The sequence below is a fragment of the Tenrec ecaudatus genome, chromosome 3 (assembly GCF_050624435.1).
Source record: "Tenrec ecaudatus isolate mTenEca1 chromosome 3, mTenEca1.hap1, whole genome shotgun sequence".
In the NCBI taxonomy this organism is placed as follows: Eukaryota; Metazoa; Chordata; class Mammalia; order Afrosoricida; family Tenrecidae; genus Tenrec; species Tenrec ecaudatus.
Window position 1 is genome coordinate 50,599,576 of NC_134532.1, and position 72,089 is coordinate 50,671,664.

The window sequence follows — 72,089 nt, forward strand, 5'->3', positions numbered from 1 at the left end:
ACTGCCAGGCTTGAGGGTAGCAAATGAAGCCAGGATTCTCCCCCACCCCTAGAAATTAACCCAGCCAAACAGATGCCATCAAACCCACACCAACTCCTGCAGACTCCATGTGTGTCAGAGCACAGGGATTTCAGTGACTGGTTTCTCAAGTGCATCACCCAGGCTTTCTTCCCTGGAGACTCTGAGTAGACACACACTTTGAATCTCTCCATGAACACCTATCCATGGTAACCATTATCATGCTCAGGGACATCAAAAACTAAGCCAGGCACACATGCGTGGATATGCACACATGCCAGAACTTATGTAACCTGGCATTCTATCCAAGAAGGAAAACTCAAAACTATACAATGAAGTAGAATTTTTAACTATAACATGAGAAACCACCCTTTTGAATATGCAAAATTTGCAGGACTAAGAAAAATTAAGCTATTCTGTTAATTTTCAGCTCTCACAATTCTCTATGTGAATTGTACAGATATACTGTAACCTAACTGGTCTCTTTACCATAGCTAGAGAATAAAATTAATATAAATTTTTATAGGTCTTCAAGAGAGACACTCTATGTAAATTTCTTAATATTCTTTCTGAGTTTTCATGGAAGATGAACAGGTTTATTAAAGACTTTTAAGATGTATAATTGAGGAATTATAAAATATTTATTACATTATTCTGTTTAACATGATAATACTACAGTCTTTCACATTTTCTATTAGGAACAGATATGCAGAGGCTTTAAAAGGATCATGTATAAATTCCATTATCTTTATTCCATTTTTCCATGATCTTTTTGAAACCCACTTGTGCATTCATGGCATGAAAGACTGACTACCAATGAGCTCCTTATATTTAAATTAGATAATAATTTGATAAATAGCCATCATTTGGCCCACCATTTGATTCTGTATGGTGACCATATGTGGTTTCAGAGTAAATCTATACTCAGTAAGATTTTTAATGGATAACTTCTGAAGGTATTTTCTCCTGGAACAAATTCTTTTGTTCTGTCTCTTAGTTAATTCCATCACATCCTTCAAATCACAGTTTTCAATGAATTCAATTAATTAGACTATTAAGGGCATAGGGTGAAAACCACCACTAAACAGAATGACCCCATAGGCAGGAACATAGAATGATTTCACAGTAGAAATCAACTGAGAGCATACTTACCTATGTGTACCTACCCCCTGTTTTGAGGACAGATGTTTGCTCTGGTCCTAACTAAATTAATTAGAGACATTGAAAACAATACCTTTCATATTGTTAGCTGCCATCTAGTTTTCTCCAGTTTATAAGAACACGATGCACCCATGGGGATGTAGTGGGTTATGTGTTGGATTGCTAACCACACGATCAGCAATTCAAAACCATTAACTGGTTGCAGTTTCAGAAACACACAGGGCGTTTTGTACTCTGCCCTGTAGAGACTTTATATGTCAGAATTGACTCAATGACAGCTCATTGTTTTTTAATGGGCAACAGAACAAAACCATGCCGTGACCTCAGTATTCTGAGCTCAATCTGGTTACTTTTTTTCTTGAGGATTGGAATGGTGACTTTGGGCTCTTCACATATTGGTCATAAACCTGAGAGTCCTCTTTTGCATTTCTTCTAACTATTGCCTCTTTTGTTTTACTTTTTTGCTAGTGTTTCTTCATGATCCATTTATTTTTCCAGTGTGGGAATTTCCATGTATACTTATTGTTAATGAGCTTTTCATTTCATATATAAAATATTCATATATAATCATGTATAAACCACTTTATTTTGCCACCTTCCATAAATCAGATGCAAATGCCTTAAAAGTTTATTGAAAATGTGCTTGTGATTCCTGGTTTTGCCTGGCTACCTACCTTAGTTCCGTACATTTAGGTAAAGTCTGAAAGAGCAGACAGTTCCACATACATAATTAGCCATGTGAATTCCTTGATGGCTTAGATTTGGGTTCAATTTAGGGTTATAGAGTGCTAGTGTCAGAGGCTGTGTGAGATTGGAATCTAGGTCCTGGGATTAATGTTCCTGGTTCAAGAACATGAGTCAATGGATAGCAACAGAACAAAAGTGTCATGAGTTAAGAGTCAGATGTTAGTGAACAGATTAAAGGGCTTTGTGTTTAGAATGTGTCATGCCTACCAGCTTATGTTTGGCGTTGCTTAGGGACTTATGTGTTATGGTATAAAGATATCGAGTTAGGGTTTCAACAGTATAGTTTTGGAAGGTGGTTTCTGATATTGAGACATTGTGTCATAAAGTTAGGATTAAGGTTGTAGAATACATTCAAAGTTGTTTTCCTGATTCAAACAATTGGGATAATTGAATTAGGTTAGTTTGAGAGTGTATGGCAGGGGTCTTCAAACTTTTTATGCAAGGAGCCAATTCACTGTCCCTCAGGCTGTTGGAGGGCCAAACAATAGTTTTTTTTTAGAAAAACTGAACAAATTCATATGCACACTGGACAGGTCTGCTGCTAAGCAGGACAGGCAGAGGCGGCAAAAACAACTGGTGAACCTGATAAATATCCTCAGCAGGCCGAATGTGGTCTGAGGGCTGCGGTCTGAGGACCACTGGTGTATGGTGTTGGGATTTCTTAAGGAAATCCTAGTTTTTTTCCCAATTGGCTGTGGGTAGCAGGGAATCATTAGGGTGTTAATAGACAATGTGGGTGTAAAGAGCTTTTCAGGTGGTTAGGGGTCCAGTGTTTTAGGATATTATCAGTGTGCTGTAAGGATGCTTACTGTGTGAAGGTGTAAGGGTTAATGGTTTGGGAGTTGTTGATTAGCAATTAATAGTGAGTTAAGTTTCAAGTTATTTTTGCGTGTTGAAATGTAGCCTACGTTTTTATATTTATTACCTATTTATGGCATATTTTGAATATTTTATGGATATGAATATTAATTTTTGATTAGAGGAAATTTTATTTCCTCTTGGAAGCCTTTTTTCCTCCTTAAAAATCTTATTTTGATTGCTCTAGTTAGAACACACAATTTTTAATATCAGTAGTGAAAGTGAACATTGATGTTTGTCCTTTTTCTGAGGTGGGGTGATGTTTTTCTCTTTCCTCTAAGTCTGCCATTTTGACTTTTTAAAAATAGGAATGTATATTAGCATATTCACATATTGAACTATATTGTTTCATGTTACATTTGTAGAAGTGGTTTTTTTAATGAAAATCCTTTGACTTTGTTTAGTATGTTTCATGTGTCTATTTAGTTAATCCTTTTTTGCATTAATTACTATATTACAGAGCTTATTTTCTTATGTTAAATCAACTCTGTGGAAGATTCCAATTAATCATAGTATATAATTATTTCAGTGTGTTGTCTGACTCAGTTCCCAATATTTCCGAGCACTTTTTCATGTAGATCCATTATAAATATTGGTCTACAGTTTTATTGAAGTATCATTATCTGACCTTGTTAACAGTTTATTACTGGTCTCATAGAAAATGTTAGTAAGTGTACTCTCACAACTATTGTTTGTTTTCACCCAATAACTTTTGAACTTAAGGAAAAAAAGTGTTTATGCATACTGTGTGAATCCTCTGGTCTTTAAAATATTTCAGAGTTTGCCTTGAGGTTCTCATGGAATTTAATTGTGATTCAGTTAATTCTGGACCCTCTGAGCATCTTGAAACCCACTCAACTCATAGATCACTTGTTCTGGATGGATCCTCTGGTCTGGCAGCTGACCCCTCAGTGTAGAGCAGTGTTTCTCAAAATTCCTAATGCTGTGACCTTTTAATACAGTTCCTCATGTTGTGATGACCCCCCCCCCCCAACCATAACTTTTTGTTGCTACTTCATAACAGTAGTTTTGCTACTGTTATGAATCCTAGTGTATATATCTCATATGCAGAATGTATTTCTATTGTTACAAATTGAACATAATTAAAGCATAGTGATCAATCACAAAAACAATTAGAAATATTTCTTTCTAATTATACATAAACGAAAATTGGTATAGCCTGGTATAGCCTGGGTAACAGTCTGGTGTAGCATGGTATAACATGCTTGAAGCCTGTTGTAGCATTAGTAAGTCTTGAAGACTGGTGTAGCATGGTGTAACATGGTGAAGCATGGGTTCACGTTGAAACCTGGTGTAGCATGCGTAACAGTCTTCAAGTCAGGGACTGATATGTGGGTGTATCTGTGTTTTCTGATGGTCTTAGGCGTCCCTTGTGAAAGGGTCATTCGACCCCCAAAGGGGATGTGACCAACAGGTTGAGAGCCACTTGCGTAGAGGGATAAATTATTTACAGTAATCTTGATGGAAAAATAGTCACTCACATCTGAGTGACTGTGTGCTTCCCTCACACTTGGGCCCACGATGGGAAATACTCTGCCATAAGACATGCTGGGTGGATCATAGAGAATTTCCTTCAGTCTCCCTCCAGGAGAATGGTGTAAATCATTGAAGGCAGGAACGAATTCCTCAGTGATTTCATCATCACTTTGTTCTTTCTTTCTTTTTCTTTTTCTTTTTAGCAAAGGAAACCCACTCCTTCTTTTTAATAAGAGAATTTATGTTCCGGCAAAGTTCACATGAAAGGTTTGATATCTGTTACCATGGAAATAACTTTTGTAAATATAACTATCACATTATTATTTTGTGGCTGTCTTGTGTATTGATTAGTGGTTTATGAGGTTGTCTATTTTAGGTGTCATTGAGTTGATTCCTGTGTTGGACAGGGTTCTCTAGAGAGACAAGACCAGATTGCTAGTAATTATATATAAATATATTTATAAAGCTAGATATATAATACAATAAATGAACCATTAAATTATATACAGATAGATAATACAAGAAATTAACAGTTAAATTATAAAGCAGTGAGACACTAGGCTTGAGAGCTGCCAGTTGCCAGTCCCTTTCTGTAGAGAGAGATGGGCTATATATACCCAGGCAGCAAACAGCAAGGCAGGTCACCAACTGTCATCAACTGTTGGTCCCCAGTTCCAGAGACCAACATTCCAATCGTGTGGGCTTAAAGGGACCTCAATTTACAGCGACACAGTCCACAGGCTAGGCATCCCACAAATAGTGTACCCTTTTAAATTTAGGCACAGGACAAGCAAGGCGAGGCTCACCAAGCCATTTATCCCTCTGCCCTTCAGTTAATCCTACTTGTGTTTATTGGCCAGGCTGGCACAATAAACTATCGCAATTCCACATTCTAGGGACCCAGTACACAACAGAAGGAAACACTGCATTCTCCTTTAACAGACTCGCAATTTAGGATGAACCCATTGGTACCGTCACTGTGTCAATCCATTTAGTTGAGGGATTCCTATTTTTCACTGCCCCTCTACTTTACCGGACATACTGTCCTTCTCCAGGGACTGCTCCCTTCTGACAACATTGTCCAAAGTATGTAATATGGGCTCTCACTCTCTTTACCTCTAACTAGCATTCTGAGCCCACTTCTTCAAAGACAGACTTGTTTGTGCTTTTGGAGACCAATGTTATTTCAGTATTCTTGGCCATCGCTACAATTCAGTCAAACCCATTCTTCTTCAGTCTTCCTTATTCAGTGATCAGCTTCCACATATGAGGCCATTGACAATACGGGGTTTGGGTGAGTTGAACCTACTCCTCAAAGTAAGATCCCTGCTCTCCAACACTCACAACAAGCCTAATAAGATTTATTTATCTAATACAACGTATCTATTGATCTTTTGACTGGTGATAGAATTACTCTCACCATTCTGTTGTTTTGTATTTTTTTGCATGAACTAACAGTTTTCTGGAAGGAGTTGGAATTTATTCAAGCTTAGATTAAGAATATTGCTCATGGAGGGGCCTGGAAGGCAACCTTTCTCTGCAACCGACCAAAATAAGACCCCTGAGTTGAAGCCTGTTCTTTAGACTTGGTGGTATGGTGAGCCTTATATTTAAGGAGGTATGCTTGATGACTGGGCAGTACACAAATTGTGATGTTCTCTAGTTGTCTGACTTGCTGATTAGTTTTAGGGGAGCACTAGTCTACACACCTTATCCTATAACTGCAACCTCACACATCCCTGCCTTCAGAGACACCCTGGGGGTTGCAGAAGGGAAGTGACAATTCTATCCACGTAGCCACTCAGGCTAATGCCACCCTACTTTATCACAGCATTGCCTCTTCCCACCACATTCATATTGTTTTCCTGCCAAAATAGGTTCCTGGTGGAGCGTGTTTCACAAGCTCAAGCCTAGGCACTAGCTTTCCCCCTTCTCGCTAGCAGACCAAGACTATGGTACGCTGAAGTCTTTCACAAAGGCTTTAAAATTGGACAACCATAAACTCAAGAGCTTAAGAGAGTAGCAAATAAGGATTCCCCTGGCTTGTTTTCTTGTTTAGGAGATCTCTGTCTTGGCCAAGGTACATCTTGGATGTCCTATTGGTGTCCCTCTGTCTCACTGTCCACCTCTACAGCAAGTTTCTCTAGTTACCACATTCTACCCAACCATAGGCATTTCTTCACATACATTATATATTCTAAAGAGTACCCATGAGGCAAGGGGTTTGAAGCAGGTTAAACTTGATGAAAAGCTCAGTATTGTTGGAATGGCATTTATGAGCATTATTCAACTTGATCACATTAGCCAAATAAGTCAAGGGCTATGGTCTTAGGTGCAGTGCAGGCTGATAAAGAACATTCTTCATAAAATAAACCTTTCTGTTCCAGTTAGATTTCTGGTGAAAAGATGTTTACCTTCCATAGAGTTTGAGGGTTTTGAGGCCTATAAAACTTCCACTTTATACTGACAATAAATATTGAATATATAGATGTGGATCTAAAGTTAATGATATTTGATAAATTGGTAAAATTGCTCTGTAAATGTAGAGTGGACTCTGTTTTTAATCCAGACTCCCTCAATTTAGAACATAATTTTGATCCTAGGAGTTGGGTGTGGTCACTATTTAGCACAAGAAGTACAGGCCAAGAACCTGCCATTTCTTTCTCAACATTGTCTGCTTGTCAACAAAGATTTGCCACAGAGAAATACAGTCCAGTCTAGAGAACTAGAAATCTGTTACTATTGTCTTGACATTGAAGCATCACAAGAAAGGATTTCAGCTTCCAACTGGGTTGTGAACCAAATCCATTCACCTGGCTCCCAACAGGGTTAGCATCCCTGGGGCTATGTGGGGTGGGGTAGAGGTGGACTAGAGGAGCTAGAGGGGAAGCAGGAGGGATCCATGACCCCAGGAGAGTGCCAGTGTACAGGGGCCCAGGCTGTCCTGCCCATCAGGGAACATTGCAAGCCCTCTAATTACAAGTGAGGACCCACATCACAGGAAGGGGCTGTGCTATTGGGAATATAGTAATGGGAGGGGGTGTTCTAGGGGTATCCACGCAATGCAAGAGGAGGGACTGGGGGTACACATGTGACAAGATGGGCGGACCCTAGATTTAGGTTGGCAACTTAATTTTGGATGTCACAGAGCCGGTTTGACTTGTTCCCTGGCTCAACTAATAGAGAGCATTATTGGTAGGGTGTGAACACTTGGTCACAAGCCTCAGGTTCATTGTTCCCAGGAGCAGGGAAGGGGTGGGGGGTGCTACCCTGTAGTCTGGTGACTATCTGCCCTCAGGGAGGATGTCTGTAAGCATCTGACCTCCCCACACAGCCTGGAGAAAGGCTGATACAGGTCACAGCAGTGCTAATAAAACTGAATCCAGAGATGGCACAAAAGAATCTCAAAGACATCTTATGGTCCCTCAACTATCCTTCAGACCCGACCAGTTGCACATTAGTGTTTACACTTGCAAACACAGTATAGGCTTGTCATGAAAACCATCACCCATTTCAAGTCTCCTACTCATACCCACTCAGACACACTATCCCTCGATAAAGTGACTTGTTAAATAAAGTACCTGGGTGAGATGACACGGTGTTCATACAAACTACTGAATGGGGTTACCTGGGGTTTATGGTACTGAGGATCTTCTCCCAGAACTGAGTGTTTTGGATATTAGAAATGGGGGAGGGGGCTTTATTTGCGTATCTTCCTATTTTACGGTGGCAATTACACCTGGATACTTTCAGAATACTCAATGTCCTACCATACACATAAATGAATAACCCAAAAGGATTTGATGTATACCACAATTTATTTCTTTTTAGACATTTAGGTTGTTTCTTGTTTCTGGTTTTATAATGAAAGTTACTATTTGGGTTAAAATTAAAAAGAGAGCATTCACATTCTTATTACCAGAAAAAAAAGCATTCACATTCTTATTATCAGAAATCACAGCAACAAACATGGCCATACTGTAAAATTTTCTTCATCACAATTATAATATTAAAAACAACAATAAAACATATTGTATTTTTAGTGAGAGTGTTCCCATTAGGACAGAAAAACACCAAAGTCTTAACTTTGCTAGAGTAGATGTCTTGGATGGCATTTAAAATGCATAAAGGTTTTTCTAAAATATTTAATAAAGCTTCTTGTGTTAAAGTGAATAGGATGTCCCAGAAGCACAGACTTATGACAACACTTGTTTTATTGCAGAGCATTCCATAAGATGTAGATAATAAAATTCGATTTCCTTCTAATCCTTTGATGGTGGCTAGGGTAGCAACCAAACTTACCTCTCCTGACCCTCAGCAGAATAAAATCACTGAAAGGCTAGGTATACATTCATAAAAATCTCTATCTAACTGGCACAACCAGAACAAATCTGAAATTATGTCCAGAAGCAACACTCCTTAGTTTGTTTATGTATGAAGTCTTCAATCTGAAGAGGAAAAACATAAAAAATTGTAGCTGAAAATCTTTTTCAGCAAGGGAAAAAGGAAAGGGCAGGTATAGCTTGTCGACCAGTAGAACCTTTGCAGGAGGAAAGAAACAAATGAGAAAGCCGTATCTCAGATTTAGGTTCTAAAAGGAAAGAAATGGGCTCTCTTGAGACAATGATAGTCACCTGGGCTCGAGATGGATGATCTTCAATGGGGCCTCACACCTTGGGTGCCATTAATCCTCCAAGGCCAAGCCAAGTAGTTCTAACATTGAGGCAACTTGAGCAGGTTGCTCCGGAGGTCTAGTGGGATAAACTATCCCACCTACTTTCTGTCGAGTTGGGCAGTCATTTCCCCAGTGACCTTTCTGTTCGTAGTATGGACATGGCCTTCTTGGAGGTCACAGATTAGGGCATACATTTGCTCAATGCCCTAATTGGGAGCATCTGAAGCAGGGTCCTCGTGGCACAGTCATGTGCTGCCCAATAACTAGTTTAGACACACCCACTCTCCCCTGGAGGACACTTGCTAACATTTGACATTTAACCTTATCTCTTTGTAGCTTATATAACGTTTCCTGATCCTCTCTACTGTTGAAAACTTTGAATGCTGCACAGAGAAGATCTTGCTGTGAAGTCTGAGGTCCACATTGTAACCTTTAATGTTTCTTTTAGTGCCTGGAGCTGATGGTGAGATGAAATTTGAGTGAAGTACAATGACCCCTTCTGGTGTAGTAGGGTCTACACTTTGGTATACTTAAACCTTCTGAACATTGTGACAGACATTTGACAGAATTTTCATTTGATTCCTGAATGATTTCCCTAATTTTGTCATAACTGACTGCCTTGGTTGAGACTTTTGGTAAGCCCTCAAGGAGATACAAATCATATCATTTTGAAGAATTGGGTGCTCAGGACCATCTTGTAATTCCAATTAGGGTTGTGCTGGGGAAATACCTTGAAGTCCATGGACTTATCCCAGTTCTGGGCATGCACTTTATCACCTCTCTTGGTCAGCTATGCACTCTCCCTATCTTCAGGGGTCAAGGTCATTGTTAAAATCATATGGACGTCATGCCAGGTAAGATCATATGACTGAGATATTTATTTTTATTGTTTACCTTTTATTTCATAATCATAAACTTAACTCTGCTTTCCAGCTGGACTCAGGGGGAATAAGGAAAGTAGGAAACCTGAAAAACTGGAGTGAGAGCACAAGATTAAATGATACTGCAAGCACATTTGGAACAGAAGGGTGGTTTCTCAAGCTACACAGGAATGGTCTGGTGCTTAAGAGAAAACATGAAAATCCAGATCAAATTTAATTATAGAGTTGTCCACAGTCAGCAATGGCGATCTTCTTGCTGCTCTTGCCATTCCTGGAACCAAAACACTCATGGCTTCCAAAATGTTCATGTCTTCTTTCACAGACCGAAGACCACGTGCTTGCCATCCAACCATTCAGTCCTAGTGGTGCTGATCAAAAACTAGGAACTGTTCGTATTGGGCCCAGCATTTGCATAGACAGGATGCCAGGACCTGTGTGCTTCAGGATGAAGTTCTCATCTTCAAATTTCTCTCCATAGATGGACTTGCCACCAGTGCCATTATGGCATGTGAAGTCACCACGCTGGCACATAAACCCTGGAATGATTCTGTGAAAGCTGGAACCATTATAACCAAAACCTTTCTCCCCAGTGCTCAGAGTGCGGATGCTTTCTGGTGTCTTTGCAACTTTGTCTACAAACAGATAGAAAGTGACAAAGCCATTGATGGCTATGTCGAAAAACACAGTAGGCTGATCATGGCTGGACACAACAGGACCAGACAAGACTACAAACTCAGGCAGCAGCATTTGCAAAGCCGATATATAAATTCTTTAATGCAAGTGTCTGAGTCCAATGTATAACATCCAAGATGTTTTCCTAGAACTGATAATTTAACAAGAAAGGGATATGAACTTTTACTGCTCCTGCGACATCACAGAGGGCAATGAAGGGGGCAGGACTTAAAGATGGATCCTTTGGGTCTGAACAAGCTGTCTTTGTACTGGAGAGAGCTGAACATCAAAGAGTGAGAGGCAGAGATGGTGCTGGCAGTAGGGGACAGGTGTCAGATGTCTTAAAACATGGTAAGGGTGGGAGGGGAACTGGTCACAAAGGAGAGGTGGGAAGAATGGATGATTACGGTATGGACAAGGGAGGGATTTGGTAGAAATTGTATGAGGTAACAAGGTCGGGGATATTGGATTATAGCTTGTGAGCTCAGAGGTGGTGGGAGGAGGAAGGCTGAAGAATGAGACCAGATAGCACGAGATATAGGGTTACAGTCTGGCAACTGGGAGAATGCAGCAGTATCCAAGGAGGTTGGAGAGACCTGAAGGGAGTTGTAAAGGGGAAGGGAGAAAGAAGGCTCAGTAGCAGTTTGGTCAGAGGTAATAGGCACTGAAATTGGTGGCACAGTGTGATCAGAAGGATCAAAGTCTGATTCTTAGTCTGAGAGAGGAACATTTTCCTGTACCAATAGGACTTGCATAGTGGAACCATTCAGACATAAATGAGGATGAACATGAAGTAGAGAGAAAACTTGGAATATAGGGAATATCAGAATATATTTTGTAGATTAAAAAGAAATTATTGAGATCTTGAATAATTTTTAAATCAAGTATAGCAGCTGGTGACCATCTTGAATTGTAATCCAATTTGTTCTGCAGTCACGCATTACATAAGAAAATCAGTTTTCCCCTTTGAATAAATGATTTAAGTCCCAGCGAATTGAAGTTTGCCAGTAAACAAACAAGAGGTATTTAATGCCATTGTTTAGTGTGGTAGTTATATAATTATTTGTCAATTTGATGATTAAGACTGAAAGGGTGGAGTCTAGCCTGTCAATCAAAATATAAGCAATGACCCCTATGTGGGTGTGGCCTCCTGACAATTCTGGGAATTCCAGAATATCCTCCTTGGAGACAGGAGGCAGATTCTTTCCCTCTCTCTGTCTCCCTTTCAGCTCACTCCCTTAGAGACCCTCTACTGACCAGACCCATGGCACTACGCTGATAGACCCCATGCACTGAAACTAGAGAAGCCACATGGAGACCCCTGCCAATGCTGAGATGCTTACACCACCACTGGATCCAAAGACTTTCTACCCACTGGCCTGGGATCATCCTGCATTAAGCGTCATTGCATGTGTTTCTTTAGTCTAAGGGGAACTTTATAGAGTGGTATCAGACATATGGGCTAATATTGGACTTGGGGCTTGAACTGGACGGTGTTGGGGTGCTTCCTTAATGTACAATTACTCTTTACATAAAATGCTTATAACATGACTTTCTATGGATTAGTTTCTCTAGCCTACATCAACACCCACAAGGCTGAATGTGCTCTCTGCGACCACACACCAGTTGATGCGAAGAGCCAGGGAGGTTCTAGACCTGGACCTTGGGTTCTCCCCTACCCCGCTCCCGGGAAAAGGTACCGCACAGGTGACCATACTTAGCAAACCCACGCCCAAAGCACTAACGTTTTGTGCACCAGCTGCAGCCACTCTCTTCCTGAGACGCATTTTCTTCGTAGTGAGAGAAACAACAGGCCCGGGGCTCACCTTTGAGCTGAAGAGGTACAAGGAGTCTTAGAGAAGGCACCACTGTGCAGAAAGGAAACAATGGGGGGTGGGTTAGCAGAAACCCACAAGGCAAGGAATCTTGGAACCCGAGGACAAGACCCCCAGCCTGGGATTACCCCTTTCCCAGCGGGGATTCCCACCATGAGCCCCAACCAATTCAAAAGCTGGGGGATGGGATCGGCCTCCCAGGACACGTGCTCACCTCTCACCACGAGGGGCGCCGCCTGGAGAAGGCGAAAAGGAGAGAAAGGGCATTTGCACCCCAGCAGGGCTGATGGGTGCACCAGGATACCCCAAAGTGGGCACCGCCCACACGCGTGACCCTAGAGAAGAGCGCCCCTCACCTGGGAGCGCTGGCTACACGGTGCTCAGGTTGCCGGCGCTCCTCTAGCACCAAGGGCAGCACACCATAAGTAGGAGCCGCCAGAAAAGCCGCACTTCCGGCTAGGACATCGCCACTTCCGCCCTGTCTCTGAGCGACCCGGAGTGGGAGGAGCCGGCGGGGCCGGGGCTCCGCCTTCACTTCACCTTTGAGGCGGCTCTGGATCCGCTCATTGCAGCGGCTGTACAAACCCAGGTGCCTGCCGAAGCGGGGAGGGGCGGTGCTTTTGGGGGCGGGGCTGGGGCGGCGTGGGGAGGAGCCAGGGAGAGGCGGTGAGGCAACCAAGGGCCCTCAGCTCTGGCTGTGGCTGCCTCTGCAAAGGCTCAGGTAATGATTGCACCTGGGGGCAGAAATGGTACTTTCCCCAGCGCCGAGAGTGTGCATGGGGGACATAAAACGATGTACAATGTACGTGTGTGAGCCTATGATCAGATTCCCCAGATGGGGCATCCTCCTAAGTAACGCGAACCACCCAGCCATCCAAACCTGCCACGGTGTTAATGGGCTGAAGAAAGAATTGTAACTAATGACCTTTGAGGTAAAGGACCATAGTGCGCCACAAAGCATTGTCTTGTATGATTGCCTTTAGGAAAAGAGAAGTTCCTGGCATCATGTGGTCTAGGTAAATTATGTCAGTGTAACAAAATGTAAAAATAAAACTTAAGCAGGAGCACTAAAAAGTGATGGGAGAAAGGGGGTGGAGTGTTGTTAAACTTGACTGTCTTTAGAGTTGGAGTTTACTTTTATCTTGTTTTATTTTGCTTGAATGCTATTGGGGCAGTTAAACTTGACAGTTAAGTTCAATGATGCTTATGATTTACGTACTCTGCTAATTTAATATCACTTACCAGAGGTTCTATCAGTCCAGTGGTTTCAAGTGCATGAGCAAAATGTTTGTAGAGACTCTTCCAAGTTGAGAGGTCTGGAATTTAAATTTACTTCCTCTAAGTAACTCTTGTCTGCTGGGTCTCTCAGAAGTGCTTATGGGACAGATCAAAGTGAAGCATTTCCCTATTAATTTGCATCCATAAGGATTATGCTTCTCTCATGCCTGATACAGTAGAGAATTTCCTTATGAAGTTGTAGTCAGATTCCAAAGTTGCTGGTTGAAAATGGAGATATGAGGATTGCAATACTTTGTTACATTTCCCAATATGGTCAGATAGTTCCACAGATGATACAGAAAACTCTGTGTCACTTATCAACAAATATTTACTGAATTGAACTGATTTATGTTCCTAGGTCTGATGGAGCCACCTTACACTAAAATCTTGGGAAACAGAGAGTAGATTTTGCAACTAAAAGGGGACTTCTCTTAAAATACCTGCCCTGTTCGACTGGGTAGGCTAGAGAAACAAATCCAGGGTCACTCATAATGTGTAAGAAGGAGCTTTACACCAAAGAGTAATTGGATATCAAGAAAACACCCCAATCCAGTTCAGATCAAGTCCATAAGACTGATATGAGCCCATAAGTCAAATACTAGTCCATAGATTCCTCTTCAGACTCACACAGCACATGCAATGATGCTGATTGCAGAAAGATCACAGGTCGGTGACTGAAAATTCTTGTGTATCCATCCAATGGCGGCAGAATTTCTTAGGGCTGGCGCAAGTCTCTCGTGGTTCTTCTACCTCTGAACAGTGGGAAGGTGAAGCAGAGAGAGAGGGTAGCCTACCTCCAGTGAGAAAGATGAGAAGTTCCCAGAATTCTCATGAGACGGTCAAGCCCACCAGGAAACATTATGGAACTGTGATCTGATTGACAGGCTAAACTCCAATCCTAGTCTTAATTATCAAATGAATATGAAATTATATAACTACTACACCTGCTTTCATGTGAGGTTTTCTGTCCCCATGGATAAATCATGAATTGTCAAAACAAACAAACAAACAAACAGAAAAACAACTCAGTGCCATGGAGTCAATGTGAACTCAGAGTGGCGCTATAGGACAGGGTAGAAGTGCCCCTATGAGTTTCCAACACTAAATCTTTGCTGAAGTAAAAAGCTCCATCTTTCGCTGTGGTGTGAATGGTGGATTCAAAGTGCTAGTCTTACAGTTAGCAGTCCAACTCGTAACCACTACACAAGCAGGGCTCCTTATCTATCATTGTAGCTCTACCCACAGTAGCATACAAGTGTAGTCCAAAAGGATCCCTCAGTTATGCAAGCTACTTTCCATTGAATTGCTAACCTAATGCTAGTGATTGATCAGACCCAGATGTGCCCAGCTACCACTACCAAGGGCTCGAAAAGGAATCCCATTAGAAGATCATAGCGCAGGAGGAAAATGTGGACCAAACTTCAAATCACCAAAGAGACCCTCAACACAGTGGTCTTTAGTCACCTTTCAAGTCCAGTCTTTGTGTCAACAAGCCTGTGACAATCCCAGGGTTTGTAGTTGAAATTGTATGGCTAGAATATACCAAGAGCTTAGTAAAGTCCTAGAAGATAGGAGAGAGAAAATAAAATAAAAGACTCAGACACATTTTATGGTAGCATGCTTACTGTAAGGGCGAAACTAAGGAATAGGAAGGAAGACAGGACAAGGGAGAGCAGAAACAGAAATAGCTTTATTAGGTGGGGGGGAGCTCCCGGACGAGGTTCCAGGACCTAGGCCAACAGGTCAGGGAAGTTGTGCTCAGCAGCTGAGGTTGAGGAATATTAAAGGGGTGGTAAGAAATGTAGGGCAATTAGCATATGGGGTCTGGAAACAAGGAGGGAGAATTGCTTGTGGATTCCTTGCTGCTTTCTTTGAACCAGTAACATCTGGTTTCACTGGTTATCTTATCTGGAGCCCAGCTGCTGCTGACCTTTGGGATGTGCAGGGAAGGGCATGCAGGGTCTGGACCTGCTTCAGTTTAGTCCAAAAGGGGGCTGCCTAGTTCACACCCGACCCAAACACTTACCTCTGGGATGGCCATGATCTCAGCAGCCAGATTTATGCAAAAAGAGGGAGGAAGAGAGAGTCAATCTTTACTGTCGGGATATTTGTAGGTAGCTATAAGCTATGCACATTCAGTAGTTACATACATCACAAGGTGGGTGGTAACCACAGTAAAATCTCTGAGCTCACTGGTGAGGAAACCTAATACCTGCATAGGGGGAAAGCATGAGGGGGGATGGGTGCTGTGGCAGGAGGGGAAAACAAGAATGTTTGCTTTTATAGAGAGATAGAATCAACCATGTGCTCACTTTAAGGCAGCATAGGTGTTAGGGGAGAATCTGTGAGAATGATGTTTAAAGCAGAATAATGTACTTGTACTTTACGCTAACATACCAAAGTGGTGGCTTTCCTACCGTGGAATACTAGCTTTCCAGATCCCCTCTGTTATAAGTTAGGGAATATAGCCCTAGTCATATTTCCCTCGGTCTTATTTACCCACAGTCCGGAACTGAACTCACCCTGTTGATAGACTAACCAACCATGCAAGTCAGATCAAAAGGACAGTACAGACCCAAGGACAGAATTTAGGAAATGAGGAGGAATAGAAACAAGAACACCTTGAAGAAAGTGAGATGAGTGATAGTGGGTTGCTGTTGTTGTGGTTGATAGTTGTCCTCAATTAAGTTCCAGCTCCCAGAGAACCCATGTACAACAGAATGAAACACTGCCAAGTCCTGCTCCATCTCACAGCTGTTGTTCTGTTTGTGCTCTATTTCACTGCCCGTCTACTTTCCCAAGCATGATATACTTTTCCAGGCACTGGTTTCTCCTGATAACATATCCAAAGCACATAAGACAACATCTCCTAAGGCACACTTCTCAGGAGCATTCTCGATGTACTTCTTCTGAGACAGATTGGTTAGTTCTTCTTGAAGTCCATGGTTCTTTCAATATACTTCACCAAATGATAATTCACATGATGCAGAAAGTATCAAAAGAGGATGGAAGGAATGCACAAAGCAAAAGGTAGTGTATGATCAAGGACCTATGTTACTGAAGGAAGAAGTCCAAATAGTACTGAAGATATTAGAAAAAAATGAGGCTCCAGCAGTTGACAGAATACCAGCTGAAATGTTTCAACCAGCTGATGAAGCACAGGAATCACTTATTTCTTTATGAAAGAAATTTAAAACTCAGCTACCTGACCCCTCAAAAAAAACAACTGTAGCAATTATCAACCAATAGAATTAGTACCACATGCACATAACATTCTGCAGAAGATAATTCAATAATGATTGCTGCTGTACTTCAGCAGGGAGACTCCAGAAATGCAATCTGGATTCAGAAGAGAATGTGAAATAAGCCGTCATTGCTGACATCAGATGGGTCTTGCCTGAAAGCTAACAGAAAGATGTTTACTTGTGTTTCATTGACTATGCAAAAGCATTTAACTGTGTGGATCTGTGGCAGATAGATTTATGTCAACTTGAAGATGTATGAATGTGTAATGGTGGAATCCAACCTGCCAGTCAGGTCACAGCCTCACAGTGCCTCCTTGGGGGTGTGGACATCTAATAATTGGAGAATATTGAAATTTCCATCTCTCTGCCATTCCATCTTCCTGCTTGATGTAACTCTCTTCCTTTAGGGGTAGCCCCATGTAGGCTGCTTGAGCCTGAGAGTTTTGGGCGCCCTTCCACACTACGACTGACCTTGGATCCATCTGATCCCGCATCCACTGGCCTGTTATCTTCCACATCCAGCTTCACCTTTGTACATCATCAGCCTGCAGCTCTGTGGGTGTGCAGAGGACCCTGCCCTGCATCAGACTTGTCACCTTGAGTTAGACTTGGGTTGGGTGCCTTGTTGGTATAATATTACTTCTTGATAGAAAACTCTTTCTTATACATATATGAGTGTCAACTGGATTTGTTTCTCTAGACAACCTGGTCTACCACAGGATCATAGCATTGAGAAGAATTCAACTTTGAGAACATGGAGTTGTGCTCATATAGAACTTGTACATGGACCTAGAGGCTCTTATCTATAAAGAAGAGACTATCTTGTGGTTTAGAATCAGGAAAGTTGTATGTCAGAATTGTATCCTTTCATCATGCTTATTCAATCTATATGCTAAGCAAATCATCTAAGAAGCTGGAGTTTCTGAAGATGAACTTGGCATTATACTTCTCATTTTCTAGGAGGAAAGCTTTTTAACATTTGTCAATCTACACATGACACACCTTGCATGCTTAAAAGGATGGAAACCTGTACGGATTCCAACACAGTGTAAAGAAAATAAAACTCTCGTTATGGGACCAATAGATAATATGATAAATAGGGGAAATATTGAAGTTGTCAGGATTTCATCTCGTTTGGACACATGTTTGCATTGGGCTAATCTGCTGTACAAGATCTCTTTAAAGTACTGCAGGGGAAAGAAGTCACCTTGACGACAGAGGTGCACCTTTTTTCATTCCCATCATGTGCATGTGCAAGTTGGATATTGAGGAAGGAAGACCAAAGAAGAATCAATTCATTTGAATTATAGTATTGGCAAAGAATGCTGAAAGTACCATGGACTTCCAGAAGATAGTACCTTAAGGGGATTGAAATTTTTAAGTCAAAACTGATGAGGTTGTGGGGAGAGTGAAAGTATTAGCCTGCTGTTAGTTAAAATACAAGAATTATAACCATATCAGATTTAGTTGTCGGAATTTTAAAATGCAGCAGTCCCCCACTTGCAGTACAAATTGATTCTAAGCTTAATTAGTGGAGCAAATCTTCTAATTCAGGAAGATGGTAAACTAGGCCAGTAAGGTAGGCAGAAAAACAGTAGCATCCCCTTTAGATAAGCAATGGAGTCTAATGCTTCAGGGACCCATGGCCTGGTAACCCCTTGAGAAATATATGCATAGATACTTGTTATCTGTGGATGTTACACAAACCTGCTTTTTGCCACATAATTTGGGGTACAAGCATGCACACACACTCCAGCAGGCACACACACCTGCACATGCCAGATGAACCTCAAATGCCAGTGTCTTAAGGTGAACTTGACCTGCAGGCAACGATGCAAATGCACACACCTGAGCATTTCCAACCAGTTGATCCAAAGGGACTCCTAATTTACCTCGCAAATGGCACATTCTGTTCCAGGGCTCTGGCTACATCAGAGTAGCTGCATGTGGCTTGTCATTTGGAGTGTCTCAAGGGAGTGAACTATAGCCCCTTTGAACCTCCAAAAGAGGTCATGAAGCTGCGATCTGATTGAATGGTGAAAGTCCACCCCTTTGGAAGTTGACAGGAGATTACGTAGCTGCACATCACCAAACACCTAATTTTTAATGGTGTGCTCCTTTTCCTTTATTTACTAATTTTCATTAGTTCAATGATGGGTTCACTGGCCACTGTTCTCAATCCATTTTCTGTCCCTGCTACATTACCAGTTGTGGTCTACAAAGTGATGGTACACAATTCTAGGCTGATACCATGAAGCAACATCCTAGACTGCCTGCCTTCAAAAGGCTGGTTAAGTACACGTTGAATGTGTCCTACAAGCACAGTTGTACTCAGAGAGATTCGTGAAGGGAATTTTATTGGTCACTTCGTTCATTAAATATACTTTCATCTCACGTCTGACAATTGGGACCATGAGAACAACATATTAATAGGCTGATCCAGACAGACAGAAATAAAGAAGCAGAACCAGAGTTACGAGAGGATAAGACTACAATAAGCATTCTGGAGACTACATTGCTCACCTGTGGTGTATCCAAGTGTCACATAGCCTTGGCTTCAAGACCTCATGGGATATTTGTGAAACTAGGTATCCACAACCTGAAAAGTTGACTCTTCCATCACTTTGGATTTCACATGGCTTCCTTGAAACCAGAAATTCACAGTTCTTTTAAAGCCAAGAAAGTTATGGAGAATATTTTGATTAAAAAAATGAAAAACAAAACATGGGCATACATTTGCAAAATTTTACTTATTTTGACTATTTTTATAATAGAAAAACAATGGGGACAGTCAAAAATGGACTCTAGACAGATAAACATCTGTATTTATATAATGGAATGTTATGGAATATCGCTTAAAAACATGATGAGTCTGTTAGTCATTTTAAGACATGGACTTAGCAAGAGAACATTCAGATTAGGAATGTTAATCAGTCTCACAAGGATAACTATTTTATGAAATAATTATTATAAGAAATTAAGAAAATGTTTTCATAGGAAAAGATAAGGTTTCAATGACTGCAAGGGTGCTGGAATGTGGTGGGGGCAGTAATCAGAAAGGGTCATAAAATTTTGAAGGAAGAGAGACAAAAAGAGAACTGCATAAAGTGGGGGAGGGGTAGAACTGGGTCACTTTTACTGATTTGACTTGATGAGATGGGCAGTGCAACTATACAGAATATGTTTTTATTTCAACTATTGTGTTCTACACACAAAAATCATAAAGAAGTATTTAAAATATATAAAAATGAATAAATACCAAGATAAATAAATGAAAGAGTTAAAGTATATTGTGCCAACCTGGCTGATAAACACATGAGGTTAATTGAAGGGTGGAGAGATAAATGTCTCAGTCAGTGAGCCTCACCTTTCAAGTTCTCGGGCCTCTACCTTTCTGATGATAAGATCAGGTTGCACCTGCCTTAGCCAGTTCCCTGTTACCACTGGCAAGGCTCACTTCTTGCAACACTTCCTGAGGAGAAGCTACATGGACCTACCCCGATGCAACCCTGGGTGCTGGTTACACGTTCACTGATTCGGCTTTCCTCCTGCACTTGGCATCATTGTGTGTATTTTATGAAATGAAGGAGAACTTTATGGATTGGTGTTGGACACATGGGCTAATGTTGGACTTGTGGGCTTGGGCAGCACTGGGTTGGAATGTTTTCTTGATGTGCACTAACCCTTTATATAAAACTGGCTTATATATACAAGTAAGTTTCTGTGTATTTGTTTCTCTAATATACCCAGACTGACACAATAAATAAAGTGAAATTTTCTTATAAAAAATATAGGTTGAGAAATGTGGCCGAGTTAAAAACCATTCTGATTCTTTACACATTAGATATCAACATTTCTCTGAGTCTCAATTTAAAAAAGGGAAAAGAAAAACTGAAGATGACATAGATTCTTTATTAATATAAAATTCATTTTAACATAGGAACAAACAGACTGTTTAAGGCACAGGTATATATTGTTTAGACATTGCAATGTGGAACTGTAGAAACATAGAAGAAATTCATATGCATTGAAAATGACGTGGTGTGTGGATCTTAAATACCAGAACAACAACAATTAAAAATGTAAGACCAATAACTACCAAACAAAAACCCAGCCTGATCCTGTATAAGAATTATTTACATAGGATTGTGTTTAGAAGAAAGACGTTTCCTTTTCAAAATCCAGTTTCTCTATTTCTAAAGTGATAATTATTTATTCCTGAGATCCTAGCTCACATAGGTCTCAGACATAGATGCCCTTCAATCTCAGAGTTCTACTGGGGTTGTCGCTTGGAATTATGCTGTGGTAGTTACAAAATCTCTTGTCAATTTGTACATGGGGACAAACTGACCTTAAATATAGAACTTGCTTTGTTAGACTTAAAAACTGTTTTGTTTCACTTTCCTGAGAATGCTTTACCAGTTTCACACAAGAACTTGCCTTCCCCCTCCCCTTGTTTGGCAAGACGCCCCACAAGGAAGTATAAAACCTGTTCAGGGCCCTCGCCTTACAGACTGATCCTGTCTCAGTTGCGGGTGTGGGTCTAAATTCGTATCTGTCTGAATAAAGCTTTACTGTTTCCATCTCTGTTTCAGTGAGTGGTCTGGGTGAGGGTCTTGCTCGCTAACAAAAAGTTGTGTGATTCATTGGTGCTATAGGGCATCCTGACTGGCTCATATCTTCCCTGTGGCCCCTCTGTAAAGGGATGTTCAATCTCTACAGATGGGCATTGGGTCTCCACTCCATGTGCCTCCTCATTTACATTGGGGATGGTTTTATTCTGGGTCTTAGATGCCTGATACCTGATCCCATTGACACTTCATGATCATACAGGCTGGTGTGCTTCTTCCATGTGGACTTTTTTGCTTCTGAGATAGAGGGCCATTTGTTTGTCTCCAAGCCTTTAAGATGCTAGATGCTATATCTTTGATAACAGTACACCATCAGCTTTCTTCACCGCATTTGCTTATGTACACATTTTATCTTCAGCAATGTTGTTGGGAAGGTGAGCATCACAGAATGTCAGATTGTTAGAACTAAGCGTTCTTGTGTTAAGGGAGTACTTGATTTGATGCCCAATATCCTTCTGCAACCTTAATTCTCATCATATAGATATGAGTATATAGATCTATTCCCCTCTCATTATGTATATATTTACATATGTACATTTTATTTATACCCTAAAGAAATAAAGAATACAACACAAACAGACATATACACACCTATGTTTATTGCTGCATTTTCCAAAATATCAAAAACAAGGAAACAACCAAGGACACCTATTATAAAGGAATAGACAAACCCTGGCAATAGAATATCATGCATCAATTAAAACAAAATGACTGTCGGGTTAGAAACAAGTGGAGTGAGGCGAGGATTGCAGACTCTCAGTTCCCATTACACTGCATAGACCATATCTCTGCAAAGATGGTCAATGTATCCCAAGCCCAAGGAACTTTCTGTAAGAAGTGCGGCAAACATCGACCTCACAAAGTGACCCAGTATAAGAAGGTCAAGGATTCCCTGTACGCACAATGAAAGAGGCCCTATAATGGGAAGCAGAGTGGCTGTGGTGGGCAGACAAGGCCAATTTTCTGGAAGAAGGCAAAAACCACAGAGAAGATCATGCTGAGATTAATGTGTTGAGCTTAACTGTAGATCCAAGAAGATGCTGGCCATTTAAAATGCAAGCATTCTGAACTGGGAGGTGATAAGAGAAAAAGGGCCAAGTGATCCCGGTCTAAGCCTTGTTTTATCTTGTAAATTTGAAAAAAGTGTTGATTCAATAGTCATATTATCTGTAAGCATATAGAGCTATATACTTACTTGGGGGAAAAATGACTGAAACACCATGAGGCATGAAACAAAGTATGCTTTGCAAACTCAGTCAATCCTCCAAACATAAATATTTACTAACACTAGCATTATAATGAAAACCAAACATAAAGAAACTTGGATTATACTTGAAAAGATAAGCCTTTGATGACTGTGAGGAGGCAGGGGCAGGGAGGAAACAGGGATAGGAGAGGGATAGGTTATTGAGGAAGATGGGGCAGAGAAAAGAGACTATTATATGGACTGTTTAAAATATTACTTTTGATTTCCATTTCTTGAGAGATGGACTGTGTAAATATATACAGCGTACATATTTCTTAAAAAACCCTTCAAGATTTCTTATTCCTCCAATCTAAATATAGGTCTGAGTGACTAACAAAAAATAAAAAACCAAAAAGCAGGAAGAGTAAAACTGAATGGATTAGGGTCTTTAGCTATAGAAAAAAAGTTCAAACAAAACGACAAAAGAAATCAGTAAAGGCTTTTTTTAATGGGTACCCAACTTACTAAGAACCATTGACTTAATTTATCTGTTATGCTGGAAACTGAGAGCAGCATAGTAAAATGCTTAGTCAAACAGACATAAACAAAGATGCAAATGAAGACTGGGGACAAGAGAAAAGAAAATGTTGGTGGTGGTTTTTAAATTGCAATATGCTTTTTTTCCCCAGAGTTGTTAATGAACACATTTCCCTGGCAGAGAAATTCATTCTATCTCAGTGTCCAATAGAAATTGTCCTCTGTCAAAAGTCTTTTAAGTCATTTTTCCATGATGGCCTGATGAAGCCCTGAGCACTTCTCATTGTGAGCCCAACTTCTGCATTTTCACTGGTCATTTCAATAGCAATGATCAACAAGCCTGGCCACAACCTTCGAAGGGGAGCACCTGATCTGAGTAGTTTGGGAAGGTAAAAATCTTGTGGCCCATTGACCATGGAGGACAGACCAATGTACATAAGGCATTGAATGGGACATTACATGATTCAGAAAAGAAAAAAAACAACAAAACGACACCCATGTGATTTTAGGTGAAACAATGAAATAATCAGAAACCTCGGGAATTTAATGTGTTCTTTCTCTCTGAATTGCTAATTTTCAATCATTCAATGATGTGTTCAATTGTCACTAAGACAAGGCCCATTATCAGGTTTATGCTCACTTTATTACGTCTGTCTACTTAGAACTGTTTTTAAAGGAAAGACTTAGCCCATTCAATTTTCTTGTTTCTTTTTAATATGATGTACTTTCTTCCTGAATTGCTAATTAACAAGTCTAAGAAGTTGGGAAGCATGCCCTCCACCCACCACTTTTCCTTAGTTTGTCTTTCTGTCATGGCTTCCGTGTTGTGATTCAAATGCAAAAAGTGTTTCAAATGCAAGCAGGGTTACCCAGAGCTCTTAGCAGAACTTCCAGACTAAGAAGAAACTACTAACAATGGATCAGTTGCCACTCCAGGCCCTGAGCTTCACATCCAGGCCACTCCCTCCAGGAGTCCCTCACTATCTCCAGGCCCTGTCCCTTGGCAAAGACCCCACCCCTACCCAGGTGATGCAACTTCCTGCCGAAACCACTTCCTCTGACTGAGAAGGTGCAGCCTGAGTATCCTAAGTGGGTAAGTGAGTCTCTATGTTTCTTTGCTGACCCTAGGCTCGGAGTCCCCTCCAGGCCTGGCATCCCCAGCTGTGCCCCGATCCCCACGGATATTACTTTTCCTGTACCCTGTCTGCCCGCGACCCAGGTCACTGTGACCCCCTAGGATATTTCCAGTTAAATCCTTTCTGAGCTGGTTACTAGCCTCTCTGCCTTCTGCCCTGGGAATACTACGGCCCCCTTTCCTGCTTAGGCCCCCTTTCCTCATTCGCCCTCACCCCTCGCGCCAGAAATGCCCAATTGAGGGGGGGGGTTCTTGCCTAAGGCCCGTTCCCTCCTTGTCAGTTATCGGGCATGAGAGCAGGGGACCCCAGAGTGGCCTTTACTGAAAGGAGAGGCCAGCCTTGCAGTTATCAGGCTACTCCACTGATGACCGAGGATTGTATTAGAGCTTAACTTCTCAGCACCTTCCTTTGAAACAGGGTACCAGAGCAGTGACAGCCCCCGCATAGATTAGTCCTCACTTGGATTGCAGAGTCCCACATAGAGTAAGCCTCCATTGAACGCCTTCTGACCAGGAAGCAAGGTTGTAGGTACTCTGGACCTCAGGCAGAGAGGGCTTTAGAGTGAGGATTACCTTCACCTCTCTCCAGGCAGCCGGGGGAGGGGCGGTCTTTCTTAGAAGCTTGCAAGCCTGTGTGTCCTTGATGGGGGTCAGCAAACTGAAGACAGTACAGGGGTCTCCTAGCTATCCCTTATCAGTCCTGCCCTGACTGCTTGGGTCAGAAGGCCCTGGACCACTCGGAAGTGTCTGTCATTGCCCACCAATCATGCTTTTGTGGCAGTTTCTTTTGTCCTACCCCTTCCCCACAACCTCTTTATCTCACATCTTAATTGTGAACTTGGGAAGCCATTTCAACCTATGATGCCTTCGCTCACCCAGATGATGTATTTGTGACTTTGTGCTGTGTTTGTCACTTAAGATTTAACAAATGTTCCCTTTAAGCTATATTTAAAATGGGGTCTCCTTTTTACTCTAAAACATCTTTCCTGCGTGTCCTGTCCATCAATTCTGCCCATCAGAAATCAGCTTGTGCTCTGTTTTAGACTGCAAAAGGGACTCCAAGCTCAAATATAATTTAAGGAGAACATGTTTTAAGTCTTAATAGTGACAAAGAGAATACAAAGACGCAAACAGACGTCACCCAGATGAAGGAGATCATTGGTGCAGTTCAAGGAAACATTCAAGTCGGGAATCTAATTACGGTAAATAATATTAGAACAAAGGAAATTGTCACAAGTTCATGGTTGACGGACAATCATTGTTAAAAGTGGGACTACAGAAGCAGGGACAGGACCATAATTGGGACATCTATATTGTCAGAACATTTTACAAGACTGGTCCAGGGCCATCTGATGTAGGCAGTCTGGGCTAAACATAAGGAATATAGGACACCCTGGATTGGCTGGAGAATGGTGCAGGTCGTCCACTTTCCCACTTCCTCTACCTCTAGGCAAATTTAACCTATGTCCTTGCTTAATAATCAGAAATAATTCAATGGAGGCTTGATCTATGGGGAGACCCTCCAATTTGACGTTAGGCAATCACTGTTATCCATACACCTTTACTAACTGGGGTGCTAAGACTTTAATCTCTAAGACAGCCCCCCACCCCACCGGACGTGTCTCCTAATTTCTGCTGATGCAGTAACTTTCCACTGGGAGTGTGAAGAGTCCCAATTGGGGATGTCTCCCCAAATAAACCTCACCTCAGAGATTGATCCTATTTGGCTCAATTCTCTTTATCACTCCACTCTTCAATCCACTGCTACCACCCCCATACGATCCCTCTTGGCTCTTAGCACATTACTAGCCCAGATGTAAAGTCCACTCAATTTTTATATTCTCTTGATTTTCAGAATCCAGCAATTATTTATTGATATTTCAGGTTCTTTTATATTTAAATCTGGAAAAAGAATAGGTTTTCTTCACCTGTAAAGAGTCAGTTTTGAAAATCCACAGGGTAGTTTTCCTCTCTCCAATAACATCACTATGAGTCAGAACTGTCTTGATGGCAGTGATTTTGGGTTTGTGCATTAACATATTTTAGTGATACATGCCCTCAAGGTCAGCACTTTTTTGTTATTTTATTTTCATAGTGTCATAGAATTTAAATCGGTCCTTTATCCGTTATCCTACTGCAGCGGTTCTCAACCTGTGGGTTGCTACCCCTTTGGGGGAGTCGAACAACACTTTCACAGGGGTTACTTGAGACCATGGGAAGACACATATTTTTTATGGTCTTAGGAGCCAAGACACTGCTCCTCTATCTGTCTCCAGGAAGGTCTACCCACATGCAGATACGCCACATATGAGTACCCGGAGGTGAAGACTCTTACCCATGTTATACCATGATTCAAGACAAAATTTCATTTCTTATAATTAGAAATAACCATTTCACAATATATTCACATGTTATTTTTGTGATTAATCACTGTTTTAATTATGGTCAATTTGTAGCAAGGAAAATACATCCTGCAAATAATTACAATTCATAACAGTATCAAAATTACAATTATGAAATAGCAACGGAAATAATTTTATGGTTGGGGGTCACCACAAAATGAGGAACTGTATTAAAAGGTCGTGGCATTAGGAAGGTTAACAACCACTATCCTAGTGGATACAGAAAATGTTTTTTGCAACCAAATTGTAAGTATGTAAATTCTTTTTATCCTTTTGATTTATTTCCTTTGGTAACTTTCTTTATCAATTTGTTTCATTTTACTGGATAGAACTATGTCCCAATGTTAGCTCCTAATTTTAAAAATGCGCTATAATTATTCCTAGTACAAGGCAACATATAGATATATATTCTTTTTTTCCGATATATAATTCTTATATGTAGTAAGATATCATCTTATTTAAAATAGGTGACCATTTTCTCTGCCCCACTGCATGGTAGAACTTAAGTGTTCTAACCTTTTATCCAAGTGTTATTGATAGAAGGCTTGTTTTATTTACTGGCTTATTGTTCTCAGGGGCACTCCAGTGCATTCTGTTAGTGATGTCATGGGGCCTTGAACTTTTCCCGGTTTCTTGGCTGTAATTTGTATGTGAACAGATTTCCACCTTGTGGGACTCAACTGCTTTCATTTCATCAAGCTGCCAATCATTTAACCACTGGAGAAGTAGGGCTTCTTCACAGACTAATGTAGATTTTGCAAGATGATATGTTTTGCATTGTAGACATGGTGATTCTTATTTATTATTATTATTATTTAAATCATTTTATTAGGGGCTCATAGAACTCTTGTCGTAATCCATATATACATCCATTGCGTCAAGCACATTTTTGGCCCCCATCATTCTGACATGGTGACTCTTAATGAGAATTATTTTTGTGTTTCTGTTTCACAGAAGTTTTTTGTTTTAGTTCATTCATTCATCAGTATATGAGAAGCTTCAACACTACACAGAAAACTACAGGACTCTAAATCCATGACTTTCCTAACAAAATGGGTGGAAACTAATTCCACGTTTCAGGGTCCTAATATGAACAATTTTGCACTTTTGCTCATGCTGTGTTTTAAAAGACTTGTATTATTCAGCAAGGCAACTCTGTTTCCCTTGTGTACCCTTACCTCCAGTATGGGTTTAGAGTGTGGCCAGATTATTAGATGTTCATTGTCTTCCAGTCAGTACACTGTTTGATAGGTGTTAACAGCTGTTAAGGAACCTTCATAAAGCTGAAGATTCTTTCTTGTGACATTGCTGTAGGACAGTAACATTTCCCCTATTACAAATGTTATATTCACAGCTATGAGAGAGAGGCAAAGAATTATAAGTCACGTTCAGCACTTCTCTAAGGCAGCTGCTTTTCTAGGGTTTGTTTACAACCTAAGTGAAGTCACTCCCTTGCGACCTGCAGTTAACACCTTTTCTGGTCATCGATTTCTATACTTTCTCTTAAATGAAAACTGGTTCTGACTGAAGTGATGATCTCTGAAGGCAAATAGTTCACACACAGGTTATTTAAACTTCTAAGGAAGCCCGATGATTGAATTTATAGATCTCGGGGCTTTGGAACATAAGAATACAAATAGAGATGTTTTCTTGGAGAAAACTGTGAATTCTGAGACTACAACAGGAAACCCACCCTGACAACACATCTCTAACTGCCTCAGAGGCTAGTTCTTGTGCTCACATGATCATAAGCACCCCCTGTAGCCCGTTCCTGAAGGTGAGGTTTGTTCCTGGGTTCACCCTGACTTCCCTCACCGTGTCTCACACAGTAATAGCTGGCCATGTCCCACTTTCCAGCTATGGATTTACAGATATAGCACCTTCTCTATAGATGACTAATCAGGTCTTCATGAAGTCTGCATATTTGTAGCACAAACATCAGGTTATATTGAGTAATCCGCTGCAAGCCCCAGGATGGCTGTTCCAATAAGGAAGGCAGCTGGAGGAAAATTATATTGATTTATTGATCATGTAATTCTGGGTGGTTACCATTTAATCTGCCTCTGGCCTCCCCTTTATTTCCCAGTTCGAGTTCAGACCAAGGTGATCCTGGAGACAGATTATTCGAGGTACTGAAATTGGGGCAGATGTGGATCTCAGATGAGGGTCAGGTAAAAGACCCTGGAACCTGGGCACGTGAACCTATCGTAGGCCAGGTACCCTCATCCAGTAGGTATGTAATAGAGACTCAGGGAGAAATGATGTCTTTTGTCTCTGGAAGCCCCTGCAAATAAGGTCAAAGGTATTCAGTCCTGTGCCATCATCCTGGTGATGATATGTCCACTAATGACATCTTCTTTTATTCATTTTTTTTATTTGGCTGGAAATCCCTTTATTTGGGGGTGGGGGGTGGAGTGCTCTTCTGTTGATAGTGTGGCTGGTTTTAAAATTCTATATTGAAAAATGTTTTTTCCTCTGAGCTTTGATGATCTTCCCTAGGATTCTTGTGCCAAATCTAGCTGGCCAGAGGAAATCTCGAGTTTGTCTAAATCTTCTTTGTCAAGCTGTCTAGTTATTCTTGTTCTGTAGGAATTTTTGCTTTTTTATCTTTATCCATAGAGTTCTTTCATTGCACTAAACTGGTCTTTAGTTCATAAATCCTTCTTTTTAAAAAAAATCATTTTATCGGGGGCTCGTAGAATTATCTTCACAATCCATATATGCATCCGTTGTGTCAAGTACATTTGTACATTTACTGCCATAATCATTCTCCACTAATGACTGCTTGGTTGCTAATTGGTCCACACCAAGTTCTCACTTTCATTCAGAGTTCATTGAGATATCCATGTGCCAGGGTGCTTGGTCAGCATTTCTCAGGTTAGGTCCGAGAGGGGTTGGCCCGCTGTTGTTATCATGAGTAAGTCTTTGAGGACTTACTTCTCCATGAGTGGATAACCCCAGTGTGCTCTGACAGGGAGTCCCTGGCACTGGACACACAGAGTGTCCTTAGGATTGACATATTTCCAGTTTGGGGTGAAGACATACTCCACTTGAAGTATGTCCTGTGAGGTTAAGCTATTGGTCCACACAGATGTAAAGATCGCCTAGAGCCAATTTTTTTTTTCAGGAACATGTTTATTATGTTTGAGGTGATACATCAGGTACTCTCTGAGCTACAAAGGGTAAAAGGAAATCTTCTCATTACATACTGATAAAGGTAAAAGGTAAAACATTTTCACAGCAGCATGTACCACATACTCAGAAATAGATCTGGGTTTAATACAAATGACATAATTCCTAACCATCTCCAGCTACTTTTATAACTTCATACAGATAATGAATTAGGCTAAAATGCACTATAATATTTGGTAGACTTCAGGACCAGTATCCTTAGTACATCACAAAATACATTTTGATATCCCAAAGAAGCAAGACTTGCAAGTAGGCGTTTTAAACATAACTAATCTACAGCTACAAAGTTCTACTCTTGATAGCATTTACCTTTTTCAGGAGTCTCACAGTCTCCAAAGGATAAAAGCAGAGAGTAGAATCAGTATAACATATACACAGAAGTCCGTATTGTAAAGGCTATAAAGATTTGCAGCACAGTGAGAAGATGCCTTCTGCTCCTTCACACTGCATACAAATTATGTTGCGTATCTCTTGGTACACTGTCTGGCTATCCTGTCATGTTCTGCTCTGTTGGTCAAATACTGAGTGGCTATGCTTCCAACCAGAGGATCCGCAGGGTTGCAGTCTGTCCAAAGGGAACAAATAGACAGCAAAACCTTTGAAATAGTCAAAGCAGGACTCCAGTTATCTTTAAGGATGTCCAAACAGATGACTCCCTGACTGTTGATGTTGCAGTGATAGATTCTGGGGCAAAAAGTAACCTTTGGTGGCTTAAATGGATAATCTGATGAAAATGTGATATCCAGAAAAAACACACCACCTTCATATACAGAACCTGGCGAACCAAGTAGAGTTGATCTCCATTCATAAAGGTCATCTCCTTTAGGCCCAGGACTACAGTTAGGAGGAGGATCAAGAGTTATCTCAGCTAGCTTCTGGATTCTTTTAGCACTAGTGGATAACTTAGCAGTGGCTTTGCTAGAGAGTTTGGTGTTTTTCTTCTGCTGGGTGGCAGAAGGTTTTCTTTCTTCTGGTTCTTCAGGCTCCGGAGCGGCTGGGTCTCGCTGGTCTGCATCCGAACTCCCACTGCTGGTGCTGGGATTCTCATCGTCCGACCTTTACCTATCACTGGACATCTTGGTGGAGTTATTTCTTGGAAAACTCGGCTGCCCGCCCGGCCCGCTCGCACGCCACTATGGTGTGGGGCTGGAGCCAAATATTTTAGGGTTATCAGTGCACACTGGTAGAGGAGGTATATAAAATCATTTTCTGAGTCCTTTCCCTAGGTCTCAGTTAAAGGCCACTGTTAGTTTTGAAAAATGGATACAGTGGTTCCAGTGTATGTACCTTTAATTTTCTGCCTCCTGCATCTTTTGTGACCTGAGTGAACTCTGGGAATGAGGGGAGGGAAGGGATCAATGACAAAATAAGCAGTAACTTATATGCCTTATTTAACATGGGTTTCACTACGTCTTTGAGGAAGAAACCAGATGAAATTGGGATGTACAAATTAGTAAATCAGTACAACTGAACCCTCAGGCACCTTGCTTATTGGGTAACATCCCTGCATATGTCTGAAACAGAAAAGATTCCTTGAGGTCAGGACAGAGTAGAGGGGAGATCCACAAGACACCTGTGATATGGACATGATGTTGTTATCACATATAAACATTTATAAACCACTTTATTTTGCCTTCTATGAATCAGATGAAAATGATTTAATAATTTACTGAAAATGTGCCTGTGGTTCCTGGTTTTGTCTCTCTACCTACCTTAGTTCCTTACATTTAGGTAAAGTCTGAGTGAGAAGATAGTTCCACATACATAAATAGCAATGTGAGTTTCTTGATGGATTAGTCTGTAGGTAAAATTGGAATCTAGGTCCTGGATTAATGTTCTCTGTTCAAGAACAGGAGTCAATGGATAGAAATAGAACATAAGTGTCAGGAGTCAGCTGTTGGTGGAGAGATTAAAGTATGGTGACCAGATTATAACATTGGTAAAGGAGGACACCAGCAGGACACCATTGATAAAACTCATATCCTGGTGAAGTAGCCACATGACAGCCAAAAACCGTATACCCTAGCTTGTCGTGCATTCTTTCCAAAAATTGGGACTTTTAAAAAATGCCACGTGATGCGAGAAAAATTGTTAAAAATCAGGACAGTCCCACCAAAAGCGGGATGTCCGGGAAAGGGCTTTATATTTAGAATGTGCCCTTCCTAACAGCTTATGTTTTGACTTGCTTAGGGCTTATGTATTATGGTATAAAGATATAGAGCTATGATTTAAACAGTACAGTTTTGGGAGTTGGTTCCTCAATTTGAGACTTTGAGTTATAAAGTTAGGATTTGGTTTATAGAATACATTCCAAGTTGTGTTCCTGATTTTTAAATTGGAATAAATGAATTAGGCTAAATGTTTTAAATTGGTTTTTGGTATCAGGGAATGCTCAGGATATTGATAGCCATTCTGGATGGTGAGGGGCTTTTCAGGTGCTTAGGGTTTCAGTGTTTGAGGAGATTATCAGTGTGTTGTCAGGATGCTCAGCATGTTAAGGTGTAAGGGTTAATAGTCTGGGAGCTGTTATTTAGCAATGAATGGTTTGTGAATTAAGTCCCCAAAGTTATTTTTACGTATTGAAATGTAGCCTATGTTTTTTATATTTATTACCTATTTATGGCATATCTTGAAGATATGATTAGAGGAATTTTCATTTCTCTGTGGCAGCCTTATCCTTAAAAAATCTTATTCTGATTAATGTAGTTTTAATATACAGTCAGTTTTTAAAATCTGGTGAAAGTGGATATTTTTGTAGTTTTTCTGAGGTGGGGTGATGTTTTTTCTCTTTCCTCTAAGCCTGACATTTTGACCTTTTTTTTTTTAAAAAAGGAATGTTTATTAGCATATTAACATAGTGAAGTATACCCATTTTATGTTAGCTTTGTGGAGGGTTTTTTTCTCTTAACATTAAAAGCCTTTGACTTTGTTTGGTATGTTTTATATGTCTATTTTGATACTTGATAATTATCCATTCTTTTGTAATGTAAAAAAATCATTTGTTTATATTTATTGGTATATTACAGTGCTTATTTTATATTAAATCAACTCTAGGTCAGGTTTCAATTAATCATGGTATATAATTATTTTGATGTGTTGTCTGACTCTATTCCCAATAATTTTAAGAACTTTTCCATGTAGATCCATTACCAATATCAGTCTGCAGTTTTCTTGAAGTATCATTTGACCTTGGTATTAGGTTATAACTGGTCTCATAGAAAATGTTAGCAGTGTGAGGAGCGAGGACCTAGCAGCGGGTGAGGAGGTTGTGAGCCAAAAAAAAAAAGAAAGAAAATGTTAGTAATGTACTCTCACAACCATGGTTATGTTTGTACCCAATAACTTGAACTTAAATAACACAACATAAAGTGTTTATTCATACTATGTGAATACTCTGGTCTCTAGGTAACAGAATCTTCAACTTTATCTTACAGTAAACCTTGAGGTTTCTCAGAGAATTTAATTTTGATTTAGTAATGATAGACCTTTTGAGTATCCTGAATCCTACTCATCTCTCATAGATCACTTGCTCTAGCTGGGTCTGCTGGACGTGTAGCTGAGACTCCTCGGTGTAGAGGGATAAATGATTTACACAACTCTTGACAGACAAATTGGCACTCACACCTGAGTGACTGTGTGCTGCCATCACACTTGAGCCCAAGTTTGGGAAATACTCTCTCATAAGACGTGCTGGGTGAATCTTAGAGAATTTCCTTCAGCTCACTTCGAGGAGAATGATGTAAATCAATAAGGAGCAGGAATTCCTCAGTGATTTTTGTCATTGCTTTGTTATACACACACACACGAAACCCATCCTTCTTTTTAGTAAGAGAGCTTATGTTCCAGAAAATGTCGCATGAAAGGTTTGGCATTGGTTACCATGGAAATAACTTTTGTAAACATAACTAACACACTGGTATTTTGTGCATGTCTTGGGTACTGATTAGTGGATTCTGAAGTTGTTGTTGTTGTTGTTAGATGTCATTGAGTTAATTCCACATCATAGGGACCCAGTAGACAACAGAAGGAAACACTAACCTCTCCGCTGCCATACTTACAATTTAGGATGAACCCATTGTTGCCATCATGGTGTCGATCCATTTAGTTGGGGATTCCTATTTGTCCCTGCCCTTCTACTTTACCACATACAGTATCCTTCTCCAGAGACTGCTCCCTTCTGACAACATTGTCCAAAGTATGTAATATGAACTCTCGCTATCTTTACCTCTAAGTAGCACTCTGAGCTTACTTCTTCTAAGACAGATTGGTTTGTGCTTTTGGACACCAATGTTACTTCAGTATTCTTAGACAGCATTATAATTCAAATAAATGAATTCTTCAGTTTTCCTTATGCAGTGTTCAACTTCCAATACATAGGAGGCAATTGACTATACCATGATTTGGGTGAGGTGCACCTTGTCCTCAAAGTAAGATCCCTGCTCTTAAATACTATAAATAAGCCTAATTAGGCATATATACAATGTAGCTATTGATCTCTTGATGGTTAGTATCACCATTCTGGTTTTTTGTATTTTTTTCATAAGTTGTCAGTATTTCTGGAAGGCATTATAACTTAGTCAAGCTTAAATTAAGAATGTTGCTCAGGAGGGGCCTGGAAGCCAACTTTACTCTGCAACCAACCAATGTAAGAGCCCTGAGTTGAAATCTATCCTTAAGACCCGGTGAAATGGTGAGCCTTATATTCAAGGTATGCTTGATGACTGGTATACATGAGAGAGTCTAGAACAAATTGTGCTTTTCTCTAGTAGCCTGACTTGCTGATTAGTTTTAGAGGAGCACTAGTCTGCACTCTTTATCCTATAACTGCAACCTCACACAGCCCTGCCTTCAGAGACACCCTGGGGGCTGCAAAAGGGCAGTGCCAATGATATCCAAGGAGCCACTCAGGCTAATGCCTCCCTACGTTATCCCAGCATAGCCTCTTCCCAGCACATTCATTTTGTTTTCCTGCCAAACTAGGTTCCTGGGTGGAGCATGTTTCAGAAGTTCAAGCCTAGGCACTAGCTTTTTGCCTTCTCCCTAGAAGAGCAAGACTGGATGGGACACTAGAACCCAAGTCAGTAAGCCCTCTCCTACAGTTTGTGTTGTTTGCCATCTGTCAGCATTACCTAGAGCTTGGAATCCAGAATCTAGGCCAAGGTGACACAATGGTTGATCAGTCATCTCTTTCCTGGATCCATCTAAGTTTCTGCCCTCACCTTGGTTCTTGGCATCACCCATTTACCTAACTCTTGCCATTCCTTGATTGTAGGCTACAGTCTTTCCCAAAGGCTTGAAAATTGGACATCTGTAAACACAAGAGCTTTAAAGAGCAGCAAATAAGGATTCTCCTGGCTTGTTTTCTTGTTTAGGATATCTCTGTCTTGGCCAAGGTACATCTCTGATGTCCTATTGGTGTCCCTTTGTCTCTATTGTCCACCTCTACAGCAAGTTTCTCCAGTTACCACACTATTGTGCTTAAATGGACTACCCAACCTTAGGCATTTCCTCACACACAATACATATTGTAAAGAATTCGCAGGATGCAAGGGGATAGGGGCAGGTTAACTTAATGAACAGCTCAGAATGGGTTGGAGTGGCATGTATGAGCATGATTCACCTTGATCACTTTCAGCAGATATGTCAAGGGTTATGGTCTGAGGTGCAGTATGAGCTGATAAAGCACGTTCTTCATAAAATACTCCTTTCTTCAGTTAGATTGCTGGTAAAAAGAAGATATTTACCTTCAATGGGGCTTGAGAATATTGAGGCCTTAAATACTTCCATTTTATTCTGAAAATAAGTATTGTATATGTAGAATGTGAATCCGAAGTTGAAAATGATATTTGAGAAATTAGTTAAATTGCTCTGTAAAGATAGAGTAGGCCCTGTGTTTAATGCAAACACCCTCAGATTGGAGCATGATTTGATCCCAGGGTGTGGGGGTGATCACTATTTAGTGCACAAAGTACAGGCTAAGAACCTGCCATGTCTTTCTCAACACTGACTCCTCTTCTGTTTCAGATCAGAGATTTGCCACAGAGAAATATGAGCCAGTCTAGGGAGCTAGAAACCTGTAACCACTGTCTTGCACATTGAAGTATCACAAGTAAGGATTTAAACTTCTGACTGGTTGTGAACCAACTCCATTCACCCTGGGGTTGCTGAGGGCATTGCTGGGCGTAGGAGCTTGAGAGGAAGCAGGAGGGATCCATATTTCCTGGGGTCTGACCCCAGGAGAGCGCCAGTGTACAAGGGCCCAGGCTGTCCTGATAGTCAGTGTCCAAGGTCTTTGCTCATCTCACTGAATGATGGAATTCACTGGGAAAGTAACTGTTCATAATTGTATTAGAACTTAAGTTCTGAGTACTCCAACTTAACAAAAGGCTCGTGTCGTTGTGGTTACAGATTGGGCTGCTAACTGCAAGGTCCGTGGTTCAAAATTCCAAGTCACACTTGGGGTGAAAGATCGGGTATCTACACTTGTAAAGATTTACAGTCTTGGAAACCCACAAAATCAGTTTCATCTTCTCCTAAAGGGCTGCTATCATTGGAAAACACTCGATGGCAGTGAGTTGGGTTTTAGGTTTGGGTTGCTGATGACAGTGACAACTCAGTGTCTATTAGTTATGTCCCCACTTTGATTTAGCCACCATTAAATTCTCTGTGATCATTAACCAAGCAGGTAGGTCATTTTCCCCTGGGGGAGAATGCCTTAGAAGTAGATTGCCTGCACTCATTTCCAGCCAGCCCCTCTCCACTTACCTGCCTAGATGTATCCTTGACGGAGGTCAACGTCCTGAGGACAGAACAGGGGCCATTGTCACGAGTCTTGCCTTCATGGGGTTTTTATAAAGGCCCTGGGCCTATCTTGTAAGTCCCTCTATCTAATAATGTGCATGCCTAATCATTCCTGCTGCTGCAGTCCCATCCGTACCTGTGATGTATTAATCTGGCACCAATTGTGATCTGTGGCATGCCTTATGTTTTATGCCCTGTTTATTCAGGGTCCTCACTGAATCCTCAGTTGTTATTTTGACTTCGTGCTAATGGTGTGTGTGGGTGCATGTGCACACGCTTCTTTTATTATTATCTTAAGTTTAATAAATGTTCTCCTTAAATTATATTTGACATAGGGTTCACTTTTCTACTCTAACACACAATTTAGGATCACAAATAACTCAAGATACAGTTCTCCTTTCGGACAGCATCTTGGCAGACATCCCTGCACGTAAGGGCAGGCCCTGCCGCCTTTTGGCTTCTGTCCTGAATGGGGAAAAGTTACAAAGGTCTATTAGCTCTGCGGATAGATGCTCACTCTGCCCCTTAGCCTCAGACCAAACACACTCAGCTCTGTGTAGGTTGGCAAATCTAGTTCCCCCAATAAATACCCAGATGTACACCACTTCACCTACTAACCTCCTGCCCAAATGCACTCAGCTCTCTTGTTCGGTGGTCTGGGAATCCAACTGTTCTGTCTCAGTCTCTTGGTTCTGCTGCCACCGTGTCTCTGTTGCTGCTTCTCCCCATAATTTTCTCTCTTGTGTCACAGCTCTCTGTCTTCTGGATTGAAGAGTTTCAATGCAAGAATCTAGGATATGCCCTCCCCCCCCCCCCCGCAAGCTGCCATGTTTTCAGGCCGGGTCTCGCTTAGTCTTCCCCCATAAGGAAATGGCTGGGGAGCTCCAGGAAACGCAAATGAACCCGGGCTGATGAGTCAAGGCAACGGGGTAAACCAGAGCAGCTCTGCGTAGGGTGGGAAGGCCATGGTGTCCACTAGTGACTGGTTGTTGGGGTGAATGTAATGCTGGTGATGGTCTACGGGAGCCTGGTATTTGTACTACTATTTATTTTTGTGAAGAGGCAAATCATGTTCTTTGCAATGAGATCTCGGAGGAGCCCTCATGTCCCTGTGGGGAGCCCTCATGCCCCCAAGGATCTGAAAGAAGAGATTGATATTCAACTATCCAGAGTTCAGGATCGCAAGTAGGAACCCCAGCTCCTTGCAGATGATGATGCCAGACTGCCACAGCTGGAAACCCAGGGAAATCAAAACTGCTACAATTGTCTGTACAAGATGAAAGCTCTGGACGCCATTCATGTCTCCTGGATCCCATTTCACACTGAAGGCTGGCATCCTCATCCCCTAATAGGCAGAAATTTCCATTCCTACCTGCTCCATCTTCAGAACGCTACTACTCCTTTCAAGGGTGTGTGCAAGGCCCTCATTGATCCCCTGCTGCATGGCTATGAGGCAGCCTACTATGGGCTAGAGGTCTTTGGCCAGAGTGAGTATACCTACGCTCTCAGGAGGCCCTGACTGAACTGGCCACTGCGGTCAAAACACAAAGTGGGAGCTCTCAGTGACACCACCATTCAGCAGCCAAAGACCTTACTCAATCTCCTGAAGTCTCCCAACGACATTCCAGGTGACATACCTCCCCTCCAGTCAGAAGAGTAAACATGCCAAGCCCTTCCTCGAATTGAAGAACTTTAAGGACAAGTGTCATACCCTGGGGAGTACTCTGATGGACCTGACAGACTCGCTGGAGATGAGCCAGGACTGGAGTGTGCTTGCCAGGCAATCCTCAGGTTAGCTGGCTGGTGGGCCTGCACTCTTGCCCGACGCTCCCGATGTGTGCAGAGATCATGCCTGGAAGACCTTGGGGGATATTTCTGAACAACAATTAAAACTATTTTCCCCAAAAGCAAAAAAAAAAAGAATCTAGGATCCAGGCTCTTCTTTTTTGATGGTAGTGAAATCCCAAGTTCTGTTTCTGAAATGGCTCAATTAAACCTAACTAGATGTCCAATGTGACTAATTCCCACGTTAGGCTTTTTTTTAAAAAATCGTTTTATTAGGGATTCATACAAATCTTACGCAATCCATACATACATCAATTGTGTAAAGAACATTTGTACATTCATTGCCCTCATCATTCTCAAAACATTTGTTCTCCACCTAAGCCCCTGGCATCAACTCCTCATTTTCCCCTCCCTACCTGCTCCCCCCTTCTTCTTGAACCCTTGCTAATTTATAAATTATTATTTTGTCATGTCTTGCCCTGTCTGATATCTCTGTTCACCCCCTTTTCTGTTGTCTATCCCTCAGGGAGAAGGTAATATGTAGATCTTTGTAATTAGTTCTGCATTAGATTTTCAGACATCTAAATGGCGTAGCCACAAGGGTACCAATCTATTGTTGGGCAAGCTGCCCAATCCTCTTAAACCAAATAAGCCAAACTCAATGCTATCAAGTTAACACGGACTCATCGAGAGCTTATATGACAGGGTCGAACTGCCCCTGTGAGTTTCAAAGACTATCTCATTAACAGAGTAGAGAGCCCTGTCACTCTTGGGAGAAGTGCCATCTTTCTCTCAAGGAGAAATATGTCATTTCCAACTGCTGACCTAGCGATTAGCAGCCCAACAGGGCTCCTTTGCCTTGTTCACATTGGCGGGCGACAAACCCACGTAAATATTTGGAAGGAATTAAGACTGTATATTTGTATAGGCCAACTAACACACTGTATTAGGTGCTACAAATAATGCTAAATTAATAACATTGTTTATCTTGAGAGTCAAAAGTGCACTCACTATGGGGGATGTATACTTTTTCATTTCATATATATATAAATTTCAATCTAATAGATGCTACATAAGTGTTTATTTTGGAGTCCTGGTTTTCGCATTTATTAAGAATTGGACTGCTAACCTCATGGTCAGTGTTACAAACCCATTAGCTGCCTGTCATGGCTTCAGAGTCTTGAAAACTGTGCAGCAGTTTTATTGTGTCCTATTGGGTGTTTATATGTCTAACTTTACATGATGGTGCGTTTTAAAGTGTTTCTAAACTGAAGTGATTGTACAATTTCTAGTTCCTTTAGAAGTTCATAATAGTTTTTTATATAGCCCATTTAAAATGTTTCCAGATGGTTTAATTAATAATCATTTTCAAAGTTCATTGATTTGTCATTCTCCTTGAGAGTCACACAGTAAGGAATTGATAGTTCTGTATGCTGTGAGGTAGGGATCCAGCTTTTTAGTTTCTTCCTCTTGGCATGTATATTTGATTGTCCAATCTGTATTATAAAGTCATCTTTTACTCACATGTTTAAAAATTAAGAGTTTTAGATTTATTGGTCATGGTATAAGCATGTTTTCTATCATTCAATAATGGCAACATTAACAGTATTGGGGACTTTGTGTAAGAAGGGGGACAGAACTGTAACAGTATCTGGACCTACAGGTTCTGTGATACTCTCATTGTATTCTCTCATCAGCCTGCAACTTGTGCATCAATAGCAGCACAGAAGAAAGAGGAAGAAGTGCCTGGTTTGGGTATTATTATTTCAAGGATGTCCCCATGAGAGGTTGAAATTTGTGAGCATCATTGGAACTGATACAGTTAAGACAAACATAGAGCATCCCAGTTGCGGGCAGTATCTAAGGACTAAAGTAAATGACCAAAGCTCAGGTGATTTTGATGTATTTTATCCTTTTCTATATTTCCTACTTGACTTGTAGAAGCCTGTATAACACTGATTCAGTTCATTGGAAAAGTGGGAATTTGGAATTGTAGAAGCTATAGCTAAACTCAGATTCTGACTTCAACATTGGGTAGGAGAAGATTAGGAATATGTATATTGATCATATACATATTGCCTATGTATTGACATTGAACTAATCTATTGACATTGAACATAATACATCATCGAGGGTACTTTGGATGACATTATCTTTCAACTTATTCTATGGCCAACCCATGAGAATCATTCAAATGATTTACTCTGCCTAGTTTTTTTTAAGTCATTTTACTGGGGGATCGTACAACTCATCACAATCCATACATACATCTATTGTGTCAAGCACCTTTATATATTTGTTGCCATCATCATTCTCAAAACATTTTCTTTCCACTTGAGCCCTTGATATTAGTTCATTATTTTCCTCCCTCCTTCACCCTCCCTCACTAACCCTTGATAGTATATAAATTATTATTTTTTCATGTCTTACACTGTCAGATGTCTCCCTTCACCCATTTTGCTGTTGTCCATCCCTCAGGGAGGTGCTTTTATGTAGATCATTGTGATAGGTTCCCCTTCCCCTCTCGGTATCTCTACTCTCATTATTGGTCCTGAGGAGTTTATCTATCCTGGATTCCCTGTGTTTCCAGCTCTTATCCACCCCAGTGTACATTCTCTGATCCATCTGGATTTGTAAGGGTGAACTGGGATCATGATAGTGGCGGGGAGGATGCATTAAAGAAATAGAAGGAAGTTATAGGTTTCATTGGTGCTATATTGCACCATGACTGGCTCCTCTCCTTCCATAACCCTTCTGTAAGGGGATGTCCAGTTGCCTACAGATGGGCTTTCAGTCTCCACTCTGCACTCCCCCAAATTCACAATGATAGGATTTTTTGTTCGTTGATCACAGAGGCTGAGCTTCTTCCTTGTGGGCTTTGTTGTTTCTCAGCTACATGCCTGCTTGTTTATCTTCAAGCCTTTAACATCCCAGGCATTATATCTTTTTATAGCCAGGCACCATCAACTTAATTCACCACATTTGCTTGTGCACCCGCTCTGCCTTCAGCGATCCTGTTGGGAAGGTGAGCATCATGGAATTCCAGGTTAATAGAAAAAAGTGTTCTTGCATTGAGGGAGAACTTGGGTGGAGGCTCAATGTCCATCTGCAACCTTAATATGAGAACACATAAATAAATGCACATAGATCTATTTCCCCATCATCATATATAAATATATTTATTTGTACATGCCTATATTTAGACCTCTATCAATGCCCTTTGCCTCCTAGTTCCTTCTTTTATTTCCTTTTACTTTCCTCTTGTTCCACTATCACATTCAGCCTTCATTTGGGTTTCAGTAATTCCTCTCGGTTACATTGCCCTTGATCAAGCCCTACTAGCCCTCCTCAACATCAACTTTGGATCAGGTGTTCCCTTGTCCCTGGATTTGCTAACACCCTCTTCCTTTCCCCCTGCTTTCCCTTCATCCATGCCACCCCCCCCCCCCAACAGTTGACCCGTTGTTTTCTCCTCCAGATTGTTTATCCTGCCTATCTTATCTATATAGAACTGAAGAGATAATAATATACACAGAAAAAAGACAGAGCAAAACAAAGCAACAAAATAAAACAATAACAACAAAAAGAAAAGCTTGTAACTAGTTCAAGGTCTGTTTGTTGACCTTTAGTAGTGCTTTCTAGTTGAGTCTGATGGGGTTACATGGCCTGGATCCAAAGTCTATTTTTGGTATTCCCTGGGGACTTTGTTGCTCTGTTCCCCTTGGTGTTCTGTTGCACGCCCGTAGTGTTTCACCTCAGTGTGGTGGGGTCAGATTTGGTGCAATTCCTGCACTGTCTCCAGTGTTTTTCCTCATAGCACTATGGGTCAGTGAGTGACCTTGTGTCTCCTAATGTGGCCAACCCTATGTTTCTCTCTGTGCTTTGACTGCTCTGAGCGGGAATATCATCCTCAAGACTTGGTGGGCCAGAATGTATTCCGCTCTCTCTTCCTCTCCCTTTATTTGCTCCTGTGTGCTCTGATAATGATATGACCCTCCCCCTGAGGTATAGCTTCAATGCTGTCCTCTTAAGTGAATTCTTCTGCGGGAGGAGGGACAGTCCCAATAGTTGGGATTGGTTTGGCCCCTCAGACCTCCCTATTGGCTCCCTGCTTCATGCTGGTATGTTGCATTCACATCTTGGTGCACTGGGTTGAAGTCTGGTCCCTTTTTCTCTGTGGAGATATAAACAATACCTTCCCCTTGGGTGGGTTAGTGCCCTATTCCCCTGCTACTCATGTCTTTTTATTTCTCCTCCTCCCCCCTCCTCTTTAGTTGCCTTCCATGTGTATCCCTGGATGATTTTGGTCTGGCCCCTGCCATACTACCTGGACTTCACCCCAGGAATGTTTGTATATAGTAGCTTTTTCCCCTATAACTCTTTTGCACTTTTAAGCTTACCTCAACGGACTTATGTTTTACTTGTCCTTTTGTGCTTGGTTTACTTCACTTAGCAAAATTTCCTCCTGTTCTTCCCATTCGGTAATGTCCTTCATGTGTTCATCACTGCTTTGGGGGATGAGTAGTACTCCATTATATGTATGTACCACAGTTTTTTAATCCATTCATCTGTTGGTGGAAATTTGAGTTGTTTCCAACTCCTTGATTATGCCTAGTTTTTAAGAAATAAGATCACCTTTTTAGGACAGTTCAGTCTTCCGTGGGATTTTTGTTTGGTTGAGTATCTTTAATGCTTCTTTCTGAAAGTGATATGTTACATATCCTCCCAAACAGCCACATTCTCATTAATGCATCTAAAATGGGCCTTGTAGCCATAGAAGCTTAAAAATGGGTGACAACGTCTCACTTCCTCTAACTATAGAAGTAGGAGGGACAATCACCCATCAACATCAGTCCTGATTTATGTGAGGCAGAGCTTAAACATACCTGTGCCCTCCAATAGTTTTCCAGTTCTGACACTAGTATCTTTCCAACAGTCCAAAGGGCGTGCAACAGAACAGCAAGGGGAACAGAGCAGTCCTACTCAGCTCATTAATTTTTTGCAGTGGCCATGTACAAATTACAGTCCAGAGTCACAGGTAAAAATTTTATTCTGTAACAGAATGTAATTTGGTATCAGAATCTGTAGGCTATACTTTGGCATTCATATTAAAGAACTATGTAGGCAAATTTTCTCTTCTTGAGGACAGGCCTGTTCTCTCTGTCCCTTCCAGACATTTAGCCCCCTGAAGGAAGGCTCATTTCACAATTCCATCTCTCTAGGCTCCTCTCCACTCCTTGAGGTATATCCTCCTCTTGATCTTGCCTGCCCTACCCATATCATGGCTGAAAAGCCCTTTCTGGATCTGTCACAATTGGCTCTGTCACTGTGTCCCTTCTTCCCTCGGCATTATTGCTATTGGTACAGCTCTTGACTCATGAATATTACAGTGCATTGTGCAGGAGCAGCAGTAGACCAGTCCCTAGGAGGTAGAGGTTCACGATGTTCCTTGATTTGCTCTGCAGTATCTCACAAAACTAAATAGCCATCAGGTAAATAGCTCTTCAGGATGTGGAAGCTGGTGAATCTCAAATGTCAGGCAGCAAACTGTTGGCTCATGGAGTGGAGGAAGCTCTCAAATCAGGTCACACAGGCAGCTCACAGTTGCAGGGATGTCATGGAAATGGCTCCTGAATGTCTGCAAGCTGGCAAATCCCTGATCCATGGGTTCATTCTGAACTATGTGGCTGCAGGGGCTAACAAAACCAAATCAACAGTTCAGATAACAGGCCAGTGTCCCACTGTCTCCTCTGAACAATACCTGCAGGCAGTTCTCTCTCTTGATATAATGGCTTCTTGGTTCAACCTAGCACCTTCACTGCTTAGGCCAGATTAGGAGGAGCCCCTTAGAGAGCATGTGATGAAAGAAGGCAGGTGCAAGAGGACCTTTTAGTTAAAGTTAAGTCAATACTGCTCGAAGGTGGCTGAGAAGAATTTGTCCTAAGAGTGACAAGAAGAGCTTATCCTAAGGTGGTTTCTAAGAGTTTCCCGCACTCAGGAAGGGAGATAAACCCTATGAACTTTCTGTTTAGGGATCTGAGTTATAGCTTCTTATTCCTGATCCCAGGTTTTACTTTGTTCATTAATAGGCCACTTTGATCTATGAGTTTTGTGTGGCCATAGCCATGGATTATCAAACCCACAAGTGAGACAAAGAGTGGTGTGGGAGGAATGACTTATGTAAGAATTGACCCAAAATGTTGGACAGCTGAGCTCTGTTTGACCTCCCCCATCTGCACTGTTCCTGATAGCGGGTGCCACTGAAGGTACCGAGCCTCGTACGCTGGTGATGCTGCTAGGACTCCACATTCCATTTCACAATGTACTGTAAACTTGTTTGTTAATATAAACAGGTGTTTATCTACTTTGTGTGAGTATAAATCAGCTACTTCTAGCTCATTCAGCTCATTTCACTGGTACTCAAAATTCTAATTTTATGAGTGGGTGGATTACTTTGGTGGTACAGAGGTCCCCAACACTCGAACCTTAGGAGTGACATTGCAATTGTGGCAAATATTAAAAGACAGAGAGCAGACAGCCAGACACAGGGGCTCCCTTCCCATGCCAGGACTGAGAGAGTGAATGTATTTTCCAGTGGGCATATATAATGGAGCTTACAGATCATTCATAAGGCACCCACCTCATGCACTTAGCATATACATAGTCAATGGTTAATATAAGTAAGTAACGCGACAAGCAACGAGGTGAGTCACTATCTTTACCTAATGCTGCTTGACTTCAAACCTACCCTGAGCCCTCCCCAGGCATTTGCTACATTTTATAGTGGACTGGCTACAGAACCTGATTATTCTAATTTACCGATAACCTTCAAGCACAGTGAAGCAGCTAGGCAGAGAAATGATTCTTCTACTACTGTGTTTCAACCAAAAAATAAGACACTGTTTTCTATTTATTTTTCCTCAAGAAGACACACTATGGCTGATTTTCAGGGATGTCTTATTTTTATTAAGTATGGCCCAACAATCTACATTTATTCAAATATAGTTAAGTCACCTTATTGTGGAACATCAACCCTCAGTGCTGAGTAAAATGGCAGCCACAGCTTTACTTCTTCCCCCTGAAGACACACCATACTTAAAGCAGAGCGCCCTGCTCCTCACTTCACTAAGGAGACTTTTACATTCACTGTCTATGTCTCCCTCTCTGCCTCAGCTTGCAGCACGCACAGAACAACCAGGACCTGACAGTGGGGCATGATCAGGTTGATGGGACTGCCCACACCCCTCCCATCATCTCCGAGATAGCAGCTGTCACGATGGGGCAGGTGAGAAGGGCTGTCCATCTTTGTTCCCTCTCTGTGGCGGTATGCTGCATAGCCATTCCTGTTACTATGTCTTATTTTCGGAATATGGCTTATCTTGCACAATTGCTTGGATAACCTGCTATGGCTTATTTTATGGGTCTGTCTTATTTTCGGGGGAACACAGTATGATAGCTCCTTTAAGACTGCTCCTTCATGGAGAGCTATTGTTGGTTGCACATTATTTGGCCTGGAGAACGTGTATTTGAAAACATTCCTTTCTCAGAACAATAGAGATCTTTCTGAAAATAGAGCTAGTTTTCCGTCCCCATGGTTGCCAATGTAGAAATAAGGTCAAATACTTTCCACCAAGTTCTCAGTTTACTACACATTATGGAATGTACAGTTTTCATTACTGTTTTGCTTTCTTTACTGTAAGATATTTTAAAAAAAAATCTTCAAATGAAAAATACATTGTTAAATAGACTCCCCTTACTACAGGAATCACTGACATTCAATGATGTGGCTATAAAGTTCACCTGGGAGGAATGGCAGCTCCTGAACCCTGCTCAGAAGACCTTATATCAGGATGTGATGTTGGAGAATTATCACAACCTGGTTTCCATTGGTGAGGAGAATTCTCAAGTCATTGACCTCATCACTGGCTTTTCCTATCTTATGTGTTAAAATCTTTGCAGTGTCTGTGGTGTTCTCGAAGAGTTAGATTCCCATTGCATTCTCTGGTACTAGGTTAATGGGTAAGGTCGTCTACTCTTGAGAAAACACCTTTTACTTTTTTTCCTTTGAACATGATTTTCCTAGAAATACAACAATCTGCACACTTTACAAACCTTAGGTTAAATTTGGTGTGTCTAAGATTATGTAATTCTTATGAACAGGTAATCTAATTGTCACCTCAGATGCTTCCTCTCAATAGGAACAAGGAGAAATGGGGTTGTTTTTAGAGACAAGCTGTATGGAAATTTTTCAGATGTGTGGTCAACATACCTTAAGGGGAATTGGCCGGGGAGGTTGATTCAACTGTTAGAAGGCCTCACATCCATCATAGATGTCGGGTAATACATAAAAGTGTGTGTTCCTTCGAATGTGAGATCTCACTTTTCCTACCAGTTGCAAGAAGTACTCCTGTAGCTCTTCTGAGATTAGATTTTTAGATGTCCATTTATTTGATTTACATTATTATATGTCTGTGTCTATAATTTTCTTTAAGGTTGTCAAAACTTTCCCCTTTATATGCTTGTACCTTACTATGAAAGTCCATCTTGCAAGCCTCTCTCCAAACAGAGAACTTGGAGTACATAATTGTCCCCAGAATACAACACATTCCTCTACTATTGTGCAAGCATGGATCTTAAGCTCCGGCCATAAATAGGTCTCCATTGTGTTTCCTTAGCTTTCCCCCTTGGAGTGTCTCTATTTTTGTTATTATTTCACAACTTATTTTGCTACTGTTATGAATTGGGTGACCCCTGTGAAAGGGTCCTTTGATCCCCAAAGGGGTCATAACCCACAGGTTGAGAACCACTACTCTAAAGGTATTGGTTTCCATTTTCTCATTTTTTTCTCCTCTCTCTTTAAAGTTTTCTTCATTCTAGTGACATAAGTTCTTTCTGTTTTCTAAGAGATGATCAAATTGCCTTCTCTGTTGGAATTGTTTATCAGACATATTTCTCCATATTTTACTCTTTTTGGTGAAATACGTGTGTGACTTCTGTTATTTTCAGGTATCTAAGATCAACTTCCCAGCAAGAAAATTATCCGCTTGGGATATTCTTTAGCACTGTACCTTCAAATTTTTTCTACTTTAAGATTTAAAAAAAAATCATTTTACTGGGGGCTCGTACAACTCTTATCACAATCCATACACACATCAATTGTGTAAAGCACATTTGTACATTTGTTGCCCTCATCATTCTCAAAACATTTGCTCTCCACTTAAGCCCTTGGCATCAGCTCCTCATTTTTCTCTCCCTCCCCGCTCCTCCCTCCCTCATGAACACTGGATAATTTATAAATTATTATTTTGTCATGTCTTACACTGTCTGACGTCTCCCTTCACCCACTTTTCTGTTGTCCGTCCCCATATGTAAATCCTTGTAATAGGTTCCCCCTCTCTACCCCACCCTCCCTCTGGCTTCCTGGTATTGCCACACTCACTGTGGTCCTAAAAGGATCATCCAACCTGGATTCCCTCTGCTTCCAGTTCCTATCTGTACCATTGGACATCCTCTGGTCTAGCTGGATTTGTAAGGTAAAATTTGGATTATGATGAGGAGTGGGGTATGTTGTATGTTTCATCATTGCTACACTGCACCCTGACTGGCTCTCTTCACCGCCACCCTTCCTTAAGTGGATGCCCAATTGCCTCCAGATGGACTTTGGGTCTCCACTCCGCAAACCCCCTCATTCACAATGATATGATTTTTTTGTTCTGATGATGCCTGATACCTGATCCCTTTGATACCTCATGATCAAACTGGCTGCTGTGCTCCCTCCATGCGGGCTTTGTTACTTCTGATCTAGATGGCTAATTTTTTTTTTTAAGTTGCCTGTTCCTCCAATAACTTTTTAAGTGGAAAGGACATTATTAACATCCTGCTTTCTTTTTTCCTTTCTTTCTAATTTTTTTTCATTAAACGCATGTCTGATGTATATTCCTTATTATGCAGTATGCCTTCTTAAGCCCACACCCACACCTTCTTAACAGGTCCAAAACCTGAATGATGCTTTGCTGCTTCTATAGAACATTTAGGCTGTATATTCCAACACTGATTTTTTTTGTTATTGGAACAGTGCATAGTATATTCAATATTGCTGTCTTTGTTTTCTGTCTTTTTATTAGTCTATTGGTTTCGATGTATATGATGGTCTGGTCTTCAGTCATTAGTGTTCACTCATCAGTCTTCAAATCCTCAAGTTTATTCTTTAGATAATCTCTATGCTCTCTGATCTAAATCCTTTGGCCAGCTTCAACTTACATTTGAGGAACTGATGATCTGTTCCACAGATAACCCCTGGCCTTGTTTTGACTAATGAACTTCTCCATCATTTCTTTCCATAGATGTGGTTGATTTGATTTTCATTTGTTTGATTTAGAAAGATCTATATGTATAGTCTCCATTTCTGTTTCTAATAAGGAATTTGTTGTGAAATCATTAGTCTCAAAATTTTATCAGTTAATTTGTGTTTCATTTCTGTCACTAAAGCCACATTTTCCAATTACTGTTATTGTTCCCAAATTTTACATTCATTGGTGCACATGATTGTATGATTGATCAGTGTCAGGTTGCAAAAGTTTTGGAAAATTTTGAATATATATCTTTTTAATCATTTTATTTGGAGATTTCACAGTTATCTTAACATTCCATAGTTCCGTCACATGTAACAGTACTGTACAATTGCCACCACAGTTCCAAAACATTTTCTTCTTGAACTCCTTGATATCAGCTACCCTTTATCCTCTCCCTCCACCTCCCTCAATTTCTTTATTGTGAAAAACAGAACCTGGATGAAAGTATAAAGCAACCTTATCTCTATAGTCCTTGCCACAGGGCTTGAAAGACCAGTACTAGTGTTAGAAGAAAACCTCCACAAGCAGCAAGGATAAAGCTAGAGCTGATAATGCACAATCTCCAGATAGTTTTCTTCCCAACTACCCTTCCTCCATTAACGATGTTCGTATACAGCTCCTACAGGTGGCTGACTTCTTGCTTCTCAGCTAAAGATGCCTAGCTTTAAAAGCAATTAGCTTCCTTTTGTTGCTATCACTCAAGGAACCAACTATCCATTTGTCTCTTAAATGCCTTCTGGAAGGGTCCTAAGGGATGGTTGTGTAATTGAAGGGCAGAAATAAAAAAGGCAGACAGAAGTATTTAGGCATTCACCTCTTCTTGGATGCCAAGTCTGAGCAGGAGAGAGAATGTATTCTTTCACCAATTTACCATATATACTCCTGTGTACGCCGAGTTGTTCAGCACTTTTTTAATGCAGATTTGTGGTAAAATGCAGTTTTTGTAATATTTGGGTTGGCTTATACTCGAGTATATATGGTATAAAGTCTCAGGGCATGCAGGCACATACCCCCTCCCACCACCACACAGACACCTATGTACCAAACAAGGTAGGCAGTGCCTTTAACCTGGAGGGCCCTGAACTATTTGGGTGAGCAACTTAAGACCAGTGCTGAGGGCAGGTGGGGGGAATAACTGTCATCTGAGCAGGGTGGCCAATAACAACAGGTCTGCTCTTATAGCTAAAGCTGGTGGCAGCTAGTAATTAGCCATGTGCTTGTATGAGGTATCATTAAGGTCACACTATAGTAAGGGGATATTGTGGAGATGGTTTTTAATTCAGAGAATGTGACTGGGACTCTTTTCCAACTTACAAATGTGCATGCCTCACTCTTCCCAGATACTAGGCCTTGCAATCTTCTTTAATTCTGAGAACAAAGAATTTGTCTACATCCACCCTCTTCTTGGTCCTCAGTTTCCCACAGCCTGATACTTATCATGAAGTGTTCTAAAAGAAATCAGGATATTCACACATTCATACTTGCTCATTCTGTAGTGTCTGTGCCTTCTGGAGGCTTCCACCACTTGCAACTATATACATTCACTGTTACATGACCTCGCTATCTTATTCCGGCATCGGAGATGAGGCCACTCTACCCCATTTTTGCTGTCTGCTTTATCTTCTTTAATTGCACATGCTACTCCTATGGGCCGGTTTTGCTTTGGGGCTAAATCTACATTTATGTTTGCTTTAACAGTAAGTGCACAAATTTAAGTAAAACTTGTGGCTGGTCTTACCTGCATGCATATGAATATTAACCTACCACTGACAGAACTATACTTCAGAGAAGATCTTGAATGTACTTTTTGATGATCAATATGACACCAGTATTTTCAATTTGTCAATCTCAGCCTTATAAACCATTTGATTATCTAATTTAAAACAGCCAGTACCAGTCTATTAAAGTTTAATAAGCCATATACCATCAATATTTAAACATTCCATTTTGTTTTGAACACTTGCAATTTTTCTTGATAATACTTAATATATTCTGTCTTCCAATTATTAGAGGATGTATGCAGCTATTTTTTCTTATTTTCAGTCATGACTTGTCAACCACTTAATGTCCCCAAAATTCTCCTCCATCCACATCATCACTGTTGACTGTACTTTGAAGATTTAGTACTTGTTCAGTGTTACTTCATTGCCATTAAACCTGAGAGGTTCTTGTTCCAGAAGCAGATCACCAGGTCTTCCTCCCAGTCCCTATTTCTGGAGAATCCACTAAGACCTGTGCGCCGTGGGTGGTCCTGCTTTTCTTTGAAACACTGGGTGGCAGTGCTTCTGACATCACAGCAACCTGCAAGCTACAGGACAACACTGGAAGATGGGTGGTATAAGCTAGAATACAGGCTCCATAAACTAGAGAATATGTTTCTGTGCCATGGTGCTTTCATATATACCTGTAAACGTGATTTTCTCCCAGGTAGAACATTCTGCATTTTTCATATTCCGAACTTTATCTAGTACTTAGTTGTATCTTAGTAAAGATTGATGGAATGAATACATCTGTCATCTATCGACTGAAGTTAGCAAGCCTTACCACTACTTTGGCCTATTGGTCTCAATGTTTTGTTTATATTATATTTGTTGTATATTTCATGGCTTTATTTAAGTAAATACCAAATCTGTGTGCATTCATTACTTTCTTTTCCAACCTTGTTTCTATAATAACTGTTTTGATCCTTGGGATTCTTTACACGATTGTATTACTTCCAGTGGGCAATAAATTTTAAGCATAGTCTTTTAAATACATTCATATAAGAGGGTTGTCACTAAAGATTTACCTTGTATCATTGCTTATTTTAAGAGGTCCATGATGGAAAGATTCAATGTTCTCTTCTTTTATAGAAATCCAGAAAGATGGTGATCATATGCTCGAACACTTGCAACAGGAAAGATATAAGGACAGAACAGAACAATGCTATAAATTTAATACATTCGAAAGTTTTGTTTCTCAGCACAAAACTAATTTTCCTCTCAAGGAAAATTATGAGATGTTTGGTTTTCATGAAGAAATTGTAAAATCAGAGTTAATCACTCTGAAATTAAATAAGCACAGAAGCAACAAAATAAAGAAGTCAATTGTGCTCAATGCGATGAGAAAAATTTTCCCCATGTTGAACAAGAGCAATTTTATACTGAAATGAAACTCCCTGAGTGTGAACAATCCAGATTCATGAAGTCTCAGTGGATTCAGCATCAGGAATCAGATGAAATTGAGAAACCACACACAGGTGATAAATGTGGAATGACCTTCATTGAGGAGCCTTTGCTCTTTGAGCACCAGATCATTGATATAGTAGATAAGATCTATAGATGCAGTCATTGTGGACAAAAATTCAATAAAATGTTCAATCTCAATGAACATTATCAAAAAGCTCACGAAGGACAAAAGCCATATAAATGCTTAGAATGTGGCAAAACTTATCATAGGAAATCATACCTCAAGGAACATCAGAAAACTCATGTGGCACGGACTACCTATGTGTGCAATGAATGTGGGAAAGGTTTCACCAGGAAGAGTAATCTCACTGCTCATCAGCGAATTCATACTGGGGAGAAACCCCATGTATGTGGTGAATGTGGAAAAGCCTTTATCAACAGAACTGTTCTCACTGTTCATCAACGAACTCATACTGGAGAGAAACCCCATGTATGTAGTGAATGTGGAAAAGCCTTTATCAGGAAGACTTCTCTCACTGATCATCTGCGAACTCATACTGGAGAGAAACCTCATGTGTGTAGTGAATGTGGAAAAGCCTTTATCAAGAAGACTGCTCTCACTGATCATCAGGGAGCTCATACTGGAGAGAAACCTCATGTATGTGGTGAATGTGGAAAAGCCTTTATCAAGAAGACTGCTCTCACTGATCATCAGCGAACTCATGCTGGAGAGAAACCTCATGTATGTGGTGAATGTGGAAAAGCTTTTATCAGGAAGACTGCTCTCACTGTTCATCAGCGAACACATACTGGAGAGAAACCTCATGTATGTAATGAATGTGGAAAAGCCTTTATCAAGAAGAGTGCTCTCACTGATCATCAGCGAACTCATACTGGAGAGAAACCCCATGTATGTAATGAATGTGGGAAAGCTTTTATCAGGAAGAAGGGCCTCACTGATCATCAGCGAACTCATACTGGAGAGAAAGCTCATGTATGTAATGAATGTGGAAAAGACTTATCAACAGGACTGCTCTCACTGTTCATCAACGAACTCATACTGGAGACAAACCTCATGTATGTGGTGAATGTGCAAAGGCTTCACAAAGAAAGCAAATCTCAAAATTCATCTACAAATTCATACTGGAGAAAAACCTTATCTATGTGGTACGGGTGGTAAAGTTTTATCCGGATGAATTTCCTTATAGCACATCAGAGAGCTCACACAGTAAAGCAGTCCTTTGCATGAATTAAATGTGGAAAATCTTATATGTAGAAGTCAAGTCTCATTAAACATGAGAAAATTCCCAACGAGAAAACTTCTCATTAGGGTTAGTGTAACAAAGCTTTTAAAACAAAGGAAGAGGTGCTCGAGTTTGGCCTGGACCAAGTGTTTGAACAGACAATTGTGACTTACCATGCAGGTACCCATTCTCTGAATTACTGTCCCTCTACTGACATGGCCCATTGGTTTGGGGACAGGGCCTTCCAGACCTCCACATGGCCCAAGGGCACCTCAGTTTTCTTCCAGCTATCAGTGCTTGAAAGAGCTGAACCCATTTTTTCCTGGGTCACAGCTATACCAAACAGTAGATTGCCCAATAAGATGCCAGTAGTGCCTGCCCCATCTGCGTGCTCATTGTTAACCCCAGAAACAGCTCCAAAGTACCATAAAATAAGATGATAGAAGATGTATACGAACAATTAATCCTGAGAACCATTGCACCACAGAGAACCTCACCCTCCATGACCCTGAGAGGAGAACTAGACGGTGCCCATCTTCCACTGCTAATTACTCAGAAAGAGATCACAAAATAAGAGCATGAGTTGAGTGGGAGAACACAATGGAACAAAACCCAAAATCATAAAAGAGATCCGGCTTACTGGTCTGCTGGAGACTTGGAATCCCCAGACTATGGTCCTTAGTGTCTTCACTCCAGGAAATGTACTCACTCCTCTGACTCATCTTTCAGCTAAACAATATACAGGCTTGGAGGGGAAGAATAACATCTGGGAAGTATACAGTCCTTAGAGCAATCAACCATATCAAATCAAAAGGATAGCATTTGTTTATGAATAAAATCTCATAAAAGCAAGAAGGAACTAGAAAGAAGGTTGAATAATGATGGTAAAACACAGGGAGGGCGGAAGTGGGAAGAGTGCTGGTACATCTTGGGTACTGCAATCAAGGCATGAATTGTTGAATGGAAAACCAATTTACTGTGTAAAGTTTTAAATCACATTAAAAAAAAGAGAGCTCATGTCACATCAATGATTTCATGTAGGATAGTTACCATGTAGCTGTCATGAGTGTGGGTAAAGATTTATCTGTGTTTCTAAGTTTTCTTGACATGAACACACAATGGAAAACGCTTTAAATTCAGTCAAGATGGGAAAGCTCTCCACAGGGAGTCATGTGTCATCACATCACACTCATCTCATACAGGAGGAAAGCTCTGGCAACATAGTGACTTGGCATATACCTTCTTTGGCTTCTCTCGTGTGTCAGTAAACTACACTAGGATTCTAACTAATGTAGTTCTGGATGGCTGGCCGATAGCCAAAAAGGAGTCATGTGACAATAGGGGATTTGTACAGCAGAGACCATATAAATACAGGGACTGTGGAAGCGCATATGCATTTAGTGACTGGCAGTGCCTCCAGTATTAAATTACATTTTCTTTTGTGTTTCCAAAAGCCCATAGGATAAACTCTGATGCAGTAATTGGACAGGAGGGCTGAACAAAATGTCTGCCACATTGTATGACTTCAATGTAAACCCTGCAGGAAATCATATGAATAGAGACTGGGAAAGCGTGATAGACTCATCATGTATGCATACGTACATTGATATCAAGACCAATATCTGATTTTACCTTTGATCTCTAACTACGTTAACCAGAGAAATACTGTGACCATAGAACAAGAATGATCACGGTCTTGCTATAATGCAGACTTCTTGGGAAAGTCAACTATTGTAGATGTAGTTAAGTTAAAATAAACCCTTTATCCTTTTATATCTTTTTGACCCATTTAAAATATATTGTAGTTTTTAATATTCCTTTGTGATTGAGCTTTATCTTTTTGCCTTTGTTGTTCTTTAAAATATATCTCTCATTATATGAATGCCATGATACCTACTAGTGAGTGGTATTGCTGGATCATATGGGATTTCAAATACTGGTTGTTGTAATTAGTGCCCCATGGTTTTTCACAGTGGCTGTAAGTATTTATGGATCCAAATCCCTCCTACAGCATTTGTTTACTTTCTTTGGTTTGGGCTGGAATTGTAGGTGTTAAGTGCTGTCATTGTGGTTTGAATTTACATCTCCCTGAAGGCGACTGATCCTGAGTATTTTTTTAAGTTTGTTAAACATTTGTCCTTCATTTTTGGTGAACTGTCTGTGCATATATTTTTCCTATTTCTTGATTGTGTCTCTTGTTATTTTCTTATTGAGATGTAGAGTTCTGTATATTTTCTTAATTAGCCCTTTGTCTGATGTGTTGTTGGTAACAAACATATTCCCAATCTGTGGGCTCTCATTTCACTCTTCTAATTCTGTCTTTTGGCGTGCATAGTAGTGTAATTTCACTTATATCCAATCGGCTTTATTCTAGCTGGTGACCTTTGGGAGGATTGAAGTGTCTCCGAAAATCCCCTAGGCCCCAAATGATAATCAGGTGGGGTTTATTGTAAGAACAAAAACTGAAGCCAGTTTGGCAGTCGAGGGGCTGAGGGTATTACATTCTTTCCATGGGTAAGCAGGGAGAGGCTGAGGACTCTGCATTCTTTTAGCCAAAGGTTTACAGAGGCTGAAATAGGAGTTAATTTTTCCTAACTTTGGGAGGCAGGAAGAAATTGGATAAGGAACAACACTAAAAAGGTTAGATCTTTTTGGTCCTGGGTGGTGCCTCTTTGAGGGGCTGAAGTTGAACATTGTGAGAGGCCTCACTATGGATGTGTAGAGGAGACAAAGCCTGGGTTTTTGATCCTGCAGGAGTCAATGGGGTACCTGCTCCCTGCAAAGTTTAACATAAGGCTGGGAAAGGTCAGACTCCTTGGGAAGTGTAGGGTAAACTCCCTTAGGAACTGGATCCTGGGATCCTGGGATCTTAGGCTAGCTGGTGCATTACCCTTAGTTGTCAACAAAGACCCTGAGTGGGAATTTGTAACATTACCAGGAGATCTGCCTGCATGACACATCTTTGTAATCACCATGGGGGTCCTGAAGAAGATTTAGCCCAGTGGTTCTCAACCTTCCTAATGTTGCCACCCTTTAATACAGTTCCTCATGTTGTGGTGACCCCCAACCATAAAATTATTTCTGTTGCTACTTCATGACAGTAATTTACCTACTGTTAAGAATAGTAATGTAAATATCTGATATGCAGGATGTATTTTCCTTGTTAAAAATTGAACATAATTACAGCGGAGTGATTAATCAAAAAACAATTTGTAATTATATTACAAATAGATGAAATTTTGTGTTGAAGCATGGCATAGCATGAGTAACAGTCCTAATATAGGAACAGTAAATGACATTGCTACATCTTGCTACAGTATGTGCAAAAAGCCAACGTCAGTGCGAAGGTAAAGATAGCTTCTTTCTCACCAGATCAGAAATCCTCAGGGTAGTCTTTGAACGTAAAGCATAGTGATTAATTACAAAATAATATGTAAATATTTTGTGAAATGTTTATTTCTAATTACAAATAAATGAAAATTTGTCTTGAAGCATCATGTAGCATGGGTAACAGTCTTAATATAACAGTAAACTACATTGCTACATCTTGCAAGAGTATGCGTAAAAAGCCAACATCAGTGTGAAGGTTGAGATAACTTCTTTTTCACCAGATCAGAAATTCTTGAGCTAGTGTTTATAAAAGCACTACGAAGATCATCTTCCACAACAAGTCTTTTTCTGTATTTAGATTTGATAATCAACAAGCTGATAAACCTTTTTTCACAAAGATATGTTGTTGGAACTGGAAGAAGAAGGTGCAACACAGTCTCAGGCAAAACAAGATATGACTACAAATACTTCAGAATTTTGTAATTGGCATTGTAGAAAAACTAGTTCTTGCTTCATCGCTGTTAATAAGTTCAGTGAACTCCTCTTGTGCTGTCTCAGGAACATCTTCATGTTTGACTGTGAATGGGCTTCTGGCAAGTGCAATTGGGGTGTCAGGTAGATTTGCAAAGTATGATGAAATTTCTGCAAGCATGTGCAAGTGATCTTTCCTTGAAATTACCATCATCCTTTTGTCTGGTTCAATGTCATCTTCCTCAAAGAAAACAAATAAGGTAAGCAACATGTATATTTTAATTTCATCCAATTCCCCCCCCCCCCCAAATCTGAAGTTTCATTTGGAATGATCGTATATTTTCAGACCAATCGAGGCATGTTGCATTTGGTCCTTTCATTGATCAATTTAACTCATTCAAGATGGAAAAGATGTCAACTAAGTAAGCTGTTTTCTGCAGTTAACTTGTCGCTGAAAGATGTTTTAAACTGCGGTCTTGCTTTCTCATTAAAAAAAGTTTTGAGTTCATCACGAAGCTCAAAAACACATAAAACTTTTCCTCTGGAAAACCATCTCACTTCATATGACATAGCAGAGCATTGTTTGGCACATCCAACTTGTTGCACAGTTGTGTAAACAGTCGACTCTTTAAAGTGCTCACCTTTACAAAATTGACAGAACTCATGACGCTTTTCATTACTACTTGTAACTCTTGTGGCAGCATCTTCATTGCTAATATTTGCCAATGAATAATGCAGTGAGTTCCGATGAGTTTGGGTGACTCATTCAGTACCAAACATTGAAATCCATCCAGATTAACATCCTAGCATAGCTGGAGCCCCACCTGCACAAATCCTACAAACCTTTTCCCAAGAGATCTTATGTTCTTTCAGAAACAACCCTCTCAAATACATCACATGCAGTAATTTCAACAGGTTTGCAAAAAAAAAACCCACAAAACCTCATCTTTAAAATCGCCATCATTAATATTCCTCACGTAATCCAGTAAGTGAACAGTTTGCAACATCTGTAGATTCATCATGCTGGATGCGAAATATTGGAAGTGGAGCAGACTTTCTTTCCTGGATGACCTGATCAAGAATATCAGCAGACATGCCATCTATTCTTCTGTGGACAGTGCCATTGCAATCAATTTTGTAACAAATTCATATCCGATCATAATTTGAACAATGTGTTTGGATACTGGCAACAGTAAATCCTCAGCAATGGTGTGAGTTTTCATAGTTCTGGCATTTCTGAGTGCCACCAAATATGAAGTTTCATCGCTGCTACATTTTGTTTGTGGTACTTGTCATCAGTGTCAAGTCTGGCGTTCTTCAGTCCATTAGTTTTGCTTCCAAAATAGTTGATATCCTTGACAGCAAAGCTCAGATGCTTGCTATCAAAATGGTATTTTAGTTTGTTCGACTTCATAGATTCAGCTGATAGAACTTCACAACAAATGACACATTGCCATTTCATGATTCTTGCTGTAATGATTGAGGTAAAAAACCATAATGTAAAAAAATCCTCACTATATTTTCTTTTCATAACCAATATGATCCATTGTCATGGGATGGTTTGGTAATGAAAATAATATATAACAATAGCTTTAATAATACAAAAGATGATACATGGCATAGTTCAGTCATTAAAGTTCATTAAAGTTTTCTGTGATTTACCATTCTCTGTTGTTTTTCACATACCTGTTACTATCACTAGGGGACAGTATTCACAACCACTGCTGAATATAAATAGACCAATCAGCATCCAGATTAAATTCCCATGGAATGTGTACATTTGCAGTAGTTGATTTTACAGTACATGATTTTACATTTACCCATTAAGTATACTTCATGAGGTGTCATTTTCCCTGCCTCCAATACTGCTGCTTTCAACATAACAGTTGCTTTCTACAAGGTAGTTGCTCTCTACATGTGTGACTGTCTGCATAAGTACATTATGGCATCAACCCTGTCACATACACTTGTATTTGTATGGAGTGTATGTGCTGGGATTGTTGCGATGATGTCATCATGCCATGAGAATTCATATGTGGGCATATCTGCATGTGGGCATACCCATGTGGAGATGGATAGAGGAGGGATGTCTCAGTTCCTAAGACCATTGGAAATAATGTGTTTTCTAATGGTCTTAGGCGATCCTTGTGAAAGGGTCTTTCCACCCCCAAAGGACTGCAACCTACAGATTGAGAACCACTGATTCAGCCATACAACAATATAGGACAATTGATCAGGTCACCAGGTCTCCGTGTTACGGTTGGGGATTCAAATAAATGACAGCCACTATAATGCCTTGATAATTTAGGAGTCTTTATTGGGCTATAACCAGACTGCTAGAATGTAAGAGCGATTCTCTGAATGCAGTCCTGAGTCCACATTTCAGTCCATCTTTAAGTCTGAAAATCTCATTTATGACCTGTCTAGGCTTCAAAAAATCATGAACAGAAACAAAGCAAAATTAATGAATTAATTGTAACTTCAAAAAGAGTAAGCATACCTTTTCATAAAAGAAACAATACCAAAGTTGATTATAACCTCCTGGTTACCAGAACAGAATTATATTGTCACATCCCAGTTATCATGACAAGATTAACTACACCATTCAGATTACAACATCAAAGGGAACAATATTGAATCAGAACAAATGATATATTGAAGAATAATCAAAACTAATGTCCAGAACCTGGAAACAGTACATTCTAAAGGGAACCACCAGCAGACACTTTCCCGTTGTCAGGCAGAAGTGGGAGTTAGGAGGGCAGGTGGGCTAGGAGATAGAGCTGGTGAAAACAATCCAAGAGAGGCTAGACCCCTGTCACCCTGCTCCTCCTCTTTGAGGCCTTCAAGCCCAGGTACAGAAGACTGACCTTTACAGATAACTTTGAATGCTGTTGCTTAGCTCCAGACCAGCAGACAACAAAGTTGCAGGAAAATTCCCCAGCTACTCCCTCCCTCCAGATCCGGGCTCTAAAACTGTCCACCTCTCACAGGGACAGTGTGGAATTAAGGTTCCCCAATGGGTGGCGGGATGCGTGAACCTCATCCAGGAGCTCAAGATGCTCCGGTCCCTTTCTCTGCTCTCCCCTCCTCAGAGCTCTGAAACAAACTTCTGAAATTGTTTTCTACCTTTGCTTTCTTTCTGTCGCCAAATCAACCTCATATTTGGTGCATAAAACCCGGGAGGAGTGAGAGGTGTCTTGATGTGCCCCTGCCCACCCTTGGGTGAGTGCGGTGCCCCTCTCTCCTCCATCCCCACCTTTTCTCAGACCAGGATTTCTCAGCTGCCATCTGTGGCATCTAAGAGTGAGTACTTGACAGTACCTGACTAAATTTTATTTCTATTTTGGCCACTGCCCCTTGCTGCTGGGTTCTTGAGTCATGGGCCCACGGAATAGCCTTGGTGAAAGGACACTATTTGGGGACACCTGAGTCTCACTGCTCCTTTTTCAGGGGAGCTGGAAAGCCAGGCATTCCCCTCCCCACACTCTGAAGGCCCAGTTTGATACTCAGGATGCTGATTGTCTAGCTTAATCTCTACCAAGAACTCTGTAGCACGGGAAACAAATTCCAAGCGGAATTCTCCACAGCTGTAGCTTGCTTCCTGGCTAATCTCTCAACCGTTGGATTAATGCCAGATCTCTGGCCCAAACGCCATGTTTTTAACTACAGTTTGGTTCGGCCCCAATATAAACTAGATAATGGGTTGCAATGGCCAGATGACAGTACTTTCAGTTTCAACATTTTGTCTGATCTCAGTAACTTTTGCCAGCAAACTGGAAAATGCCCTGAGGTCCGCTACATCCAAGCTTTCTTCCTTCTCTGCTCCCATCCCTCTCTCTGTACTACCTGTCACTCCACTCCAGTTCTTTTATCCCAGTACTCTCTTAAGCCAAAACACTTGCCACCTCAGACTCATCACTCCCCAATCAGGTCTCCAACAGTAACCCCCTCATCTTTCTCCAAACTCCTTGAGTCCTTGTCTGTGCCCCCAGTAAGGCCTTCTCCATATTCTGGGTCCATCACCTCCTTCCACTGCCTCCTCAACTCCCAACCACCTCTCTGCCATTCCCTTGATCCCAGGCCATAAGCTCTCTCCTTTGTCTTCCTTTGTCAATCACCATACCTATTTGCACCAACCCTTCCTCTGCACCCTACGGGAAGTTGGAGGCACTGAAAGTCCCCTCTGTGTCCATGTTCCCTTCTCTCTCATAAACTTGTCCCAAACTGAAAAGCACTTAGTTTCATTTTCCAATGATCCCACCACCTACATCAAAAAGTGTCACTATTTGTCTCAAGCCTATGATTTATCATGGCATGATATTTTTGTAGTCCTTCTATCCACTCTCACCTCAGATGAAAGAGTGTGTGTGTGTGTGTGTGTGTGTGTGTTTACCACTGCTCAGCAGCATGCAGACCAGGTTTATCTCACTGACCCCAACATACCTGTGGGTACCGAGGCAGGAACCAGGTTGGAATTACCAAACCAATATCCAGGAAGGCCAGGACAGCCAGGCCTGCTGAGATAAAATGCTCCAGTGAGTCTTGGCTGGCCTCCAGGCAATTTCTCACAAAGCAGTTAATTTTGATAAGCTCAGGGAAATTACTTAAAAGCTGAATAAAAATCTGGCAGCAGTTTTAAATCACCTGACTGAAGCCCTTACCCAATACACCCACCTTGACCCAACCTCACCAGCAGGGGCCACTGTCCTTGCCACGCATTTCATTACTCAATCAGCTTCAGACATGAGAAAAGTCAAAAAAGGCTGAAGATAGCCCTCAAACTCCTGTCTGTGACCTGGTAAATATGGCCTTTAACATCTTTTAATACCAGAGAAGCAGGTAGAAGCAGGCAGGGAGCCCCCAAATCACCAGAAGGCAAACTTACAGGCCCAAGCCTTGATTGCAGCCCTGAGATCCTCAGCAACTGGGAAGACATCGGCATCCATCTCTGGGCCGGGGAAACAACAGTTTCAGACCATCCCCAGGAATCTGCATCAAGTGTGATGAGCAAGGTCACTGTGCAAATCACTGCCAACGACCTTGTCTGCTATGCAGTCAATGGGGCCACTGGAAAAGTGACTGCCCTTTGGCACACAGCCGTGAAAGTCCAGTTCCTCCAAGAGCCCTGGCCTGCCATTGACACTACTGAGCCTAGCTACTTAGGACTGACAGTGCCTGGACTCGATGACCCCAATCACCCTCACTGAGCCTGGGTTAACAGTCAAGGTACTGGGTAAGGTTTTGTCCTTTCTGATCACCACAGGTGTTGTGTTCTCAGTTTTGCCTTCTCTGGTCCTTTACACCCTTCCCAGGTCTCTGTCATGGGAATCAACAGCTGTTCCTCTCACCCATTGTCCACTAGACCTCTTATATGTCAGAAATATGAAGGGCATCAAACGGATAATTCCCCAGTAATATGGGAACAACAGAGCAGACACGGCCACCTGCAGAGGAAGTATATCAGACTCAGCCACAGTGAGCCCGTTACTTTACAGATCACAATGTAGATAGGTTTTCTCTGCACAAAGTGTGCAGACAATATAACTGATAATACTAAAATTTTCTCCAACCCCAGACAATTCTTTTGGTGCAATGGACTTTAAATATGTAAATTCCTCAACAGCAAGACCTTGTTTGCCTGTTACCATACTTCCTCAGCTCTGTATGGTCACTCTGAGTTAGCATGGTTACTCTCTCTATGATGATCAAAGAGAGGATCTTCCTTCCTATAATGGTAGGTATAAGACTAGCCTTCAATCACAGCATCTGTAGTGGCTGGAGGACCACTCAGCCACTTCACCATCTCAGCACAAATTTTCAAAGACCAATTGCAGACTGCTTCAGCATCTACCACAGCCTCCTTGGTCTTGTTGCAATGCCAGATCACCTCTCTGACAAAAGTTGCCTTCTAGAACAGATGAGCCTTGTATCTTCTCACTGCTGAAAAATGGCGTATCTGCCTCTTTCTCAGGGAAGAGTGCTGTTACTATATCAATGAATCTGGGCTGATGGAGCAAGACATAGAAAGTGACCCACTTAAGTGAGGACTTCTGCGCTCATGGATGGACAAATTGCTCCCCGTTTGGATGGCTGCAATCCCCCTTGGCCACCTGATTGTTTCCCTTATTTGAGCCAAGGATCCTTATCTCTTTGTTTTTCCTCTTAGCTCCATGTGTTCTCTGATTTATCTAGCAGAGCATACAAGAATTTCCAGGATCACAGTAAACCAGCTACTACTTCAACCATACACTCGCTTGACCACTGCTGCCCCCTCCCCCAACCTTCTACTGCCTGCTCCAGTGTCTAAACCTGCAGTGCCCCCTATCAACAGGAAGCAATCAGACATAATATGACAGCCCTTATCATTAAAACACCGGAATGTCAGTCAGAAGCAGGAGTTAGCAGGGCAGGTGGACTAGGTGAAAAAGTTGGTGAAAACACTCCAAGGACACTATGAGAGGCCAGACCCCCCTTTCCTCTCCTCCTCCTCCCCTTCAGTGGCTGTCAAGCCCAGCTACAGAAGACTAACCATTGCAGATAACTTTGAACACTGCTGCTTAGCTCCAGACCTGCAGACAACAAAGTTGCAGTGGAAAATTCCCCAGGTACTCCCTCCCCCGAGACCAAAGCTATAAAACTCCCCATCTCTCACCTGAACAGTGTGACTTTGTGGGGCCCCAACTGAGGGCCCCATGAACCTCACTGAGGAGCTCAGGATGCTCCCGTACCTTTCTCTGCTCTCTCCCCTCCCAGGAGCTCTGAAATAAACCTCTGAAACTGTTTCTACCTTTGCTTTATTTCCATTGCCAAATCAACCTCACACCCATAAGGCAAGGCAGAACCGGCAGGTCAACTTTCTGAAATGGGAGAGAGGAATGGGCAATTTACTTAGCAGCTTACCAAAATGGAGTTTCTTTTGCTTGGGTGCCTCATTAGTACATCCCACACTGGGATAACTTAGGGTCACATGTGCCCATGTCAGGACAACCAACCTCAAATATAGGCCACTCTAATTCACAAAGGCTTGGAGTTTTCTAGGATGAAGCTTTACTCCATACTCATCAGTAAATTCTGCTTTAAATTTGTTCAGGCTGCACTGTAGAGGAGTGCTGCTGGTAGAACATGAGCCTCCCTGTAGCTAGTTAGTTGAGAGGAGAAAGAATAGAAGGATAAACAGAGAGATTTTTATGGGATTAAGCTGAGAGAGTTCCCTGAAACCAGAGGTCAGTAATCCACTCAAACAAATATCTAGGGTCCTCATGTAAGGACAAAACCATTGACTATCTTGTAGTCATTGAATGAAATGAGAAAACCAAGAAACCAAGTGATCCAGAGAACTATCACTTATTTAATCAAGCACTGTAGGACTAAAAAGAATGTGACCCCCCCAAAATATTAAAGAGAGCCAGCCTGCAGGAAGTGTCCACTCTATTGGAGTAGTCACTGCCAATCCAAGGACCAAGAACAATACAAGGGGAAAAACAAGACAAGGAAGGAGACAAGGAGGCTGGACCATATGAAAACGAACCCCAAAATGGACACCAGATCAGCCAGACTCTAATAGACTCTGGGTGAAGCGTATACCTGGGAGAGTTATGACCGAGTGTGGTTCTCTGCTCCCCTGCCACCTCCACAAGTCCCGATGGACTAGTCCAAAACCAGAGAATGGGGTCTAACCTTTGGAAGTGAACCAGGCACACCCAAATACAGATTTTGGGTGGGCATCTCCCTGGAGGCGCCAGTGAAAGTCTGGGGCCCTGAAACAGCTTCAGTTGGAGCCTCCTCTAGAGTTCTCCCGTCAGGCCACGGCGATATTCCAGAGGGCACACTCGTTATGGTATCTTGCTGGCACCACCAAAATGTTGCCTGTTGTGAGAAATAACCACTATAATGTACTTTATGCACAAATTGCGAGCCTTTATTCTAACTGGTGGCTATTGGGATGATTCAGGTCTCTCGTAAGTTCCTCAAGGCCCCAAGTGATATTCAGGAGGGTTTATAAGGACAAAACTGAAGCCAGTTTGGCAAGAGGGAGGGGTTGAGGGTATTACTTTTCTTTCAGTGGGTAAGTAGGGAAGGGTTGGGGGCTCCAGATTCCTTTCATCAAGCAGTTTACAGAAGCTTGTAGAATCATTAATCTTAACTTTGTGGGGCACTGTGAAATGTGGTAAGGGACAAAGGGCACATTTGGAGAACAGGAGGATATTGATATTCGGATAAAAATACCATGGGAAGGGGTAAAACAGTGTAGAGGAGAAAGAGGTTACATAATTTAGTGATGAAAGAGGACATGCTTTTTAAAATTCCAGAATGGGTGCACAAAAATCAGCACTGCCCTGTTAACCAATTGGCTGGTGATTCAAACTCACCCAGAATGCCTTGGAATTCAGACTTCGTGAATTACTTCTCAAAGGTCTCAGCCTTCAAAATTGAAATGCAGTCTACTCTGTGCCCAGTGGGTCACAATGAATCAGAAACTTCCCCATTAAATCTAAAACAATACTAGACTGGGTTGGTTTTGTTTAATTGCTATGAGCACATAGAAACCTTGGCAGCATGGTGGGCAGGGCATTGACCTGAAATCCAGCTTCTAGGAAGAATGATTAAAGGGTCTGCATCCTAAGGATTTACAATCCAGACCCTACCATACCCCTATGAGTTGGAATTGACAGGGTGATTGTGTTTATGGCCTAATTGTCTGATTTGAGTCACAGAGCATGTTCCTTCTATTTTGTGGCTCTGGTTTAACAGCCCCAATCTGAAAATATTTCACACATAATGAAAACTTCCCTTTTTTAAATGAAGTTTTAACCACTGAGTGTGTGTAGGGAGGGGAGGTGGCAGACAGCAAATTGTCAATGTCATTTACTGGGTCCTGCGTTTCTGACATTTTCAGGATGTGGGCTTTCCCTATTTCCTGCATAGTAATAAGTGGCAATGTCCCAGACTTCAGACTGATAATCTGAAGATATGCTGTCCTGACTGAAATGACCATGGAGAATTTTCCTTCTGAAAGTTCTCCAGCAGCTGCATTGATATAGTGACTGCAATACTAGTCTCAAGTATAGCAGACATTGTTTTAATAATACCGTGCAATTGTTAGGTGTCCTGTAGTCAGATCTGATTCCCTGTGAGCCTGTGCATACAATAGTCATAAGCACCGCTTGGAGTTAGATTTGGTCAGTCACAGTCAAGTTGTACTAAATATCTCAATATTCTGAAATGTGGAAATGAAAGAAAATATGAATCTAAGGAAAATACAATCCAATTTCCTGCAGTTGTGTTCTGTTAATTGGTAAACACGAATAAAACTTTGCAAGTTAAAATTTGAACTACCTTGTTATTGTTTTGTTTTTCTGACTCTTTGACTAAGAGATGACATGGAGAAGATCCCATTCCAGATCCTATGTAGTGCCTGATTGAAAAGCTCAACATATGAATGGAGCCTTTTCTTCCAAGATGGCTTTATCTTAAGTCTGGCGTGCTGTCTTGGTTATAAGTTAGGAATGCATACAGGGCTGAGGGCCAGGACCTTGTTCTAGAACCTGGATCTCTCTTTTGGACTGAGATTCCTCCCAACATGTGGTCTGAGTGTCTCCTGAAAGCCATGAGATAAAGAAAGTGAAAGTTATAGGATTTCATTTAAATTAATTTATGAGGTAAAATTATTTAGTTTAATATTATTTATAAGATATGACACATTATAAATATTTGGGGGGACTATTCAGTCAACCCCAGAAGGGAACACTAGAAAAGAGATTTACTGAAGAAAAAGTCTTTCCTTGTTTCAAATACAGCAGTACACTACTCCTGGTGCCTGAAATTGTGTCTGTCCTCTGGAACCTGTCACCTCTGTCCTGACTCCCAGTCAGAAGCTGAAGATGGCAGCAGGATTAGGCAAGCTAGATTTTGAGACCCACATGACAGCTCTGATGAGCAATTGTGGCTTGAGGATACCATAAGGCTCGTGCTGGTCTATCCAGGACTGAGCAAATTTTAGAGTAATCTTAAGGATCCTATATCCCCCCTCCCAATACCAGTTGGTACAGATTTGTATCAGAGCTGACAGGTTCTTCAGCTTTGCCTTGTTCCCTCTGTGTGATGTGCCTCTATGTTTGGCCTTCTGCTCTTTGGAAATAGAAGAATGTTGCCTCATCTTACAATGAAATGTTTCAAATTCAGTGTTTGATGCAAACCCACACTTCTAGAGAGATCCTCAAGGGAAATGGTAAGATAGAGAGGAAGCCCCAGACGCTGACAGGAAGCCAGCTTTTAACTCCACTCTGCACTCTCTGCTGGCAATGAGCCCTGGGGCTGAGGGTCCTGAGAACTCATTGAAGTCCAGTCTCTCCCTATAGGAGGTGTGCGTACACATGTTTTATGATTCCCTTTACTGTGTCTCTGTTATTGGTGATACAAAGTTAGTCACTAACTTTGAGTCTGACAATTTGAATATGGGGAATATTCTTATCATTGCCTCTGGGGACTACGAATCAGCCACACACCAACTGTATGTAAGATGTACTACCAATATTAGTACTAGTAATTGAGACCTACTGCAGGCCTTCCCTGGAGCTGGCTGATGCAATCCATGTCATAACTGCTAGTGCTTTATGCAGAGACCTGATGGTAGAGACAGGAGAGTCTCAGACATGGTCTAGTCCGCCTAAAGTCTCCCCCAGACTATTAGCTGCCCTTTGCCTTGGACATCTGCAAACACAAAGACATCCTGTCCAGGAAACCATCACATATATCCACTGGTTCCCTGATTTATCATCTTCTCTTCCTTTTTATAATTGCCACCAGGGAATCTTAGGTCAGCAAACTCCACTGGGACTTGTACATAATTATATCTGCTCAGTGAATGGGGAGACCTGGGCAGCCCGTGGCTGTGCACTCTCTTTCATAGATCTGAAGTGTCAGGCTAGGCTGGTTTTCATCAGCAGACTAATGTGCCTTTGGGGTATCCTTCATTAAAAAGATATCTAAGGACAGATATGAGTGTCCTGCAGCAAATAGCTAGTAATTATAGTGTTTGGAAAAATATGATATCTGATTGTATGAGTTTACTGCACTGATTAAACCACATAGACACCAAGAGAAACAGAGGGAGCAATATCCCTCAACCCTGTAATATAACCCCTGTGATCCATAAGATATAAATGCCTAAGTGTACATGTGAATAACACCAAAACAGGATGTTATGGTCAAATGTGGTAAACTACTGCGCTTGTGGGGGGCGGGGGAGAATGAGGGGGGAAAAGACAAAGAATTTCTCTGCTGGAAGAGGGTCAGAAATTTTTCCTGGGCCCATAATGCCCCTCATTGAGAGACAATGATACTTTTCAGGTCACAACACAGACTTAGGTTAACAGTGCCCCCTTAGACATCAAAGAACAAAAAAATCATATCATTGTAAATGAGGGTGAGTGCAGAGTGGAGATACAAAGCCAATCTGTAGGCAACTGGACACCCCCTTACTGAAGGATAGCGGGAAGTAGACGAGCCAGTCAGGATGCAGTGCAGCAACAATGAAACATACAACTTTCCTCTAGTTCTTAAATACGTCCTCCCCCCACTATCATGATCCCAATTCTACCTTACAAATCTGGCTAGACCAGAGGATGTACATTAGTAAAGAAAGGAAGTGGAAACACAGGGAATCGAGGACAGATGACTCATTCAGGACCAGTGGTGAGAGTGGCAATACCTGTAGGGTGTAGGAAAGGTGGGATAGAAAGAGGGAACCAATTACAAGGATCTACATATAACCTCCTCCCTTGGGGATGAGCAACAGAAAAGAGGATGAAGGCAGACGTTGGATAGTGTAAGATATTACAAAATAAAAGTACTCTATAAATTATCAAGGGTTCATGAGGGCAGGGGGAGTGGCGAGGGAGGGGGAAAGTGAGGAGCTGATATTAAGGGCTCAATTAGAAAGCCAATGTTTTGAGAATGATGATCGCAAAACATGTACAAATGTGCTTGACACAATGTATGTATGGATTGTGATAAGAATTGTACTAGCCCCCAATAAAATGATTTTAAAAATATATTAGTTAAACTTCATTGTCATATAGGTGGTCACTTATCTGTAAATATTAAATAGTCATATTTCATAAGATACCTATTTATCTTAGACATTAAACTTAAGTTTTAAAAGACAAGTATGATGGTCTTTAAAATCATTATATGTGTGGTAGTTATGTAATCTCATGTCAACTTGAGGGTATTGAGAATGAATGGGGTGATGTTTAGCCTGTTAATTCAGGTTACAACTTGATCAGAGGGCATCTGAGGTAAATGTCTCAGTCTGAAGAAGGATTTGTAGATTCGTATTTATGGACTTGATCTAGCTGGAGCTGGGATGTTTTCTTAATATACAATTACTCTTTGATATAAAGCTTTCTTATACATAAAAAAAGAATGATGCAAAGTTAGGAGATTAGATTAATCACCACTCCCATTAGCAAAGCCCCACACAAAACTAACCATCATCAAATATAATTACCCTGGAATTCACCTGAGAGTGCTGAAAAGGCAAGTGTGTTTCTTGTGTGTGTGTGTGTGTGTGTGTTTCTGGAGAGTGCAAAGCCAAGCAAGGGAAGGAAATAAAAACACTTCAACACCAATAACCATGACCTTGAACCTCTAATAGCATCCCTCCTCTTATCTTGGCTTTACCATTTGAAATCCTTGGATTATACTCTGAAGCCTATGGCTGTGGGTTAGCAGTTAGCTGTTCCTCGCATTCCAGGGTGTTCCAATTTTAAACCCAATGGAATATTTAAGTTCCTTTAATAGCACCATAGTAGGAGATACTATTAAATTGAAGTAACCCTAGGATGAGGCTGAATTGCAAGAGCTATTTGGTCTTTCCATTTTCCTGCAACATGCCAAAATGTCCCTATCCAAGGTGGAGACTCCACTAAAGAAACACTATTTTCATTTTATTGGTTTTTTTTAAGATATAAATGTCATAGAGTGATAAACATTAGAGAGTCATGTAATAACTTTGCTTGGGGCATCATAAAATAAGTACATACTCTGAGAACAGGTGTCAGACTCTGGGTTGGTGTTTATGCTGATAGTGGTCTCATGCAATATTTGTCCTTTTGAGATGGACTGCTTTACCTCAGCATAACGTTCTCTAGGTCTATCTGGGTAGTGATGAGCTTTGTCAGTGTTCCAGTATTTTCTAGACATATATAGTATCCAATTGTGTGTATGTACCAAGGTATCTTTATCCAATCTTCTACTCATTGGCTTTTGGTTATTGCAAATTTCTTGGTATTTTGAAGAGTACTTTGATGAACATAGTTCACATGTCTCTCTTTAGTTTGTGATCTTAGTATATCCACTAAAAGCACTGCTGAAGTGCATGCAGTTTATCATCCCATTTGTTTGTGGTATCACCATATCACTTTGCAGAGTAGTTGGACAGAACTACCAGCAGTAGTGTCTGTGAGTTCCAATCTCTGCTTCTTCTCCGGTACATTTATTTCTGGCTTTCTCTCTTTCTTTCTTTCTTTCTTTCTTTCTTTCTTTCTTTCTTTCTTTCTTTCTTTCTTTCTTTCTTTCTCTCTTTCTTTTCTTTCAATGGGCGACCATTTTCAGTGTAAGGTGATATATCTAATTTTTTTGTATCTGCATCTTCTGTATGGCTAATGATCATGAATATTTTTATGTGTCTGTTTGACATTTGAATGCCTATTTTTGTTAACTGTGTATGTATGATTTTTTACTGCCTTTATAGTTGAATTATTGGGTTTTTCCTTATTGAAGTCTTGCATCATTTTATATATATTTAGAAGTATGTAATTGTCCTTTATGTCATTGCTCATTATTGTTTTCCAGTTCAAGAAATAATTGTTAATTCTCTTATTGAATAATTTTGATGTACATATGGGTCTTATTATACATAGGATTAGTCGGTTATTTTGATTCTCTTGTGTGCACTTCCTCTGCTAGGTTTGAAACATTGTATGTCCTGCATTTGAGCCCTTAAGTATGTAACTGTTTTCCCATTGGTGATCTTTATGGGGTGGTATATGGAGTTAGGTCTTTGATCCATCTTGAGTTCAGTTTTGTACATGGTCAGTCATACGGGTCCTGTGTAATTCTTCTGCAGATTAAGATCAAATTTTGCCATCACCATTTAGTGAAGAGAATGGTTATTCTCATTTAATTTTTTGGCACTTTCTTGAATATCAGTTGTGACTGAATTTATTTGTGAGTTGTCTATGCTTTTTCATTGGTCAATGTACCTATGATTTTACTAGTCCCTTGCTGTTTTGCCTAATGTGGCTGTAGATTGTGAGATTGGGTAGTGTGAAGCCCTTACTTTGTTTTTCTTTTGAGCTTTCTTGCTTATCCTGGGTTTCTTCTCCCTTCATATGAAGTTACTAATTAGTTTGAACAGTAGGTTATTGGATGAAGGTATTATTTGGATCAGTATTGAATGATATTTAAAAATTTCTTTGGGTAATATTGATAATTACATAATGAGCCTTCCTATCATGAGCATGGTGTAGTCTTCCATTTGTGTAGGTCTCTTTTGGTTTCTTGTTGATAGGTGCCATCGAGTTGGGTTCTGTCTCGAAGTGACCCTCTGTACAACAGTATGGAGTGCCGCTCAGTCCTGTCCCATTCTCATTGAGGCAGAGAAAAAGTGCTGCTCTGGAGAAGACAAAGCACACCTCTGGTGACAAAGAAACCCATGGGATGTAAAAAGTCTCAAATGACCTTCAACCCAAACCCCACATCTTCCACTTCCATAACCTACCTGCTATCTGTTGGCCACTCAACCCCTGACAGCCTGGTGTAACTGCTCGTTTCTGCTTCTGTATATTCCTTCTTGCTGGTTCACTGTCCAACCACAGACAACAGCGTGAATCTACTCCTCTTTCACATATCATGTAATTCAATAGTTTAATCATATACAGAGTTGTATAGTCATTACCTCAATCCATTTTAAAACATTTCT

At 41.0% G+C, this 72,089-nt stretch overlaps 2 pseudogenes; one reads left to right on the forward strand and one right to left on the reverse strand.

Annotated features, from left to right (window-relative positions):
• Positions 1-30,405: 30,405 nt before the first annotated feature.
• On the reverse strand, positions 30,406-31,026 carry LOC142443398 (ubiquitin-conjugating enzyme E2 E3 pseudogene; annotated as a pseudogene).
• Positions 31,027-37,716: 6,690 nt separating this feature from the next.
• Positions 37,717-47,596, forward strand: LOC142442267 (protein C1orf43-like; annotated as a pseudogene).
• The last annotated feature ends 24,493 nt before the right edge of the window (positions 47,597-72,089 follow it).